The sequence below is a fragment of the Aplidium turbinatum genome, chromosome 9 (genome assembly GCF_918807975.1).
Source record: "Aplidium turbinatum chromosome 9, kaAplTurb1.1, whole genome shotgun sequence".
NCBI classification, from domain to species: domain Eukaryota; kingdom Metazoa; phylum Chordata; class Ascidiacea; order Aplousobranchia; family Polyclinidae; genus Aplidium; species Aplidium turbinatum.
In genome coordinates, this window is record NC_137480.1 from 11,047,597 (window position 1) to 11,118,988 (window position 71,392).

The 71,392-nt window shown below is 37.2% G+C and overlaps 4 protein-coding genes across 4 annotated transcripts in view; 1 reads left to right on the plus strand and 3 right to left on the minus strand.

The window, feature by feature from the left end:
* Positions 1 to 1,338: 1,338 nt before the first annotated feature.
* LOC145777082 (coiled-coil domain-containing protein 146-like) lies at positions 1,339 to 16,337 on the plus strand. The gene is made up of 21 exons (XM_082588370.1): positions 1,339 to 1,591; positions 2,755 to 2,837; positions 3,240 to 3,324; positions 3,880 to 4,004; positions 4,515 to 4,665; positions 5,091 to 5,248; positions 5,552 to 5,660; positions 6,158 to 6,276; positions 6,538 to 6,724; positions 7,166 to 7,258; positions 9,530 to 9,700; positions 10,024 to 10,149; positions 11,280 to 11,407; positions 11,869 to 12,093; positions 12,393 to 12,512; positions 12,872 to 12,980; positions 13,698 to 13,826; positions 13,992 to 14,129; positions 14,621 to 14,776; positions 15,223 to 15,315; positions 15,703 to 16,337. The coding sequence occupies exons 1-21, from the start codon at positions 1,445 to 1,447 to the stop codon at positions 15,904 to 15,906; spliced, it is 2,856 nt and encodes a 951-aa protein (XP_082444496.1). The 5' UTR covers positions 1,339 to 1,444; the 3' UTR covers positions 15,907 to 16,337.
* A 236-nt stretch (positions 16,338 to 16,573) lies between these two features.
* Positions 16,574 to 29,966, minus strand: LOC145777166 (formimidoyltransferase-cyclodeaminase-like). The gene is made up of 12 exons (XM_082588478.1): positions 29,863 to 29,966; positions 27,497 to 27,680; positions 25,539 to 25,667; positions 24,331 to 24,425; positions 23,538 to 23,711; positions 23,144 to 23,281; positions 22,559 to 22,752; positions 22,284 to 22,404; positions 18,952 to 19,157; positions 17,492 to 17,630; positions 17,255 to 17,350; positions 16,574 to 17,016 (listed from the first exon to the last, which is right to left on the minus strand). Exons 1-12 carry the CDS (start codon positions 29,914 to 29,916, stop codon positions 16,930 to 16,932), a joined length of 1,617 nt encoding a protein of 538 aa, XP_082444604.1. The 5' UTR covers positions 29,917 to 29,966; the 3' UTR covers positions 16,574 to 16,929.
* A 5,909-nt stretch (positions 29,967 to 35,875) lies between these two features.
* LOC145777524 (uncharacterized) lies at positions 35,876 to 43,147 on the minus strand. The gene is made up of 15 exons (XM_082588925.1): positions 43,049 to 43,147; positions 42,632 to 42,811; positions 42,339 to 42,487; positions 42,098 to 42,189; positions 41,799 to 41,877; positions 41,472 to 41,572; positions 40,899 to 41,079; positions 40,467 to 40,564; positions 39,860 to 40,024; positions 39,435 to 39,585; positions 39,063 to 39,213; positions 38,399 to 38,558; positions 37,672 to 37,869; positions 37,428 to 37,542; positions 35,876 to 37,028 (listed from the first exon to the last, which is right to left on the minus strand). The coding sequence occupies exons 1-15, from the start codon at positions 43,115 to 43,117 to the stop codon at positions 36,860 to 36,862; spliced, it is 2,058 nt and encodes a 685-aa protein (XP_082445051.1). The 5' UTR covers positions 43,118 to 43,147; the 3' UTR covers positions 35,876 to 36,859.
* A 16,867-nt stretch (positions 43,148 to 60,014) lies between these two features.
* The window catches only part of LOC145776918 (radixin-like), a 22,331-nt gene continuing 10,953 nt past the window's right edge, over positions 60,015 to 71,392 (minus strand). Inside the window, exons 5-15 of the mRNA XM_082588143.1 lie at positions 70,665 to 70,834; positions 69,441 to 69,561; positions 67,792 to 67,901; positions 66,909 to 67,005; positions 66,294 to 66,457; positions 64,537 to 64,667; positions 63,388 to 63,512; positions 62,675 to 62,803; positions 62,347 to 62,469; positions 61,676 to 61,798; positions 60,015 to 61,058 (exon numbers count right to left, since the gene is read on the minus strand). Coding sequence (XP_082444269.1) covers positions 60,891 to 61,058; positions 61,676 to 61,798; positions 62,347 to 62,469; positions 62,675 to 62,803; positions 63,388 to 63,512; positions 64,537 to 64,667; positions 66,294 to 66,457; positions 66,909 to 67,005; positions 67,792 to 67,901; positions 69,441 to 69,561; positions 70,665 to 70,834 — 1,461 coding nt within the window. The 3' untranslated portion in view covers positions 60,015 to 60,890. The remainder of the gene's footprint in view (positions 61,059 to 61,675; positions 61,799 to 62,346; positions 62,470 to 62,674; positions 62,804 to 63,387; positions 63,513 to 64,536; positions 64,668 to 66,293; positions 66,458 to 66,908; positions 67,006 to 67,791; positions 67,902 to 69,440; positions 69,562 to 70,664; positions 70,835 to 71,392) is intronic.

The window sequence follows — 71,392 nt, forward strand, 5'->3', positions numbered from 1 at the left end:
CTTGTTTTATTGGAGTTACGAGATGTTGCATATTGTAGCTGGCAGGGTTGTCGGTATTTTACCCGACCCAAAAAAAAACGAGTGGGTTTTTTTGAAAAAACCCACTTAAAAAACCCAAAAAAACCCATAAAAAAACCCAGAGCATCATATTTGTCCAGTTTTTATTAGAAAATTAAAAACATAAACAAAAACACTACAAGGCACTTAAAACAAACTTTAAATTAGGACTTAAGGATGTGATTGTGAAGTAAATTTCCAAGAATAAACTGAAAACGCAGTGGATATTGTATAGTACACAAAAATCAAGTAATGCCACTTTGTGTATACTACATTAAAACTCATTTATGCAAGAAGGCCTTATAGTTAAACTGGTGAAAGTACTGCTCTACTGTAGTCTGTATATATGATGTGAAATGCAATTTAGGAGGCTATTTACCAATTACAGATTCTGGATTCCAACGCATGGCTGTTTCAGAGCATTTGCCTAAATGGCCACGCAATCGCTCAATTGCTCATCCATTACTATATATATTATAATATTAAAGTATTTATTATTATTATAATATATAAATCAAATGTAGTTATTACTATCTGAAGCCTTTACAAATTGTTTCACCTAACGGATCATCAGAAGGTCTGCAAAAAACATGTAAACAGTAAAGAATCGATCAGATATAGTAATAACTACATTTGATTTAATTCGCTCTGCTTTGCCTTTTTGCTTGGCATTGAGCACTTTTTGTAGTATTAATAGTTTTCATTGTTTTATTATAATATATATATATTAATGATAAAAAATATTTAAACATGATGGCATAAATGCTCCTTGCCTTCAAAGCAATCCAAATGATGTAATAATGTGATTTCTATCACGGTAGCATCAACTTGGTATAGAAATCAGTGGATGATGCAACATCCAACTTGATCTTGAAATTAATGGATGATGCAACATCCAACTTGATCTTGAAATTAATGGATGATGCAACATTCAAGCAACAACAGCCCTAGTGCATTATTTTATTGAGTTATGCAAGCATGTACTGTGAGTGAAAGGCACTTCATTCGTAAAAAGTAGTTTTGAGGTGAAATAAGCATGAATCTACCTTTTTTTTGCATCTTTTTTAAAAAAAAAACAATAAAACCCAAAAAAACCCGTTTTTTTAAAAAAAAAAACGGGCGGGTTGGGCATTTTTAAAAAAGCCCGGGTTTTTCTCAACCCTGGTAGCTGGTCTCTTTATTTTTGTTGGTTTAATGGCAGGTAATAAAAATATGAAACTGTATTTCTTGAAAAGTTACTATAGCCTAATTCTAGGAATCTAAAATAACCTTAGTGACTCTGCTTAGGTTGCATAACATTTTAGTTCATAATTTATATTAATATGAATTTCAACCTTGCTTACAATTTGGGATGATGCATGACATTGTCTGAGTGAAAACTTTCAAAATGAACCCAAACGATGAGGAGTTTGAGTCTGATGATGGAACGGTGCATGAAAGCCGACCTATCTCGGCATTGGCTCCGACTGTTCGTTTGCAAGAAGAAAGTCAGATGGAAGTGTCGGCTAGCCCTGCGTTCCAATGCTTAGAAGAAGTAAGTTGACTAATACAATTCTATACCACCTGATTTAGTGTAGTTCTTCTTACTTTTATATGTATATGCCAGTGGTTCCCAACCTGGGGGTCACTCAAAGGTTTTGTGAGGGTCACGACCATCGACTTTGTTTGTTGCGACCATCGACACTGATCTTGCTGTTTATGAAAGAATAGTTGGTCGGGGAGACAGGGGTTGCAACATATTTAAAATCAACGTAAGACGTTGTCATCTAAACAAGGCTGGGAACCACTGGTATATACTTTTAATAATCTATTTGTTAAGACTTTATTGTAATGATATGCTTTCGTTAGCAACGTGATTATACCTTGCTACCAAAGCAACATTTATTCCTAGAACCAATTAAGGTTTTCTCACCTTTTTCTGTTTAGTAACATGCTGGTATATTGCTTAGTAAGGGATCGTTCAAATATTACGTAACGCTTTTTTTCCGAATTTTTGGCCCCCCTCCCCCATGTAACGCCAACGTAACGCCTTTTTCAATCCCCCCTCCCCCATGTAATGCTTTTTCACTACTAATTCAGCACAAAAAACTACCATTCCGTACTCGACAGCGTTACGCAACGCTTTGCTTGAACCCCCGATGTGACGCTAACGTAACGCTTTGCATAAACCCCCTCCCCCTCGAAGGCGTTACGTAATATTTGAACGTTCCCTAATATCTTTGTTGTCTCAAACACATTATCACAAAACATTGAATTTTATACTTACTTTGATTTTAAAGATTTTTATTGTTGTCTTTTGCCATGGCATCAGGTTGAATAGGGACCTAGTTCTACAGGTACAATACAGCCACGCAGTTTACATGATTGCTATTCTATTTTGTGGGTGCTGGCAAGGTTGATGCAAATCACTGATACTTAGCCTTGGTTATGAGAGTGCACAATTGAAAATGTATTCAGACTGAGCATAACTAAGTTGTTTAAGCATTTCAAGCTGAGAGAAATGTGATTAACTGTGACAAGTAGAAATTGTTTTCCTCAACAAGACATATATCTACTTGGTTCGTGATTGTGTCTTGAAAATGCTTTTAGTACAACTTTAACAAGTTTTGTATATAATAAATAAATTACTTTTGTATTTAAACAGCAACACTTATTTTGCAATTCCACATTTTACTGGTAACACATTTTCTATTTAAGCTTTTTGATGCTGGAAAAGTAACCGGGACACGCATGGCTGAGCTCAAAGCAAAATACACCGCTATTCACGACATGCTTCGACAGTAAGTGATTTCAGATTAGGCTTACGGGTTGATTTTAAGCTTTGAAAGTTTAAATCAAAGAACTACAAAAGTGTTTGGATGAGTTTCAAATCTGAAGCGAAGTTGTTTCTTACCAACATCAGTGTTTCCAAACTTGAAGAGAAAACATTATCATCACATTGAAATTGGTCGAAAGAAATGTCTAAAGGAAAAACCACCAAGTTTATAGCTTTTTTTGAATACTTTCTTTTTTGTCAATGATTAACTTGTAAGCAAGCATTTAATGTAATGATGCATTACTTTTGCATTGAAGTGTGCAGCCTATATGCCTTTATAATTACACTTAAGACTATGAAGATGTCAAGATGTCAAAGCCGACAAGTCGAAATAAGTTACTTGGCATAAAAAAGACTTGCATTCCAGAACCAGAGAATCAGAAAGCAAACTTCTTCAGGACGCAAAACGCTACACTGTTGAACTCGAAAAGCAAAAGATGGAACTTGAAAGGGTATGTTATGGATAGACCATAAAGCTTTTTTGATTCATGAATTTAATTTAGTCTAAGACTGTTTTCTGTGGGAACTGTATTCTTTCACACATTCTTTAGTGGGTTGTCTTACAATTTGCGCCGTCCATCCCTCGACATTCAACCAACCGCTCCCTCTTCGTTAGACACTGACGAAGTTGTACTGACGAAAGTTGAATCCTTTATCTGGCCTTGGGTGGTGGTATGGCCATGTAGCATTCTCAGAGGAACATGCAACCGAAATGGGACGCTTATAACAACGTTATGCAGTTATTTTTCTAACTATCAAGCGGCCATTTACCAGATTTACATCGTTTCAGCGTCGTGCAATGTCGGAAAGAGTCACTTTTGCGACAGGGTCATGAGTATAGCATGATAAAGGCAGCAGTGACAAAAGGTTTTTACCGCAACAAATCCCATCTAGGGCTCGATTCCGACCTAACAAATAGATAAGAGAGAACATCACTGAGTGCTGTGCGTGTTAAGTGCTTAGCCTATACGACTAAAACCGCTTCTAAACGACTTCTTTTCTTTTAGGCTGACCACTTTCCTGAGAACGTCGATAATGAAGTCGGCAAGCTTCGGCAGGAACTTTTGAAACGTCACAATGAAATACAACAGATCGAAGAGAGAGAATACGAATTGCAATACAAGATGAATGCGTGAGTCGCGCCTGTAGTCGAAGTTCGTTTCAACATGATCCCTCGTTTTTAATCCGAACAACGCTTCTTTTCTTTGGTCAGAGCCAGTCTCAGGATAATTTCGAAAAGTAACTAGAATGTAATAAAAAAAAAAGAGCCCAAAATGTAGATACTAAACTCAGGTTCAGCAAACGTTTCGAAAACTAAACTGCCTTCATCTTCAGTGATATGATATTTCAATGCCATTACCATTTATAACACTGCAGATGAAGACAGTATATATATAGTTTTTGAAACGTTTGCTGAACATGAGTTTAGTACAGTATCTACATTTTAAGCTCATTTTTTGAATAGATTAACCAGGCATTCCAACCATTCTTCTCCTAATTAAAGTGTAATGTGCTTGATTTGTCATGACACGTTATCGGTTATGCTCAAGTATGATTGTGTACGGGTGTTACAAGCGGCTACGAAATAGGAAACTTAAATCTGATTCAGTGTTAGTTGACACTGTGCATCAACGCTTAACAGGCTACAAGAAGAACTTGGTATACTGAAACACGAGTATGAACGGATTCCAAAGCCAGATGAGCTCGATACGAAGAAGCGGGAAGTTGAACTCCAGTGCGAACAAACAAAGAAGGAAAATGCACAACGGATTGCCGAGCTCAGAAATCTCAAGGCAAGGTTCTATTCTTTTAGTTTGGTTTGGTATAGTTTGCACAACAATTTAATATTCGGTTGCTGTTTGTGTGCCTGAATCCAAATTGGTTCTCAATTTCTTTCAATGGCATTCCTTTCAAAATTGATTCATTCTTCGATTCATTTTTCGATTCAAGATCGATTTCATCTTTCAAGATCGATTTATGTCTAAAGATGCTCCATACACCGTATTTCAGATCAGGATCTTCTCATTTACTACAATTCCTCTTATTTTTCTGTTTAATTAGTTATCAGTGGATAGATACCCCTGATATTTCGGAGTATTTCATGAACTTTATACATTTTATCCTACTGCAACTATAATGGAAATAATTTTAACCCTACAAGGTAACTTACCAACGATATACTGTATAAAATAATGACGTAGTGATATTTTGTTTCCAGGAAGATTTGGATGCAAAACAACGGCAGAATACGATGGATGCAAAAGAGCTGGAACAAAAACTTGAAGAGAAAGAAGCGCTAAAGAACAGTCTGGTTCAAATCCATGGAGTTCCGACGCAGATCGCGAAGGAAATCGATAAAATTCAAAAGCAGAAAGTGTACGATTTCACATTCATCGTTTGGCAAAGAATATCGCTACCTCAGCCTGAAAATAAGTCCCAGTTTTCAACGTCTGCAGACGTAGAATCAATAGAAGAAAGGACCAATTTTCGGGCTGTGTGATTTTTCTAAACAGTTCTTTCATCGATTAGATTACTATTCTTGTTAGTTCTCAACTCTTTAGCTACAGTTGGTGAAACTACTAGTAGGTTGTGGTCATAAAGCAGATATTGACTGCCATCAGTTACGTTTATTTACCGTTATATTACGTTTAAAGATTCTTTATTCTTTGCATTTTCTAGTGAAACTGGGAAGCGAAAGGCCGATTTAAGCGGAACATGTAAAAACCTGGAAGTTGAAATGAAGGTTTTTGAAGGAAAACGATACAAGATTGAAGAAGAGAAGAGAGAGGTTAGCATGGTCTTTCAGTTTATTGACATGTTTTAAGTCAATTATTTCAGCTTTAATAAACAAAAATTGAATGATTAGCGGAAAGCACGAGTTGTACTATTAGGAGCGATATCCATATTCTCGTCTATTAACGACAGTTTTACAAACAAGATTAATTCAAAATCAATCAATTTTTGAAATGTTATATCATATCGTTAATAAGTCGAGTTTTAAAGGCGGAGCGATAACCTTTCATTGGACCTTGTCAAATCATTGCGACCATTTTTCGAAAAATCTTTTTTTCATACTTTAAGACTAGACACTTAGACAGTACATGACAATACATCCATACAACAACGTCATTTTTACAGATTGCGATATAAAGTTCTAAAGGTGCTGGATTTCAAGCAGGGCTGCCATGCACCCAGACAACAAATAAGTCGCTTTTGCTGTCTGGGTAATCTCACCTTGGTTGCGTTTGCTTAAAGTTGAAAAATAAACCTCGGCTTGACATGCAGGTAGAAGAAGAGCTGGACCACCAAAGGTCGCTGCTTGAAGGAAAAGAGCGGGAATATGACAAGCTGATGAAAGATTTCGAGTTTGAAAAAGAGCGGGAAGCGGTACTATTGGGTGACCGGTGAGCCTGAGCATTGAACCATGATAAAGCTTTGCGTAAATCTTCTTCTGACCCATGAACGCTCTGTCATAGACACAGTGATGACCAGTTGATCTGGCCATCCAAACGTGTCCAACTGTTCAATGCCTACTGGCGTAGCTCCATCAATATCTTAGGCTCCATATTTTATATTAAAAGTATCTCCCGCTTTTAGATTTAATTCGTATCGCCTGTTTGACCATCGTGTTGTAATGCTGAGCGTTCATAATCTTTTGTCTACAGCGCTTCCTTGGACTTATCGTTACGTCACACACAACTTGAAAAGAAGACTGGCCACGATACCCTAACGAGGAAACAACGGGAAAAGGATCGCGATTTGCGACAGTTGAAGAAGCTGGAACAACAGTGGAAAATAGCTAACGATGCATTGGCTCATCAGCAAACTATTTATGAGAAAGTCAAGGATCAGGTTAAAAGAGCATCTCCATTTGTACTGCATTTTTGGTTCAACCCTTGCCGTTTATTTTTTATTTCTGACATTTCATTAAAAAAATTAAAACATGAATATAAACAGCAGGATTGCTAATAAATTACATGAAAAAATAGTTAATTCTAAGTTAAACCGGTTAAGTTATAGACGAATACTGCAAAGTTGTTGTGGCTACACAGAAGATTCGGGCAAAGCAAGATTGTATTCATTGTCGGTCTTTGTCAAAAATAGCCCTCTACAGATTTGATATTACGAGTTACTATTACGCGAGATCTTCTGAGTTTCCTACAAAGTTTTTATTTACCGTGCTCCAGTTAACAAGCGGTCGTTTTAACATCGTTTCAACGTCTCTAGTCGTTCAAATGATGTAAAAAAATACAGTTTTTCTAGATGGAATATAACTTTGGTATTTCCTTGCAGGCTTCTCTTTTCCCGCGTGACGACACTCTGCACGACAAAAGAAAGCAACTTCAAAGCGAAGTGGATGACTGCAAGAGAAAGCTGGGACAACAGGTTGGTCTTTTTCTGCCTTTGTAAAAAGTTCTCTGACGTGGAATGCTTTTGGCTTATTGCACAGTGCCAGTCATGGACAATGTTCTCAATTTTGATTGTGTCGCATCCAGCAACTACGTGATTATCAGAACACTGCATCCTTCTTATCAACAGAAAACTAGGCTCTTCACGCGAAGCAGTGACGATGGAACCTAAGTAATAGTGCGGCTAGAATTTTTTTTTTCACTACAGCACAGAAAGATTCTAAAACTGGAGATTACATGACAGACCCTCCCATTTTTCGTATTAAACTCATTTTTCGTATTTGATATTATAGGTTTGGGAGAGCAGCAATTTCGCTAAACCACAGACGCATAATTGACAACAAATTAGTAGGATTGAATAACATTATTCAAACAATGCAATAAAACAGGGGTCACCAACCTTTATTGCATGCGGGCCACTTTGGCACTAAGGAGAGCTGTGGCGGGCCGCACAAACAAAATGTTAGGTAGGTTGACTCTTATGCCAGAAAAGAGCGCATTTCGTACCCAGTATCCAGCGTTACATGTTGTTCATATTTATGTTAGAATACCGCAGCAACAAAATTAATCGAACAGCGCTACTGCCAGGCCGAGCTCCTTTTACAACACTTTTGACTTTTTTAACAATGCCTAATAAACGAGGCCACTTGTTTTGCGCGCTTATAACGAGGCGAGCGGTTTCATCAGAATATTCGTCGCCAAGCAAGAGTGGTGTTGCCACTTCGCTTCACAACAGATATCTTGCAATTAACAATTTTACTAAACAAGGAAATGTTTGACACATCGCAATACAGCAAACAATAGTAACCAAACATCAGCGAAAAATAGGCTCCAATAACAGGGAAAAAGAAACCAGGCACCATGAAACAAACGCTTGTGGAAATCTCCGAAAAATCGTAATTCTATCGTAATTCATGAACAGTCTTCCCTCTAAAAAAGCAATGAGTTGGTTTTTCATCCTTTTTGTGAAAGTCTATAAAACCGTCTTCCACATTTCTTAAAAAAAAAACATTTTGCAGTAGCCTACTAAGCTAAATATTCTCATAATGCATTCAGAAAAAGTCTTTAAATTTATATATAGCCTAATATTTTGCCAGTTTATTACAAATTGAGTTGGCACACCGACCTATTTTGCCAACAAAAACTTGCATAAAGAGAACACTGCTCGTGAAACACAATAACGGTGAAACGCACTCTAGTGTTTACAATTTACATGACATTTGCAAACTTAAAATAAGCAACCCTATGCTCACAGACAATTTCAAAATTCGAAAACAGACGTTTTAATCAACCACTGGGACAGTGTGGCTGGACATCGCATTGGAATAACTTTAAGCAACCCCCACCTAGAACTATAATAATCAGATTGGTCGGTCGATGGAATCGTATGCAAAGCGAAAATATGCTTCCCGGAAAGTATTTTTTGCCTTCGTGCTCTTTAACTCCTCAAGAAAAGTATTTTTGGTTATACTGGTACGCTGATACCATCCGCTGGCCGCATGCGGCCCGCGGGCCGCCAGTTGGTGACCCCTGCAATAAAACAATCTACAGTACATTGTACGGATTGAGTTCAAACGTTTTCGGCAAACGATTTCATTGGATATTATTCCAGCAGCTCGATTGCTCTCATGATTTGTACTTGTGCTGAGGTTGACTTTGCGTTGTTTCTTTGTTTTTCATGACGTGGCCTGCCTGAGGACCCAGACGGTCCACTTTTAATTGTCGCTTTTTCCGGGAGTCGTTCTATGTGGAGAGACCGTTTACCTTTTTATGTTAAAATTCGGTATCGGTAAAGCAAGCGAGAGGGATACGAGGATAACTTTGCAATATATGTGTGTACTTCGGATTTGAGTTTAACTGTTGTGAAGAATCATAAGATTGTACAAAAAATCAGTTTTTTATCCCCACTTCAGACTCAACAAATCAAAACAAATAAACGACTGCAAGTTAAGGTTGCGACAGGAAGAAGGAAGGATTGTAGGCAAGCATAAAGCTCCTACTCTTGTAACCAGATATAGTTTTCAATTTTTGATGAAGTCATTATTTTTCAACGTTTGATTGTATTGACAAATTGGTTAATGGTTGGTTAATGGTTGGTTGGTTAATGGTTGGTTAATGGTAGGTTAATGGTTGGTTACAAATTGGGTAATGGTTATATCCATGACTACTGAACAAGGTGTTCGTTCAGACAACTTATCGTTGCACTGCGGGATTTGGTTTGTTGATGTGAACTTTTTACACCTTGCAGAACGCCATGACATCTGTGGAACAAGTCAAAGTGGAAGACTGTATCCTGGAGGAGGAGAAGCTCATTAAAGATCAGGAGGAGATCAGATCTGCTGTCGTTGACCTCACCAGGCTTGCACAGATCAAAGCCGACGAGAGGGAGCAGAAATCTCGAGATTTTATGAGAGCGGAGGTGAAATAGGAAAAATATTTATGTTATAAACATGATGTGACATTGCGAAACCAGCCTTTGGCTGTTTTTTCAACGATGTTAGAAGTTGACAATAATAAAATGCATGTGCAAGTGATCTAATTATGATTTTGGAGGTTTTTATGTGCACAGCATGAACTTTGGCTTGTCAGTATTGAAGAGCAGTTAATGAAAGCATGTCAAAGAGGTCTGATTATGACGTTGGGCCTTATTACGTGTATGTACAGTATTATCTTTGGCATATCGCCAGTCAAATTATTAAAGAACAGTTTAAGTAATTCTGCTGCACCCATTCTGTCATTCAGCACCGCTACCACCGGGCAGTACAAGAGCTGAAAGGCAAAGAGCTTTCCATCACGGACCATCGAAAGAAAGCCGCCGAAGTTCAAGTCCATTTGCAAGAGTTTGCTAAGCTCTATGACGTCATCAAGGTACACTGCAAAGTTTAAAATCATTTACTGGGCGTTCTTGTTAGTCTACATAGGCCTACTGCGATTTGATCAAGCGCCATTTCGCCACCAGACAGGTAATCATGCATGCTCACATCGGATCAGGGAAACCATTTTAGGTTTTCAGAATTGATGAAATGAGCTTTTATTGAGATTCATTGGACTTCATATCATGGATATCTAGAGAAGGGGATATGAAGGCTTTTAATACGTCTCACAATAGAAGGGCTTCTGTTTATCGTAAATAATCTCTGTTTACCGTAAACTGACAATCGGCACTGTTAGTAGTTTAATAACTCTTGTTATGATAACCTGCATTGCGCTATCAGTATCAAGCCTGGATACTCACTGCACGCTAATGGTTACTTGTTAATTCAACTACCCGTTTATTTGCTTTAAATCTGGCCTACTGCAAAGACTTTGTTAAAAAAAGCAGCTAACTTGTAACTTTTCAACTGTCTTTCCAAACAAGTATTCTTTAAATATGCTCTATGTAACATTTACTAACTGTCATCTGTAGCTGACTGTACCAGTTGCACAACAAAACTTTCTGCAATTGTGAAAAGAACTGCATGTTTTACGCACTACAAACTACCGCCCTGGTAGTGTCATAAGAATAAGGCAATCGCTGGGAGCCTTCGCATCCCCTTCTTTAGATATCCCTGCTTCATATGCATGTGAATGTATGTGAACTGTACAGTGTATATCATATCCGACGCGGTCTCCGATAAACTAGATGCTCAGATCGTACACTTTGCCGGCGTTCTCTCTACCATGCAGTGTCCCAAAGTGCTCTTGGTTGACTAATTGATTTATTTCCTTTGGAAATGAAATAGGAATGTGAATGAAAACTTCTGAATGCATGCTACAAATATAGCAAGTTTTTTTGATGGTAATCCATTCAGTGATTGTCATGTGGTTAAATATCACCAAGCACTTTACAAAAGTAAAAAAGTCAAAATATTCGATAAACTTTTAGTTTTACCATGTTGTTTTTGTACTGGGCAAGTTATGGCTTTCAGTTTGTTGTAAATTCTGTTAGGTTTTCTGCAGTTCTGTTATCATCCGCAGTCTGGGCTGCAATTGTAAATAGTTTTCTTGTCGCTCTTTAGAACGAACGAAACAAATGCGTAAACCAAATTCAAGCCAGTAAACAGAAATCTGCTGAAATGAAGGAGAAAATCAAAATCCTCTCAAACGAAGTAGAGATCCTAAGAACTACGGTCACAAACATAGAGAAGTATGTTTCAAAATTTCAATTTTATTTTTTGTTCATTAAAAATTTCTTATAACTTCCTTGCTTCAATGGTATTAAGAAGATCAATGTTAGGCGCATTTTGCACCCTACCAGTGTAAAATAACGCATTATGATTATGTCATGAAAGATCTTATTTGGTATGAAATATGTCTCTGATGCAACAGCGCGCTTACCAAATCTTACAAATTGATAAATTGATTATGGGAACCTTTATACCCGGACTGAGAAAGCTTCTTTGAGAGCTTGATCCGGGCAGTTTTGCATACTTGCAGAAGCTTTGAACCTCTAAAGCAAACCCAGGCATCGAGTTTGACAGAGTGAGGTACAGTATCCATTTGTTGAAGTGTTGCTTGATTAAGATTTTGCTGTTACCTTTACGTTTTTTAGGATTTCACTTGACAAAAACTACTGTAAAGTGTCATTCTTGCTTGTGTGTTATCCAGGAATCTTCAAAAAGAACGTTTGAAAAACATGAACTCTCTTGTTCTTCGCGACTCTCTCCGAAACGAAAGGTCAAAGGCCATCTCACTGGAGAGCGAATTGAACGAGAAGCGAGAGCAGTTGAAGATGCAAATCGGGAAGTTGAACACCCTGAACAACCAAGCGGAAGAGAGCATGGTACAACTCAGGAAACGTTACGAGACCGCAGTTCAGCACAGAAATGACAGGTATGTTGAAAAGAGACTCATCAGAACACGCCCCCACAGGATCAGAAAGCGCCGTTTGGAGTCTGCTTTTCCCTCATAACACATTCCCTTGGATTAGTTTCTGAAAATAACAATTACCTGCAAGAAAATGATTCAAATTGTTGCTCAGTTTACAACAACGACGTCTTCCGTCGGGTTTCTTGTGGTTACCTCTTTGAGGCATCGTTGATAATAACGTTTTATATTAAATGTGATAGCACTTCGTTATGTGTAAGTTTTATCAAAAGCATCCGAAGACTGAATGTTTTTTTTGAACGCAGAGGAGTCCAACTTGTGGAGAGAGAGGAAGAAGTCTGCATCTTTTATGAAAAGTTCAACATCCAGGAAACGATGATAAGGAACGGGGATGTTGCGATCCATGGCATGAAAGAAGAAATCAGGTCGGATTGTTGATTTCAGCGTTGCCACACGTACTTTATTCTGCGAAGCAAGCCTAAAAATTTCATGCTTGATTAATTTGCTGTCTTTGAGAATTTTCAATTTCCATAATTTTTATGTGTGTTTTTATACAGCATTGTATCCATCGCAGATATGCATTGCTGTCAGCGTTTTATAAATCAAACAGTAGTGTTTTATCATATTAAGTGTAATATGTCCTGCTATCTATGACTGAAAGTAACTTCTCTCGGCCTTGTTGGTACATACACACTCCCCCACCCCTTGCGAAAATTATATTTGATGCTGACACAGTTGCACCTTCTTATTGTTGATGTAATTTAACGTTTCTTTCTCGTTATAGATTCCTTAAGATGACAAAAGGTGAAGAGCAACGTCTGATAACACTATGTCGGAACAACATGCCGAACTTCAGACATCACAACGATGAATTAGTGACGTTGCAAATCCAGGTACCACGTTGGAAGTCTGATGATGAAAATTTGTAATTTAAACTTTTTCTGAAAGCTGCATTGATGTTTTTTTCTTTATTTATTTTTTAGCTGAAATCTTTCCAGTTTTAAGATTATTTCTTTTAGTAGCTTCACTGTAGTCGGTGGCGTAGCTGAGTGATGAGAGCCCTGGTACGGCACTCGAAATGGCGCCGGTTCGACATCGCTCCAGAGCACGAGCCTGTCTTATGGAATACTAAATAACATGTCGTGAAGATTGGCTTCTTTGTCTTCTCGTCCACTTAATCTAAATCTTTGGTTACTGGGTGCAAGCCTGGATAAAACAAAAAACGTGGTTTCATTCAAAATGTGTACTGGACATTACTGTATGTTAAGTCGCTTTAAGCAGCAGTAACTTAACTCTCGGTAGCATATTACGAACGTGGATTTTAAGCAAGCTATCTATCTACGCTGTTAATGGGTAATCATTTTCGCTTTGTTATAAATGATGTTTTGTTCACTTTTGCTAACTTTTTTCTGTATATAAAAAATCTGTATGGAAATCACTTGTTTCGGTCAAATTGGAAGACATTGTAAATGTTGGACGTCTAAAAAAGTACCCTCCAAAGCTTGGAATCACATCTTGCAGGGTTGCCAATAACATTCAAGCGTAACTATCCTTTAACTCCATGATTCCTGCAGATTATTTGTCTTCAACTAAATCTCTTCGTTTTTCAGCTTTCACAATGCCAGGATAGAATGAACGATCTAGAGAGGCAATTGGAAAACCCCAATAAACCCGGTAGGGTAAGATTGCTGCAGGGTACAGACCCCAACCCTACAGAATTGCGGATGATGATTGAAAACGTGAGTTTTAAAAACAATTGTCTTCTGTTTATATTCACTAGAACTATGAGATTGCAAAATAAAAGTTTTAAGTCTGGCGCTTGAAAACGTATTGATTTGAATACGGGAAGTTAATGGCGTACGATTTATCTTCATCGCATTTCACGTGACCTTTCTTCCTATCAGCTCGAAATCCGATTGGCTGAGAAAGAAGAGAACCTATTGGAGCGTAACCTCGTGTTTGAGCAGACGACACGCGTGACAGAACGCGTCAACAACAAGGTGGACGTGGGAAAGGATGATTCCCTCGCACTAGCAAAGAAGGTAATTTAACATTACTCGCCGACCTGGTCATTTTTGATCGTAGGCCTACACGTGTTTGCTTTAGCGATATTTTGACAAAATCGCGCTCTTGGGATTTCTTTTTGTTCCCGGCTGCGACTTGAAACTTGGAGTTCCGACGCGTGCGTTTTTTGAAATACCCCAACAATATCTCGAATAAGTGTTTCACAGATTTAAAGAGTTTTCATTCGCAACCTACAAGTTAACCCAGGTGTAAATTATGCACGATTAAAGTCGGAAGTCGAACTAGGTTTGCGTTATTAAAAACCCAACTAGGCTACTTATCCGCTGCGCCATCCCACCGCTCTAAATACTCAACGCTGATTTCAAACGCAGTTTTCCAAAACATAACAGCATGACACCTTGATGCAAAAAGCTTGATTGTCTTGTATAGATGGTCGGGCTTCTAAGAAAAGTTTGTGTTATTAAGATTTTCACTATTGCTGTTCAGCTCATTTTTCTTTGTGTTTTAGATCAATGGTTTTCAATCCCGAATAAAGGATGTGACCAGAAAGATGATGGGTCTGGTATCCGAGCTGGCGATGCAGCAAGCAGAGACCATGAAGCTGCAGCAGCAAAGCAAGAGCATGAACATTCAGTTGCAGCAATGCTACACCAAGATGGAGCAGGTTCGACACAGGACTTAGTTATAGCTAGGCGGTGCTGAAAAGGGAAAAAAAATAAGTGAGATCACTATCTGGTTCATCAAAAGCTGCACTGGGTCAGATAGATACGGCAATGTACTGTATTGGTAGCTCAACTTTTTTATACATTTGACTATCACAGATTTAAAGATTGCAACCACTTTTTAACCCAAGAGAGATTTCACGTCCTGCAATAGCAATTAGAACTGTCGCCCTCGGTAATCAAATCTCTGTATGTGATTTGTTTGCTATGAATTAGCTGCTTTTGAAGAGCCAGCTTCCGAACAGGGCCCCCCCCCCCCTTAGGATAAAGGTTTTCCATTTATGTGTAAGCCACTGTAGTGAGAGTAGCCTATATTTCAAACCATTCCTCGCTGGCTGTGGATTACATTCGAGTAGGACGTAATTTAAAAATAAACGTTTAATTGAAGGGTGAAGCCCCGAGCAATGAAATAGCTGTGGAGTGGGAGAAGATGGAGCGAGCTAAGGAGAGACAGAGGTACCATGAAGCTGAAAGGTTGATGGTGAGTATATCAATGCTAACTGTCATCGTGTATTTAAAAAAATGGTCCTCACGTTATCTTATTTTCTTTCTCATCTTTGAAAAACGAGTTTTATCATATCTCTTGAATTGTCAAGAATGGCTCGAGTGTCTCAATTAAAAAGCTTGCTAAACCAATGTTTTTATATCATTTGATGGCCAGACTCCTTTCTCAACTGTCATCATCAACACGCAATTATCTTTAGCAATTTCGGAGGTAAGAACGAAGATCGGCTACCTTGCTTTCCGTCTTTATAAATAAATTTTCACCAGGTGCAAGTCTAAATGCAACAAACAACTAATTTTACTTTTTCTTTTTACTCAATTTAGTTTTACTTTTTACGAGAAGTGTATTCAACATTAATTTCAGGAGGAGCAAGAGGAGCTACAGTATCAACTTCCTGGTGGCACTTCCACGACAGCCGAGCCTCGTCCGAACGCCTACATCCCTGACGACAACACGGAGCTTCCGATCCCCAGACCATATGGATCTCTGGCACCATTCAAGCCTTCTGAAACCGGCTCATCCATGAGACACATCAGGAAGCCCGTCTTGAGACCGATAGAAATTTAGGCTCCAAAGATCGACTTTAAAGGATCGGCTTGTGAACGTCATAATCGCTAGCGTATCGGCTTTGTCGTCAGCGACAACGTTTACAGTGATGATGTTTCTAGCGTTGTAAAGCGACTTTTAAAAGCAACAGTGGTGACTAGATGACTTAGCAGTCAAACTACTAAATAATTTTAAGTACTCTCTTCGGACCGAAAAACTTTCTAACTTGTAATAACATCCATTGATATCTCGTGTTCAATTGAATCGAATGTTCTGGAAGAAATCCTGCATTTTGTCATCATCCTGTTACAATAATTCTCATTGCTAATTACATGCTACAGTTGGGTTATGTTTTATTGATCGTTGTATCCAAGTATTTTTCAACTCGTTTCTTTTGCTTTGTGCTCTTAACCCTTCACATTTTATGAAATAAATTTAAATTTTCCAAAAGATTTTTTCAACCTATGTTTCATGTACACTGGTTGTAGGTGAATACAGCCTACAATGTTTATCAATTGGAAAAAAAGTCTCGTTTCATTAACCCAGGAAAGTCCTTGCATCAACCTGACCTGATTTCTAGCAAGAAGCGGTTTCATCATGGCTCATGCAATGCTTGGATAAGAGACCGCAAGAATCATTTTATCCTCTCTCGTTGAGCCAACTTAATTAGCAAGCAACAAAATGTTGTAAAAACGTTGTAATTGTAATAACGAAAAAGCAAACCAGCCTCAACCACGGATAAGCAAAAACAAATTCCAGCATCGACCTAGCTTCTGTTTAAAGCAGAGCAAAAGTTTTTTTCAACGCTGCCCAATGTTATCATTCGTTGTTTTTTCTAAATAGCCTACTATTAAAATAACACCACATAGCCTAAACTTAAATCCAAATACCACATGATAACTTTTTTTATGCCTGTATTTTCTCAGTGAAATAGTTGAGAAGTTATTAGAATGTAGCAGTTTATGACGAATATTGCAAAGGTAGTACGGCTACTGACAATAGCAGAAAGTTTCTGTATGTCACACTCAATCGTTGATGATTGTATCAAGCTTGCCTCCCTGCTGATATACTCATGACTTCTTCATATTTCTTTGCGGACAGACTCAACATATCTTCCGCTTCGGTTCGTAGCTGAAACAATGAGCAACAAATTATATATCGATAGACTAAAAAACGCAAATATCTTTGCAGCTTAAATGTTATGCTGATATCGACAATAAAACCTTATTTATTGTTTTGAAATTTTTTTTATTTTTTATTGAGAAATATGGAAGAATAGTTAATGTTTATTGTTTACTTTAAACAGTATAGTAGAATAATAGTGGTAATGTAGGTTATCATTTAATTTAAACTCATAAAGTAATTGAACCTTTTCTCTCAAGTTTTCATCTTCAATTTGCGGGAGGTTGATTAATACGTTTTGATAGGCTCCCCACACCCCTGCGTCCAAACATTTTGCTCCAACCTGTATCAAAGTTGAGTAAAATACCTTCTTAAATAAAACTAATACACGAGAAAATTAATCAGAGTAAAAAATTACAGAGCAAAACATTTAGTTATATTTTCATTAACCCATCCATAGCGATAATCTCTCTTAAGTTCTCACTTGAACGTCAGAAATACATTGGAGGTTTCCATGGCTTACTATCTCCACCACAGCACCCCACGCTTCATTGGCTGTTTTCATGACCGTCATTGGTATGTCGATTGCTTCAAGGATCCCCGCTTGCATTGCTGCCTTTTTCCTTGTATTTTTAATCGTTATTTGTGATTGAAGTGACTTGTATTAGTTTGAAAAAAAAAAATTGGTTGAAGCATTGTTTAAAAACCGCAACCAAGCCTAAAAGTCTCGCGCAGTGGCCTACTTTCATACCTTGTAGTAAGCAAAATTCGGTAACGAATAATGTTAGGCAGTAAATAGCATGTTTGGTTGATACAATTGGCGCATATAAGATGCCGTATCTTGTAGATGTGTAACACAATAATCTTCGTATCACATCATTCTGGACTGCCACGTCCTCTACTCTTCATGGCGTGGTGGACTTAGGGGTTCCTAACTGAGCATCGAAAGAGTGGTTTCGACAAATCTGGATTACCGGTTAAAAGCTTTCCAAATATAAGTAGGCAAGAAACGACTCGAGCTCAAAACGGCACGAGGAGGCTATAACCAAACCAGAATCCTACTGTAAAGCTCATGCTTTACAGTTCTCACTTGCCATTGGGGCGGAGTGAAGAAAAAATAATTTTTTTCAAGTAAAAAATTCATATGAACTAAAATTGGCGTAGCCTATGAATATAAAACTAACTTCTGAGATGGGTTTTTGTGCCACCTACATCCAGTTGGTCTATAGGCCTAATATTTAAAGGTCATCTGTGGGACCAATAAAATTCTATGACTTGGAAGCCGTTTAAGCTAGAATGTTGGTTCTTGGGTTAAATTGTTCAAAAGGCTCATGTTCATTCCTGCTCTCAGTGGCGTACGCAGGATTTTCTCAAAGGGGGGGGGGGTTCAATTTTTTTTATTAAATTGAAACGAAAACAAATAAAAAAAACAAAAACACTCCGGCTATTCATCAAATTTGACTCTCAGATAAACTTTAAAATATATGGGCTACCTGGGTGTAGGTGGCACAAACCAATAACATTTTCAGAAGTTGGTTTGATAAAATTTGGTAATTTTACGTGAAGTTTGCTTTAGGCTACTCTTGAAACTGCTTCTCGATTGTACATTAGGATGACCTAATCCCAATTATTAGGCTACACTTCGACAAACACATTGACAAAAGTCAAATTACATAATTGCTTACAACTGGTGTAGTGTAGGCCAAGTTTACTGTAGGCCAGGACTTCCCAAACTATGGGTCGCAAGTCGCAACCCCAAAATGGAATTGTAAATCGTGACTTTAGGGTAGCGAACCTTAGCGGGTAGTTTACAATGTAAACTACCCACCAAGGGGTCGCATAGAAAACTATTTTACTGAAATGGAGTCACACAATAAAAAAAAGTTTGAGAAATCCTGCTGTAGGTTATCAGTGTAAACGTTAAAAGATAAACAAATGCATTACTTTGCTGTTTCTTCCGCAGTACCGGACGACATTTTGAGTGCTGCCATGAAAGAATTAAAAGCTGTTGCATCATGATCAACCAAAGGAATCAAATCGGTCATGCATTGGTGGACACAAGGAATGTTTTTTCGCATGATTGATTCCAAATGCTCCCACTTCTTCTTACCATACGTCATTTGTCCGGTCATAGTGCATAATGCTGCCCCCTGATCAGGACAATAACTTAACCAATGTTTCAACGCATATTTTCTCTCAAAGCAACTGTAAGACGTTGCTAAGTCAGTTATATATAGGCCTATAGCATATGAAAATTGAAACACCTTCCACCATATTTGCAAAAAAGTATAAAAACTAGATTAGAAGACACTACGGCATAGATGTGCTTTTAAGTTCAATCATACCATGGTTCAATTAAGACTAAGTAGTTTTTAACGATTAGTGGTTTAGCTGGTTTAAGATGGTTAAATAGGCTACTTGTTTTATGGATGAAAAGAAAAAACCAACAAAAAGGGTTCTTAAAACAAGTAAAAAAACAAGTAGGCTACCGGTAGCCTAATTTATTTATTGGATTGATAACCAGAGTAGTTCAAAGATACTCTTTACTACAGTATTTTCAAACATAGAGTCTGTTGGATGGATGGTAGAAATCACGTTGTACCGTCAACAAGTAGATGAGTAGGGGAAGGTGGGGTAAGTTGAGCAGGTTTTTATAAAAACGCGTTTCTTGAAAATGTGTCAGGCTTCATAGAATATTTTTGTCATGGATGTTAAAGGTATGCTCATTGGCCCTGCTTCAAAGCAAAAATATTTTTCTTGTCTCTTATATATTTCATCTGATCTGAGTAGTTTTGTAAAAGTTGCTCAACTTACCCCACCCTTTTTTGTGGGGTAAGTTGAGCAACCACATGGGGTAAGTTGAGCAACAATGAATTAAGGCGTTGATTGCTTACATTAATAAGAAATCAAGACAACTTCAATTTTTTAACTTGCAGAGTTAGTATTAATACATGTTTTTATTGCAACTGAGCCATTGATTTACCACTCAGAATATGTTTTTGGTTTTCGTATCTAGGGAGGGGGGGTGGTTGCACCAGTTTTCAATATATCACCATATAACATTATCGGCAGCGACGGCATTCTTCACTCGATTCATGTAACGAGTCAGCGTCATCCGTTTAATACCATGATCAATAGACGCAGCATTTACGGATTTAAATTTGTAACATCATCTGCTGCACTCCTCAGCACAGCATCTTGAATGTTTCCCCTGTTTGTTTTTCTTTGATATGTACAATTATACATGGCATTGTATTTAACTGACCAAGCAATATACCGTATTGGAAAAGGTAACTGTTCCAGACAATGGTTCACCTAATCAAACGTCATATAAAAAACCGTTCAAGTCTACTGAATATTACGTCATGGAAGTTGCTAGAAAATGTACCAAAATTGCACCATCGTTCATAAGACTTGTGTCAAACCTGTTTGGACCTGTTTGGGCCTGTTTCAGTTTGAAACCTGTTTAAACAGGAAATATTACATCAGCTTTAAACACCTGTTTGAATGACTTCATAATTGTCTTTCATTATTGCGTCACAGTACTGCATATGTGAGTTTGAGATATTGCTATCTATTCTGGTCATTCGTAAAATGATTGTTTGAAAGTTGGCCGCACATTTAACTGTTTGCTTAGTGCTTGCTAACTGGACAAAAGTTCCGTCTTTTATCCAAGTAATCTGTATCGTAGTGACAGTTTCTAGAGGTGTACGGCGTTGCATCTCGATTTCGATAGCCGCGGGCTAATTTTACAGGAATACACTTATTGAATAGACGTTTCAAGGAGTGTTTCTTTTTCGGTCGATACATACAGACGAACGGATTCGGGAATCTTATGTTACAATTTTCCCACGAAGAGATTATGGTTTACCGCTGTGACCAGTAACCTGTACATCAATTGTAGCTTTAACATGAAAAGGAAAGAAAAAAACAAGATAATTAGCTGGCTTGACCTGATCAGCTGTCTTAAGTTATTTACTGGGGTAAGTTGAGCAACTGTTCAAGTTACCTCAAAAGCAATTGCTCAACTTACCCCATCTCCCTCATTGTTTTAAAAAGTTAATTTTTTCAAAAACTGCTAAAAAACTATATTGCATTATTGGCTACAAGCCGAGGCAGATGTAACGTCTACCTTGATTGCAAAACGAATTTCATCTATATCTACTAATAATTCAATAAATATAAATTTTCGCCGCTGCCAAATATTTACTCCTAAGCACCTAAACTCAAAAAAGTGCAACCATTCCTAAACAAAGCTTCCAGTTGTTTAGATCGATACAGTGGCTTAAAAGGCATTATGGGTAAAATAACTTGGTGACGGAAAAATTCGTTTTAGCTTTTCCGTTTTCCCGGAACTAGGGGTTGCTCAACTTACCCCACCTTTCCCTAACTAACAATGGGCAGAGCGACAACGGCCTCTCCCATGACACGCTAAAATTAGGCTCCCAATGTTGCTGATACGTAGGCTACGTCAAAAACAGGCCTACGGTATTTTCATGAAAAATGTAGCCAGTGCAGTTTTTTCGAGCTGCACTTTGTCCAGGGATACCAGACTTATTTAGATATCCTATTCTGACCGATCTACTCGAAACATTTTTGATACAAAGAAAATTAAGTGAATGTATCGCCACAAGCAACGTGGCCTAATGGGTTAAGGTTAGGGCAAGGGAATAGTCATTTCGATTGCGTGGGTTCGATTCCCACCCTCTGCTAATGTTCTTCTTTCTTCTGCAACTGAAATGAGTGCAAGAAGGATCTTCAATATCTTCATGACTGCCATCAATTGAGTTTATAAGGAAAATTGTCCTACCTTTCTTAACCAATGCGCCGCGGCGCAATGGTGGTAGCTGGTTCGCACGGAAAACTGTTCTATGTTGAAGTGCCTACCTCAATGGTTCAAGCCTGTATGAATCTAAGCCAGTATGGAAAGCCGAAACGGTGTGCACTGTCTGCAGTTATGGACGCTTTTGGCTTATGCCGATTGAGCATTTTACTGGAGGCACTTTGTTGTGCATTACGCAAAGCTCACTGCTTGCAGTTTGAGCACTTTGGCAAGGTTGGCGGTAGTACCATTTTTGGAGCTTAGGTTCCACAAATGGGAAAACGTCACACGGAGGTATATATCTCCGTGGGCCGTCCGTGGCCATATCCAGTGTACCTACTGCACCAAGGAGGCCAGAAAACGGTGTGAACTGTCTGCACTGCAGTTATATGTATGTATATATGAACGAAATCATAACACTGAGAATAATTTCGCTGGAAACACCATTCCTTACCATGCTGGCCACAGCAGCAGATACAGAGCCTCCGCCAGGTGTTGGAGTGCGACTGGCAATAGAGTTGATGAATTTGCTCAGAGGTAAGCCAGTTAACGCCTCTTCTTTTTCAATTATATACCTAAATGATGCAACTTATTAATGAAAAGAATATCTACCATATCAGATTTGTTTCATTTTTAAATAGTTAGATACAGTATTGCATACACCATCTTGGTGCAGAAGTATAAATACCTCAGAATCTAATACGGTACCATGTTTTGTCTTCAACTTACTCAATGATACGTTTGTTTGGTTCAAATGCTGTCAGTTGCGAAAGACCAAGTTTATGAATTGCAAGCTGCACTTTTAACTTTTCCTCCAATACAAAAAGATCATCTTTGTTTATGTAAAAATCTGCCACGTCCAAGATGAATTGAAGAGGAACTAATCCAATAATTTCAGATCCAAGAACAGGAAGTTTTAATTCCTTCGCACAAAACAGAGATTATAAATTTTTAGAAGCTGCCAGCTGCACAAAACAGATTGCAGTTTGGTAGTCAGTAAAGTTATGGCAAAATCACAAAATCATAGGCTTCAATCGTACAAATTAAAAACGAATACAGGAAAAAACTTTGCTGTGTTTAGGAGAAACTAGATCTACAAAAGTAAAAAACGCTATCATACTTTATAGTTTTCTAATGGTTAAAAATAACTAAAGCTACAAATCTAAAAATGGAAACCTTAAAATCCGGAAAAAATACACTTCAACAGCATATAATGTCGTAGATGGATTTGCAGGTTATATATTTTAACGTCAAGAGGGTGTTTTTTTCGATGTTTGTTAACGTGTGTTTCGCGTTTTGTTCAATTTTACTAACTTTTGCATCTTTCTTGACTTCCTCAAATACTTCATGGATCTTTGTGACGTTGCAATCAGTTATATTTGCTGAAACTTGAACGAGATTTTGCTCCTCCAATGACCAACCTATTGCTTGAACGCATCTCAGTCTGCCTCTCTGAAAACAAACTTTCTGTGAGAACGGAAGACCCGAAAAACAGCGGACACAGGCAAAATAATTAAATCGGAGAATTGCATTGTTTGATAAAGGTTATATCTTTTAATGAGGTTTATGAAACTGTCTCTCTGTTGTGTACTTACAAAAAACAAACCTTCAGTTATTTGGCAAAAATACACGATTGATGAAAAAACTACAAATTTTATGAACTAAAGTAAAATATGATTTCTTTAATATCTCAAAATCATGTTTGTACCTGATTTGGTCCCCTTCCAGACTCCCTTATATTCAAAGCGATCTTGTGCGCTTGTTCTTTTGTTGCAATTAGGTTGATGTTATACGCTATCAAAAACCCCCGTGCACCAACGGCAGTTGCTCCCCAACTGGGAACGAAGGTAGCTGGTCCATAATCTGGCGACCATTCTGGATCCTAATGGTACAAGTTATAAATCTTAGTCCTAACATGGTGGTTAGTGTAGCTCCTTCTTCTGTAGCTGGCAAAATATTAAACAATAAGAACTTTTTAATGTTTACAGTTCTCAACCAGTGGCTTTACTTCCACTCGGTTTCATCTCAGAACCTATGCTCAGTGACATACGTAAAATTTTCTTTAGGGCGGTGGGGACATTTCAGTTTTTAAGAAAAATGTGTTATTTGGAGGTATTGGGCCAGTTTCTTTATTTTTAGTATAGCCTACTTTTGGTAAGATTTAGACTTTTTCCACTACTGTTAGGCTACTCCAAAACAAGCCAAATCACTTGTTTAAAATTTAGTCATCGATATTGAAAATTTGTGAATAACCTATCCTATTGGATATAAAGACTGTTAAATGGAGCTATTCAATAGAAGACTAAAAGTAAATAATCTGCTGTAATATAAAATCCAGTTCACTTATAACATTTACTTTTAAAAGAGTTTTGCACGGTGTTCCTGTCAACTTTGAAATTCACCCGTTTGTGATGTAGAATAAAAGGCTTTCTTTCATAACACAATGTATAAACAAATAAACGATCGCTACTGAAATATAAATAAACAAAAATGATAAAAACCTTCAGCTTTTCTGGCAGTTGTTCATACTCTCCTGCTCTAATGGTCGGAAGAAGTTTTCTCTTTTCTTCGTTTGCCGAAAGTGCATACAAGTAAACTAAAAAGTTAAAAGTAGCCTATAATGACAAGCAGCTTTTATTAAGATAGCAGATTAATATAGACTTAGAAAGAACGTAGGCTATTATTGTCATACTTCAGCCCCGTTAGCTCAATGGTTATGTGCCTGACTCAAGATCACGTGGCGCCGGTCAGAAACTTCACTCTGCCAATCTCGGTAACTGGTCTTGCGTCAAGAGCCTCTACAGCAAGTGTGCGAAACTACCAAAAATAACCTATCAAGGGTTTGTCGAATCAAGGATAAAGGCTGAAAACCAAACCAACCATAACGCTTTGGGCATCACAGCCGTGGCAAGGAGTGTGGCCGAGGCCCTACCCACCACTGTAAAGCTATAGCCTACATTAACAAAGTAAAAAAAGTTGACTAAAAAAAGGTAATTTTAGCAATGCTCTATTTGTAGAATTTTAAAATTATATCTACTACTTTGCCATCCAACATAGAGTTAAAAAAAGTAAACATGAGACTTTTTCTTCCACCAAGACATAGGTTACTTTGTTACTGAATACATAATTTTGATTAACTTTTTTTGCAGAAACTGGAACGGTACAAGTTTGCTTTCACGTCAAGCGCAAAATCCGCTTTTTGATCAACTTCTGTTTCCAATGTTTGTGCAAAGTAAAATTTTTTTGTGCAAATTTAACTTTTTATATACCGCATCGTAGTCTTTTTATACCAAAAAATATTGTAAAAAACGACATCATAGAAATTTGAAAGGAAATGAGAATAGAGAAAGCAAACTTCATAGCTTTTCTGAACCACTAAAACATTACCACTAATTTTTTTAGAACATGAAGGCCAAGATTATGCTTTAGCCTACTTCAAACTTTTGGCTATACAACTCAAATAACACGGTCGCCATTTTTGCGGCTTTGACATCTGGCCGCTTTGATGCTTTATATTTTCTAAGAAAAATCACAAACCTAAGCTGGCTCATTTATTTTAGGCTAATTGAGTCCCGGAGTTTGAATAACATTATCAGCTTCGAACAAAAAATATTCATTTTGTCTCCACAACTGCACTGGGCCATTAAAATATTGGTTTAAAACGCTGCAGCAACTTTTGGCTACCGTTGATGCAAAGCAGAGTTATTACTTGGTACTTTTAATTCTTGTGCCATTTTCTCAGCCAGTTCATGGGAGCACTTGATACAGTCTTCCATGGTTGCATTTCGAATTGGAATGAAAGGACAAACATCCATAGCCCCAAAGCGAGGGTGCTCACCTGCAATAAATAAAAAGACGTATCGATAATTCAGGGTCGTCCCATAGGCCTGACACTACAGAAACAGGAGTGGATGCGCCTCAATGTTTTCGTACTGGCGTCGGGCTTTCGGCTCGACCATGCACCAATGGAGAATGGCCTCCTCTTCTTCTTGTGAATGTGGTGCTGAGAAACAGACCGCACACCATATAATCAACGATTGTACCATCTTCAATCCACCTAACGGAGTGGAAGGTATGCGCGTCTTGGATGATGAAACCAAAGACTGGCTGCTCTCTAGTAGCCTGCCAGTGCAGTCCGGGAACATCGCAAAGTTCAACAAGAAGCTGATACAACAACGAGTGGCAAACTTCTTTAAACCAATCTATTTGTACAACAGTATATAGCCTACATACATTAATATACATAGTGATCTTCAAACTGGCACTTATAATTGTAAAAGCAGTAACCTCAACAAAGATGCACATCAGTTTTAATATAACATCGTTTTCGGTATCAGCTATCTTTGAAAAAAAAGAAGAAACTACAAGATCAAACAGCAATATTTAAGCTTCATGGGTGTGCACTTGGGCATCGCACTTCAAGGACAACTCTCCATTCAAAGGTACCTAGTAGAATATTAGATCATCATCATCAACAACTAATTTTGATTATACAGGACATGAAATAATCCTCATGTTAAGAGTGTGGCCTGTCTGTATGTCCAGAGCGAAGTCTTCCTCTCTACACCTCGCGGTCCGTTGGTTGGAAGAGTCCATGTTCAGGGCTACTTCACGCTTAACGAGTTCTTCTAAAAAAACTTTTAGAGTACCTTGACCCCGCTGTGCTGCAATGTCGACAATAGAATCATTTACAAAGATCAAGACTTACGAAAGCTTTACCCAGTCAACTTACAGTGGGTTAGGGATTTAACGCCTGTGACACAAAGCTTTCACAAATATGTAAAACTGGCAGCATTAGTTTCCAAAACAGCTGTTTCAGCCCGAAGATAAACATTTTTTAGAACAAGGGTCTCAAACTCAAATTGTTCTGAGGGCCAAATGAACACTTATAACTCATCCCGAGGGCCGTAATACACAGTAAGAAGTCAATAAACAAAATAACACAGTTAAAACGCAATAAAACAGGTATTAAGAAGGCATCGTGAACGTTAGATCGCAAGAAAAAGTGATAGGAACAAAGAGATGAAAAATGTTATACAAACGCAAAAAAAAACACAAACGAGAAAGAAAAACAAAAAGAACGCCAACGAAACGACGGATCTGAAGGTAAAAATCTTGCAATCAAATTTCAGAAAGCGCGGAAAAAACTAAATCTCTGAAAAGCTGACCAGCAAATAATAAGGTTACTATTGCAATAACGACACAATAAGACCACATCATCGATGACTGTGCCATCTTCAACCAACCTAACGGAGTGGAAGGTTTGCGCGTCTTGGATAATGAAACCAAAGACTGGCTGCTCTCTAGCAGCCTACCAGCATAGTTCGGGAACATCGTGAATTCGGGGTGGTAAAAGAATAGACCCTCGGCCCCAGAGGCTCACACGACGACGACGACACAATAAGTGAATAGTAAATGCGATTGTGATATAACAATACGAGTTTCTTGCACGAAATAAAATGGCGCGACAACGGTGCTAAAAAATGGTTTGAAGTTTGATGGGCATTTTCAGATTTTTGAGCAGTCTTAAGAGTAAATTTTATCTTTCTAAAGGTACGTAAAAAATATGCACTGTAATTGTAAATTATTGTAAATTTTTAAAATGCATCGCGGGCCGCCGTTTGAAACCCTTGCTTAAGAACAAATCAATCAAACTATTGCACCCACCTTTGTGTTTTTTCATATCAATCAACTGAAAGGCAGCCCGGGCAGCATTGAGGGCTCCTTCTACAACTGAGGCAGGATTTCCGATGAAAGTGTAGACAGTTCGATTCGTTGACTCTCCTGGATCGATGTACAACAATGTGCATCCTTTTGTGTCTTTGATGCTTTTCGCGATAGCCTGAATTATCTGTTGAAAAATTATCTTTTTGGAATGCGCAAGAGTTTTTTTTCACTACTGTTACTGTGTGTGACCTGACATCATTGGTCTACAAAAAAAAAATGTTTTTCTTTTGCGGTTACGACTTTTAGAAGTAATTTAGGGTAATTTTGTGGTGCTGAATTCGAATCTGAACTCAGATTTCTTCTATCACACCACATTTTTTAGATATGATAACAAAAATACTTTATTTTATTTGAGAAACTTTTTGTGAAAACTTTCATGGGAGTGCTGCAGCACCGCAGCACACACTAGCAAGCCGCCCCTGCTCTGGACCATCCTGTCAACGCTACTTCCAACAACCGCTTGGCTAAAACATTGATATATGTCTATATGAGGTGGATATTAACAAAGGCCGGAAGTTCGGCCTCTGTTAATATCCACCTCATATAATATACAGTATATCTTTGAAATTATATTTATGAGAAACCAAATTGCCAAAGTCTGATTTGTGAATTTCAAATCAGTGCAAACCTCTTCCGTGTTTTACTTTAAAAAATGACAAAATCTTTCCTTGTCAGAAGCGTCGCTCGATTTTCATATTTCCAGCATAAGTGTCAAAATCTAGTTCAATATCTGCTTAGTGCCAGTGGTACAAAAGTAGTCAAACACACAAAATGTACTAAAAGACCACTTATTTACTACCACGCAGACTATCAACTTACAGTATAGCCTACTAGCAACTTCGACTGCTATTAACAGTAACAAATCAGCCTCCAGTAAAACTTGAAGCTTGCAGATTGACATGGCCTGTGTACTGAGTGTGTACTGTGTACTGTGTAGCCTACACATAGGTGTCTCCTATCACTTAGCACAGGGGTGTGCAACGTGCGGCCCGCGGGCCAAATGCGGCCCGCGAAGAAAAATTGTGCGGCCCGCGAAGATGTGCCCCTTCTGAATTGTGTCTGGCCAGCGCAACGTGTTTACAATTTAGTTTAGTCTGGTACGTGTGAACAATTCGTTGTGAAGCGGATTATTGCAGATTTCACACCTTCTGTTAACCATTTTAGAAATCTTTTACCGGCCACCGCTAATCCATTGTATTTAATTATTTGTGGAAAGTAAAAATGTATGGCCACATAAAAGGCATTATGAAGAATTTGCGACTTTGAAAAGCAGACAGGAAATCTTTTTCACTTTCCAACTTTGAGAGACTATGGAATGCATCCTGAGAAGAAAACTGAATTTGCAGACCAACTTGCAAACATTGTATGAATTTTTGGCTCCTTTCAAGGACTTCAAATCTCATGAACATTTGTTTGGTATGTTCTCTTCGCCATTCAACGCAGACATTGACAAAGCACCAGCAGATATAACTTGAACTTATTGATCTTCAAGAGAAAAAAGGATTTGAAGGCAAAGTATTTAGAAATGAATCTTGGCGATTTTCACCGAAAACATCTCAACTGAGATGACTTTCTACATTTGAAAAAATCCATAGCTTCAAAAATGGCTCTTTTTGGCTCAACGTATTTGTGCGAACATTTTTTTCTAAAATGGGCGTCATGACATCACCCTATCGATCGGTTCTGACAGATGAACACTTGGAAAATGGACTTCGAATTGCGAGCACTTCCATTGAACTAAATTTGAAAAAATGCCGTTGGGAAAAGAAGCCATAGCTGCAAATTTCTCACTGAACTCTTTTAAAGAAGGTGTCACAATAAATTAGAATAACAGTTTTCTTCAGAAATTTATGCGTCTTAACTTATTATTTCTGAATGAAGATAGCCCCTAATAACGCCATAAGAATAACATGAATAACAAAAAAACTACTTTTTTGTGCCTGCAACTACTAGCCCAGAAATCATGTTAAATAAACGTGTGGCCCGCGGCTTCACCCAGTTATTTATATCTGGCCCTCCTGTAATAAAGATTGCACACCCCTGACTTAGCACAAGCTCAGTCTTTAAAATTGGATTTGTTATGAAAAATTACACTTGCGTTTGACCTATTTTACAGCGTCATTAGGCTACTGATTCTAAACCTGTTCTCATTTGGTAGCACACAATGGCAAAATAAAACCTTATGTTTTGGAATACCTTGCGTCAGTGTCCCGTAGGGTAGGCTATAGCTAGCTCAAAAACTTGCAATTCACAAAAAATTAAATTTTCAAGTTTTAATTTCAATAATTTGGTATTTTTTGACTAACCTCCGAGTTTTTACCTTCCGAAAAGTTTGGAACGCATTCGATCAGCTTTTCCATTTTGGAAACCAACTCGAACAATGTTTACAAGCTTATCGTATCAGTCTACAATCACTCTGAAAACGGAAAGCGTTTCCTATGACATACGGCAGTTGCAGCTGTGCAAAAGCGTGCAGGATCTGACCAAATTTAACTGTTTCCTAATGTTGTTTTATTGTAACTTGTGATTCACTCAAAGCAAACAAAACGGCTGCAAACACAACATAGACGTCATCGCGGCCAACCATGTTAATAAACACAACCGCTCATAGCCTGCGGACTTTCGTTAATTTGCAGTTTTTTGTTTTTCTCTCTCATTTAGATTTGGCAACAAGCTTTGCCGTCAGTTTAGTTCAGTTTGTTTTTATTTTTGATCACCAGTGCATAACTTTGTCAGCCATTTTAACATATTTTGCTTAGATAGGAGAGCTGTTTCCTGTGATTTAATTGGCGGAATAGCGAAGTTCTGCTCCATGAAACGTGGTGCAACTTCAAATGAAACAAAATTCTCCTAAGCGAAATTATGACTAGAAAAATTGGCTTTGAAAAATACAGGAAATATTTTTGTTTTGAACACTCGTTAATCTGAATAATTTTGTAAAAAGGAGAAGTGAAAAAATCAAATCGTTTTCTTTGTTTCTTATGATTAATTAAGAATCCATGTGATTTAGACATTTCCAGACCAACACATGGTCTGCAATCTGCATGATCATGAAGTTTGTCAGTGACAGAAACTTCACCTTCACCACCGCCAATTCGCGACAAAGCAGACTGAGACTCTTGAAAAATGGTGCCCCACAAGAAACACTGCTGGTTCCACTTCTTTTCAACATCTACACTCACGATCTGCCAAGCACAATCTAAGTAAAATACAGATACGCAAACGACCTGGAAATTTTCCATTGCATATCGTCGTAGAAAAACGTAGATGACATTCTGGGCCAGAACATAAAAACCGTTTCAGCTTATCTCCAGAAATGGCTAATGAAACTTAGCGAAACCAAAGCTGTGCCAGCAGCTTTAGATCCACATAACAGGGATCATAAGATGAATGGCACAAACAACGGAAATTTACTGTACTTCTGCCTCGAGCCAAAATACTGAAATTAGACAGATTTCTCACGTTCTGCCACTGCTTGGTGTCACTGTGTAAGAAACTGTCATCACGTAAGCAATACGTTATTGAAGCGTCTGGCAGGCTCAAACTACCGTAGATACAAACCACTTTACTCACTTAAAAGTCTCTGCACCTTCAAACGAGCAACTCTCTCGACTAAAATCAAGGCACCATTTGTGCCAGCCGCTCAACTTCCGCTTAATGAAGCTGACAAACAACACTTTTCTCCGACCATAAAGTGAATTTTGAATGGAAGTCAAGCACCACCAAACTCCGTTCGTTTATCCCCGAAGCTGACACCCGTGCTATTAGATCCCGTTCGAAGAGATTCTAAACCATCTTTGTACGCACATCGGGATTTATGCTGCAACCATGTATGAATAGGGAATGGCATCCTCTTCTTTTTGTAAATGTGGTGCTGAGGAACAGACCGCAGACCACATCATCAACGATTGCACCATCTTCAACCTTCCCAACGAAGCGGAAGGTCTGCGCGTCTTAGATAATGAAACCAAAAACAGGCTGATATCTAATGGGTTTCCAGTGTAGTCGGGGAACATCGTAAACTTGGGATACTACCTTTCGCCCAAGAAGCTCAAACGAAGTATAGTCATATAAACATATCAATTAAACTTTTATTTATATTACTGTCATAGCAAATTAAACTTCTGATGTATGCATATCTTTCATCGTTTTACTTTTAGGCTATCGTAAAGTAAGCTTAATTCCAATTCCGACCACACATTTTAACAGCTGGCCATGTTCTAAGACTAAATTATAAGTTTTTATGATAGCTGTAGAATTTTCGTAAGGAGGCGCACAAGATCAAAATTAAAATCAGCATATACTGGCGGTGTCGCACCGCTTTGCAACATTTTTTCACATCAAAAATTTTGCATCAGCTTCTTCTAAGCATGATTATATTGATTACTTTGATCGATCGCAAAGATAAAAAATGTTGTTCACACAAATCAAGAAAAATTAAGATTAAGCTGGATGGAGAACAATTGGAACAGGTCACCACCTACACATACATAGAGTTCCTCATTACACAAAATGAAAGACGCAATAATCATGTAAAAAGAAGAATCGGTCGAGCAAAAGCGTCATTTTGGAAATATACAGACTTTTTAAGAAGAGATATAGATTTGAAATTGAAACTGAGACTATTATCTTGTCATATGGAAGACGAAGTAAAAGTTGTAGCCTACGTACAGCACAAAAATAAAAAAAATATTGTTTTTTACCTCTGGTGCTCTGGTGCTAACTCTGGTGCTACAAAAGATATTAAAACCATCATATAAAAAAAAGATTGCAAACAAAACGATTAGAAAAAGAATTGGAGTGCAAGATAGATGAGCAAACTATTTAGCAAAACAAAAGTTAAAATTCACGAGACATACTTTGAGGGGATCGGCAGGATAGCTACAGCAATTGGTTATTGAAGGTATGATGAAAGAAAAAGGTACAGGGGAAGTTGGAGACGAACTTGCGGAGATGATGTAAAACAGTGAGCTGACATGTCAAGCATCAGAGAAGCAAAAAAGAGTAAAGAAAAACGTGACGTGTGAAAGCAAATGACAGCCAACCTTATGCTCGGAGACGGCAAATAATAATAAATAGAGCAGAATTTCAATAACTTCCTGCTTTCAAAATTTGCATATTTTGTTTAACACTTACTCAAAACACATCAAGCAGAAAGTACTTCAAGGGAGTTTTCCCTTCAACAAACAAGATTTTTTGCTTTAGGCCTACCCTTTCAGCATTAGCAATAAATTGATTTCAACCCCAATGTCAATGGTGAAGTCTTTTCCGATGACTAAGTTTTATAAAACACTTGATATTGCTAACAAACGTACAACAAACTTAAAGAAACAATAAAAGCTCAAGATCTCCTGCTTAATCTGATATTCAAACAGACTGATTACAATTATCAACGATTTGTCTTCTCAAAGGTACGAAGTGATGGTAGTCTATCACATATCACGATTTGCTGATTTGCAATCCGACAGTTATTTACCACAATTGTTGTAGGGTGCTTTTCAATGTCGTTAAAAGTCGAAGAGATCATAGAATTTCCATTAAAGGTGCGCAGATTTTCTACCATGCATTGCATCAACATGTCCGTTCTCAGTTTTCACACTAACCCAGGACTCATCAGTTTTGTTTTTTTTGCCATAAAAGCGAAGTTACTGAAAGTTCAGTCGTAAGCCGAATATTTATTTTATTGAATAAAATGCAGTAGATTTGGAAAACCACCATGCAGTTACACACAAGACCAAAGTCGTTGTCTCAAACACAAAACTCTCAAAATTTTACACAACTTTCATTGATGTGACAATAATCATCAAAAAGTTGCAGATAAAAGCAATGACGTCACGAGGAAGTATGAAAAGTTCAATGCAGGTCCTTAAACTGTCTCCGTCATGATAGAGAGGCGAAATTAATCTTGGAGGCATATCCGGTCTGTGAATCTTAACTTGATAGCTCCTGCTCTTTAGCGCAAGTAAAATGTTTTCAAAATACTTGACCATGAAAGTCAATCATCTTTCAACTTAGGCAATCTTTCAACAGCCGAGTAGAAGTGAAGCAAATGCAATTTGGTTTTGAAACTTGGTAGTTGCCCATTCTGATATCTTGGCATTGCAATTTCCTATTATGACAATCACACCTGAATTATACCAGATAATGAGTCGATGCAATAAACAGGCTATGTAATTTATGAAACTCATTTTCAACTTTTCACCCCTTGTTTACAATCTGCGCATTTTCCTTATATGGGACAAAGTGTCCAGTCAATTGGCAAGCAAAAAATGTCGGGTATTTTCCAAATAAGTTTCATTACCATATAAAGGATTCCCCTTTCGTTTGGAATAATTTTCTAGCTTAATTTTCCTCTGGCGATTGCATAAACTTCCAATAAGCTTAGGTGGCTGTTGCAGGCACATTCATTGCGCATGAATATCACCATCCACTCACGTTATGACGGTGGACAATGGAAGTATAATTGATTGTTTGGTATAAAAATTGATTAAAATTACCAAATTTGGTATCAAACGAAGCTGTCACAGGCAATGCAGAATGTTTGGCTTAACACGATTTTGCAATTCATCAAATTTAAATGTAGGTAAGTTGCCTTGATGTTGTCTCGTTGCATGTGATGACCTTCAAAATTCGAATTGAGCTCCACACTGTCTATAGTGCAATTTTTTCTCTATCGAAAAAAAAAAGATTAAGAACTAATCTTTTAGGATTCCAGGAAGATTTTAAAGACCGAAATCTTTCTAAGAGGCAAGGAGCTAGAAGCATGCAACGCGTACTTTGAGGTCATATTGTCCTATCATTTGCTTGCATCCACTCTGCGTTCTTGTTTTCAAGACAAGTTTTTTTTCGTTTTGTTGGAATGCTACATCTTTGCTTGATTAGCTGAATAGTAAATTTCTCTTGATGTCATGTTTCATTGTTTTATTTTTTAATTGTCTGATTTGGAGATCCCGCCTTCTAATTGAATACTATGTCCATTTTTTTCTCTCAACGATCCTGACTACAGACGGTTCACCAATGTATGCAATAATAATGTTATGGTTTTATTTATTGTTGCTTTCCAACAACCGAGGCCATTTACCGAGAGAACTCATTTTTAAATTTTTAAATCAAGTTTATGATGTCATAAAATTATTATTAAGTTGAATGGAGATTGTGGGAAGCGGTCAAGTTTGGTAGTGCAGACGTACGTTGCTCTAGTGCAGTGATTCTCAACGTGGTCCAGGTGGACCACTAGTGGTCCACCTGGAATGTTTAGTGGTCCAAAGATATTTTTAGAGGTTTGCAGAATGGACATCAATACCAAAGAAATTATCAGATTACGACTGAACAAGTTTGTTAAAAATTGGCTTTGAATTTCTGTGTCGGAAACATCAAACTGATGCATCACATGATTTGCAAGTTGTTGCATTGATTTTACAAAACATGCGCAAGATCTTTTGTTACAAAATATGTAAACTATATGTCCCCACTTATAGCGGCATATAAGACATTTAGCCTAAATTTTCTGCTTTTTTGCAAAAATTTTCCACTCACTCAATCCTATCTTATGAACCCGACAGGTGGCATGGAGAACGCATAGTTCTGGCAGTGGAAAACCGTCAAGAATTAATTTTCTGAAATCCTTTTGTGGCCGTAAAAGAAAAAACATTAAAAACGTGAATTCACTTTCAAACTAAAACTTGTCACTCAGTTTCTACAGAAATCCAATATTTATTTAATAAATTCGGTCAACTACACGGTCAACTACACTTAAAAATACACAAAAACCAAACAAAACAAAGTTTATTTTGTCAAAATTATCTAGGGTCAAACCACCAGACCTTTTGCTACCTTTTTTTTTCTACACCTAAACTTTTCATTGCTTATTTAATCTAGCAAGTTTTGATTTTTTCAAATATCTGCTGCCATCCCCCAATTTTTTTTACTGTACATCCACCAGTGTTCCCACTCAGTTTGTAGTTGTTTAAATTGGGTAAGTAGTTTGGTTGAGTGTTGTAGTCTACAACTTAGAAGATACTTCTTAAGTGGCAGAGAACAGACACTAGAGGTCACTGACCTAAACGAAATAAAATTTCCACAAACGACCTTCTTGAGGTGTCAGCAAAACAAAGTGGTCCATGGAATTTTTTTCTTAAAAAAATGGTCCATGGGACAAAAAAGTTGAGAACCACTGTCTAGCGCACACTCCGAGAGTCGAACTAGCGCCGCTTAGTTTTGCAGTTTCTTTTTTCGTAAAATCAGGTGCTTGACTAGCTGAGCTAACTGAATATTTACTAACCACCTTTTTATACAAATGCTGAATGCATCACTGATCTTTTCATTTGAATATTTATTGCATATTATAGCATAAATCAGTAACAATCATCATAAGTTACAGATGATAGGAAATTTGTAAATTGTAATAATAATGAATATAAAAAATCAAGAGATATAAAAAGTATGTGAATAAACATGTCAAACAACAACACTTTCAAATGAGTAATAAAATATCGCTTTATACTAAACCTAAAGACAGCCTACAAACAACGGCCACTACCCAGCTGGTAAAATCCGTTCGTTTTACATTGTAAAGTAAATGTAAAAAAACGGATTCAAGAAACGAAACGTTTTGCAAAAATTATGAACATTTTGCGACTAAAACTAGGCTGCATCAACAGTGAATACTGAATAGCCTATTCTATCAAGTAAGGATATAGCTTATTTTATATTCTAAAGCTCTAATTCAGTGAGTAGAACTGCCGATTTCTGATCCACCGATGAATTTTGACCACGTTGAATTTCTGTTGACTAATATTAGAGGTTAACGTAATTGGGCGCTATAAAGATCCTTTGTTGATGCATCCCAATCAAAGTGCACAAACCAACACTTGACAACTTTGATTGCAGTCAATGATGTTAAGCCAATGGTGTCAGATAAAATATCCAGGGCTGTTTGAAACAAATTTTACTCGCGCGAAACAAAAATTTTGCTAAAAAATTACAGTAGCCTAGTTAGAAACAAAACGAAAATAAAAGACAAATTGATTTTACATCAAAACCAAACAAACTTCTGGTTCGAAAAAATATGTTTCAAACAGTCCTAGTTATATTCTACGAGAATAACGATAGATAAAAAATAGATAAAGTATAAAATAAGTTAAATATTTTTGAATAAAAAGTGATAACAATTTGTTGAAAATTAAACTGCAATAAAATATTTCTAAACTCGTGCGGTTTTGCTCATTTCAAATCGTTGGTTTACGACACGGTTAGAAAGTGCAATACACATTGACTTAGTTTAAAACTCTTTCTTCTTAGTATTCAGCTGCAAATAGCACCAGCCCGCCCTTTACTTGGAGTGTAGATGCATTCACAAGATGTCTCTCCTTGACATTCACTTGCCCAAAAATAATTCCTTGGGCCATCAGTAACTGGAGGTTTTTTACAAGACACAATACAACCTCCTTTGCCTTTGCATTGAGGGCGGCCCCTATTAAAATAAACGCATTGTTAAAAATATGACACTGCGACCATAAATCAATCTAGTTTCAGACGATCAAAAACAGTTAAATTTTAAATCAAGGTCAATAAATCAATTTTCATCATTATTGGACAATAAACTGCTGCGGTATCGGGTTAGACTGGGATACGGTAGCTTAATTTTTTAAAAGGTCATAGCTTGTAGAAGATGCTTTATTTAAGTTGATGATACCTTTGCATTGGGAAAATTGCAGAAACATGGCTTTCAAAAAGTGTTACATTGGTGGTTCTTCTTTTTTTTTTGCGCTTTTTTGATTGAAACTAATACGAGTCTTAACAATCAAGTCAGCGATAGAAAAACTGCAAGCATGTTTAAAAATGTAGCCTACAATACAACATCTTAACTTACCCAAAAACACCGGCATTGTTTCTAGAACATCCACAGCTCATATTTTCGTTGAAGCCCATGCAACGGCTTTTTTCGTTGTCGTACACAGAACAGCTTTCGGGTGACATACAGGTTCCTTGAAATAAATTGAAATTATTTTAATGAAAAAAATCAAAGTCTTATTTAACGAGAGCACCAACAATCTCAGTACACAAAAACTGTTGAATTTTTTATACTAAGATTAAACTTCATTTTGCAAGTATACCTTGCACAGGTGCCGGGACATTTTTGTTATAAGCGGCGTGAGTTTGGCTGAGTTGAGGGTAATGAACATTTCCTGAAGGGGCATAATGGGCCACAGCGTATGTTGATTGATATGTAAAGGAGCCTCTTGTAATGTTCCGTACTGCCACAGCACATCCGACATAATCCGAATCTCCCCACAACATTTGAGTGTAATGACCTGCAAAACAGCATCGAAAACGGTTGAAAACTTTGGAAACTTGGTAAAAACGGATAATTTAGGCTACCCGTTTTACGAAGTTAATTGAACTCTGTTCTTATTTTCAAATTGGGATTTCTACTAAAAAACAATCCTCGCTAGAAAAAAAAATAACAACAAAGTTTCAACAAAGAAGAAACGTATCAACAAAATAAATTATCAAATGATCAGCAGTACCACTAGAAGATGGTAGGCAGATGGTTACCAATTATGTTTGTGTTGAAACTACGTTGTTAATCGCATCTACTTTTGCATTTGTTTGTTTTTGATGTCGGGTGGCAACCCTGCAGCCGCCGTTAGAATATGAGAAGAAGATAAATGTTTACGTAAGCCTATTGCCTACTTGAAACTGTTTTTGCAATATTAAATTTTCTGACTATTCCCTTTTTTTTTAAATGATATTTGTTTTGGTTTCAGTTTACTCTGTGTAGTACACTGCTGTGAATTCCACTGAAAAACATGCATTCAGCTTTGTGAAGAAAGTGCTTACCAATTGGTTTACCAGGTTCACTGAATGTTGGCTTTGCCCTGTCGTGATCAAAAATCTCAGCATACCATCTTAACACTGACTCCTTTGCTGGGCTGCCGGAAGGAGAGAAATCCCAAGCTATGTTTTCTCCGACACCTCTGCCTCTGTATTGTGTATCTCTCTAGAAAAGCATCAAGATTCGTTTATTAAAGTCTTGCGTTTGCCATAGGCTTAGACAAAGCATTGTCATGAAAAACTTCTTTTTCAAACGTGTTTGTTATGTTGATACGGTATCAAGAGAACTATATTTAGCGAAAAATAAGACTTTTACTCATGGAAGGCTCAAGTACAGAAAGCATTATTAACTCAGTCGCAATTTTTTATCAAAAACTAATCGGTGACTAGCAGAAGCGATCTTTTTAGATATGAACATTATTTGTTGTTTATTGATTTGAAAGATTATTTCTTTAGGGATCGGATACTAAGAAGTGTAAATTGTTTTGTAGATATGCAAATCAAATATAATTCTAAGTAGTCAAGCCCCTTTGTTTAAATCGAACGTGGCCTAAATATAAACAAATTGTTGAGCAAGGCGGAGTATTACGTTATGAAATGAAATCCTCTTCTAAACATCAAGATTGATTTCAAGACAAGAAACTTTAGAGTCCTTGCACTATTTGCTTACTTGAGAATGAGGCCAGCTTTGTGTTCTTTCGAAATCGGGTTTTGTTTGAAACGGATGCTCTGGGGCATTATTGGCCAGGTAGTTGGCCCATTTCTGTGCTGTTGACGTCAAAGCTGGGTCCCATTTGAGTTGTGGAACACCATGAGCGGCCCTGTGGTGCAGAAAAAGAAAAAGTTAAAAAATCAGTAGGAATCAACTTTTGGGCGTTATGATATTTTATTGTTGAACATCATACTGAGATGCAAAAATAATGAAAAAAAATGGATTGGTTGTTTTTTTTTGGCAATCTTGGTAATATTTGTTTGCAAAAGAAAAGGCGCAGATTTCAGTCTTACTTTAAAATGCTTTTGCTCCAGACATCATAGTGTTTACCTGAAGAAATTGTGGTATTCTAAACATTCTTTATCGAAAGGAGAAGGAGTTGTGGAAACGCTTGGTGACAAATTCTCGTCAGTATCAGTCGTTGAAGAGGATGTCGTTGGCTTCACTGGAGAATTGGTAGGTTTGGTGGAAGTTTTGAGAACTTGAATAAAATAAGTAAATTAACATTTATGATTTGCTGTTTAAAATTCAAATTGGGTGAATTTGATTGTTTAAATATAAAGGAAATATCAATAAACCGCTACTCTTTGTTGAAACCAAACACAAGAGATTGGAAAACGGCTAACTTAAAAATCTCAAACATGAAAACAAAATTTGGAAAAGACTACAAAACAAAAAATGCAGCTGACCTTCAAATTATTAAACCATAATAGTTAGTGTTGATATAGCGTTTACATTAACCCTTATGAACATACCAGGTGCATAAAAGCTCCACACAGATTTTTTGTATCCACAGCAAGGTGGAGAGTTTTTGAAGATGCGAGAAGTCCAAGGAGCTTTTCCTCTGTTTGCCACTAGCAATCGCTTCGTGTTTGGAAGAGACACGTTAGTTGCAAATAAAACCATGTCTGTCTTCCAGGCTGCAAGAAAATACGTTTTAAGGTCTACGGTTTGTCGGTTATGGGATGTTTAAAAATTTTGTGGCAAACTTACTCACAATAAACTATTTAAACAGAAAATACAATTTTGTTTTGCAGTTCAAGTATATTGCACTATACGTATCAGCATATGAAACTAAACAAGTACTGCTTTGAAGTACGGTGGTGGTTGAATTTCAATGTTGTCACCTAATATTTACGCAGCTATCTATTTTGTTCAAACTAAAACTAGTGTTTCACAAGTAGCCTCGAAATAATATTGCAAATTTTTTTAACGATGTCTTTTGAAGAGTTGTAAGAAGAAGTTTGCAAATCGGAAGCATTTGTAATCTATGCAGTCTAAAAGCAGTCAAAATCAGCAGTCCGATAAGTCACATTTATTCAGAAAATGTTAAGTTTAACTCAAGAGTGTTGGAGTTCTTACCGCCAGGGCATGGTCTTCTGCTCACAAGTGACCGAAGATTGCCTTGGTTACGTCCAGCTTTACAAAAATATATCGGTTTTTGAAACCGTCCAGTGGGTCTGCAAGTGACGTATAATTGGTTTAGAAAACTGCCTAAAGCAAAATGGCAAGCAGTGAAAAAGAAATTAAGTTTTTTTTATCACTTCATAACTGCTGCAATTACCCACTTTCTTATCGCTAAATGCGTAAACGACAACTACAAAACTCGTTAGCTCATAAATTTAAACAGAATGGTTTGCGGTCTTTTACCTTTGCAAAACCGAAATTATTTTCATCACTTCATAGTTAAAACATGAAATAAAGCCTACGTAACAAAAACAAACAAAATATATCAATCTTAACACAAACTTTGTTTGAAGATTTCACTGAATAAAATCAGAGAACTAAATTGACCTTGAATGCAAATAGAAGTTTGCAACTTCCCCAGGATTATCACTTCTTGCCAAGGTTCTCCAAGGATAACGAGGCCGAACAGAAGATGTAGTGAATTGATAAGTGTAGGCTGGAGTTGTTTTTTTCATGAAAACCCGAACCCGGCGAAGGTCAGGGGTCTGCCTTGCCTGTGTAGTGGTTGCTAAACCAAAAAATTATAGTTAACCCATCTTTCCACTCGTTGCAACTACACTGTTATTTTTACATTACCGGAGTCGTCGTATTTTTTTTAATTATTCCAAGGAGAAAGTTGAAAAGAAGGAAAGCGGAAATTTAATTAAACATGAGAAACGTGGTAGGCTAGCTAAACTGCAATGTAGTGATGCTACGACAACACTTCGTTATTATCTATGTCCTAACCACATTTCTAAATTCGTTGTTCCAGTTATTAGCTGATGTTGTTGAAAGTTGATAGTTGATATAATGTCGGGACAACGCCAAAAGTAAATCGAAAACTAATTTGTCAAGCAAAAAGATAAAAAATATAACATATTATATTTTAGAGCTGCAATCATACAAATAACGTTGTTTTACCAGGTACAGATGTTGTGGTTTCTGGACTAGTTTGAGGACTCGGGGAAGAAGTTGGAGTATTACACCATCCGCAAGCATTTGGGCAGTTTCGACTCATAAATCTACATTATAAAATTATATTCATTGAATTATGATGAATATGATTATAATAAACGAAATTATTTTTAAATTATTAATGCGTGATATTGTGGGTGAATTAAGATTATTATAGATAAAATTATTTTTTAATTATAATTAAAGAGTGATATTGTTTGGGATAAAAAGTCACACGTTTAGTTGTTAGGTTGTTTACATTACACAAACACAAAAAAAAAATTTTTTTCTCACCCTCTGTAATGTGATTCTGGCTTACAGGCACTTTGTTTGGCTCTTAAATGATCACATATGGGCAGGGTATCGATGCATGCTAAATAACATAAAAATACAGTTTTTTTAATTTGATTTAAAAGCTTTAAACAACTTAAAGAAAATTAGTTCTTATTACTACCCGGGTGGTGTAGAATCCCAGAGAGCAATCTGTCATTTGTACATTGATTCAACGTCTGCAGACATTGAATTAATGTAAAAAATGACTTATTTTGCTGTCTGGGAAAGTTGTTTGCAAAGTGATACTTAGCTTTTCTCACCTTTGCAATAGTCCCAGCTGCATTCTCTTAGTTGGACTTGAAGGTATCGTGAATTCACCATCCTTTGACGCGTCTGCATGCCAATAGCTCGCCTGCCAGTGGAAAACATGTTCTTGAAGAACTGCTATAACTTTTAATTACAAAAGTTTATTGCTCAAAACCTTGTACACAATTATTTTAACAGAACAACTCAACATCATGCCGAAGAAATGCGAGCTGCATTAAACATAAAAATTCTTACCGGCAACAGCTAAATTCTCCCCATTCACTTAATTCTAAAGATGTTTGCCTCTTTTTTCTAAGGGATCGCTTTGTGGTTGTTGGAGCTGGTAGAGCGTAATCATATCTTGAAAGAATAAGCTTCTTTGTTTGTTTCAGCAGAGTTCTAGGCTAAAAAAGTAGAAAAAATTGTAATTTAACTTCTCTGTTTCGCTTGTCTGCAAGGAAAAAAAAATTTTTTTTTTGATAATATTGTTTGAATCTGGTTAGCTTAGATTGTTAGATTAACTTTTTCTGGAAATAATGCGTCCTTACCTGGCTGCTGATAGCAATATACTCCATTTTAGGAGAAGCATTATCAAAAGAGATCTCATCACCATCTGGCAGCACTGAGTCTTTCAAGAACTCAGCTTCGATTTTAAGTCGTAAGTCTTGTCTGTTGAGTTCTTTTACATGATTGGGTTGGGCTGGGGACAGTTTTTCAATAGAAATGATCTGGGATGAAAAATATAATATTGTAAATCCTGCATAAACGAAGTTTCAATGCATTAGTTATCGAAATATAAAAACAACACATTCCTTTCAAATTAAATCTGAAAATAATTCTTCTTGGCATAAAATTAAAAGTAGGCATATATTTTCCCAATGCGAAACTTATTTTTCAACTTTAAGTAAAAGTAATGCAACAAATTAAAACAACTGAAATAGGAAACTAGATTGAACTTTTCCTACCTTTATGCCAAGCGCACATTGAAAAAAAGAGAAGAAAATAATTCGTACAACCAAACTTGATGTTCTCATTTTTATTATGTTAGTTTCTTGAAACAAATCGATAATACTGCAAAGAGAAATCAAATGATACATTTTCATCAAGCTAACAATAATGCAAAGTGATAATTTTTACCTGTAGTAACATAACGTAACTTTTGCAGCAAATTACCAAAATAGTAGTCGATCTACCAGAAATTTGATAACAAAACGTGGGCATTTCAACTGCGAAATATTTTTTGTATCCAGGCTTATGCCCGTTGTATTAAGGTTTTGATTTAATGGACGCGAAAGGTAACGAAGCCAAGTGTGATCAACTCTCACTATCCTATCAAGCCAGCCCTCATTCGTTTTTTTGCGGTAATTATGGACACTATGTATAATTTGTTAAAGCAGCACGTGAAAAACATATCTGCTCTTTCGACAATGACTGTCAGATTTAGCATTGACTTCAATTCCGAAGTGATTGTGAAAATATGTGGTCTGGCTTTTATAGGAAAGTTCTTTTTTCTCGCCGACTGTGACATGTTCTGCGAAAAAAAGAAAGACATCCATTGGTTTCACATCTTTGTGCCATGTTATGCCAATCATGCGTAATATACTACGTGCATATAAAAGCAGTACTATAGTTCGTGTGAAAAGATCTAGCTTGCCGTGTTTGCGTGCGAACAAGCTGATCATTTGAAAGGTCTTTCAAATTTCAAAATCAAACATTAAAAAAAGAGGTTTAAATTGTCCAGGAAAGTTTTTGAGTATTATCTAATGAAACACAGCATTTGATCTTAAAGAAATCAACATTTACATCGACCTGCGTTATAGGCCTACGTGCTTCATTCAAAAGCCAACCAGTAGCGATTTTAACAAAAATAGGGAAGGCATGCTGTAGTTTCGTTGAAGTCTATTGCAACTAAACAAATGGGCGATTTAACCCTTTACACGCCAACGTTCCCAAAATGGGAACATGGGGTTGAAGTCGCGCACAGCTTTACACAGACCCCAATTAAAAACTTTCTGTTTTGGATATTGTTGTTGAATGATCATTGTTTCAGATGCATTTGTTGAAAAAAAAGTATTTGTAAAATTTTTCCTTTATGAAAGCGATGGATTTAGTCAAAAATCACATTTTTCATCTTTCGATAAAAAGTGCTTTTCGAAAACACAAATTAAACCTTTTTTCGAAATATTTGCGTTTTTTATGTGAGATTATCACTAATAACTTGTTTCCCCTACCATTTGTTTCGTTATATTTAACATTTTTCTTCACATAATTAAATTTATACGTTGTTCCCAAAATGGGAACGTTGGCAACATGTTATACACAAATAACGGAGTTTATCTCCAAAAAAGTTCTCACTACTTTTACTTAGAGAGCATTTTCACAGCTTGATGCTGTCACTGCTTGAAGTTTGCACAGCTTAATCTTAAGCAGAAAACACTTCTATAACTTCTATCGAAGGAACGGAAAGAGCTTGCAGATTGCGAAAAAAATACAAAGCATCACTGAGCGACCCAAAAGAACTGCAGCAATCCGATAAGGTTCAAGCTCATGGAGGGAAAACATGTTTGAGATATTTTCTCTGTTCTTTATTGATGACATGTTCCTCTTTACTCGTAGAGCAAACAAACTTATATACAAGGAGAGACAAGAATAGGATAAACTTCAAAGTTGATGAGGTTGATATGAGAAAACTTATTGGCTTACTGTCAGTGTTGTACGCGTTAACGAAATAAATTGACGGCGTCAGCGTTAGCGCGAATTGCCTAAAAACTTCACGGCGTAAAGTACTGCGTAAGCTCTCAAAGAAATTGAAGGCGTCAACGTCAGCGCCAATTTCAAGCGCTATTTTTGCCAATTTCCATCAAGAAGTGCCATCTTAGATTATATCGGAAAGCTATAGATGCCATTATCAAAAGAGCCATAGGTTCGCGACCTCTGGGATAGACCATCAACTACTGGCATAGACAAAGGTTCTTCATCGTTAGTGCACCATTCTTGTATATTCGACTTGTAACGAGATTGGTTTTTGAGACTGTTTCGAGCTGCGAAAGACGATCTCGTCTTTTCTCGACTCAGATTAACCCAGGATACGATAAACAAACTTGAAACTGCATAATTGGATAGACGAACAGCCGCCACAGAAAAAGATTGTTCATTTCTTTCAATCTGAAAGTCAAAACATCCAACAAAATTTAACTCTCATTGTGAAACGAGATTTTTCATGAAACCAAAAGTGACGCATAGCGCGTGAATATAAGCAAAATAGTTGACGGCGCTATCACTTCCGCAAACTAAAAAATAAACTGACGGCGCTAGCCTCAGCGTTAGCAAAAAATTGACGCCGTCAACATACAACACTGCTTACTACAGTGGCTACCACAGTCTTCTATCAGAAAATGACTATTGGTGCACAGAAGATGGCATGGAGGCACCAAGATTTTCTAAGGCCATGAGCAGAGACCGTTTCCGCAATATAAAAATGTACTTGCACCTGGCTGACAATCATAATCTAGCTCAGTCTAAAATGGCCAAGGTAGGCTACTGCCGCTGTTAGATCTGCTAAGGTAAAATTGTCAACAATTTGGTACATGTCACCAGTTACTAAACATTGACGAATCGCTGGTTCCTCGAGGACTACACAGTGCAAAACAATATATAAAAGGAAAGCCAGTAAAGTTTGGTTACAAGTTGTGGATGTTGTGTAGCTCCGATGCTTATCCCTACAACTTCGAAATCTACTGCGGTAAAGATGAAGGAAGAACTAAACCTTTGGGAGCACATTTAGTGGAGACAATGCTGTCATGTGTTGCCGACAAAGACTAACATATTATTCTCTTTGACAATTTTTCACAAGCCATCAACTACTTACTGATCCTGCTGGAGAAAACATCAGAGCATGTGGTACAATTAGAGAAAACAGAACCGGTTCCTGTCCTCTCCCCAGTAAGAAAACCTTCCAGAAAAGCCTAGAGGAGATTTTGATTACCGATCAGACGGCACTGTAATTTGTGCCAGATGGAACGATAATTGTGCTGTCACTGTTGCAGGTAATTACGACGGTGTAGTGCAGCACCAACTCAGACAGTTCAACAAAGAGTGAAACATGAGAAGAAAAAATCAGTGACACAACCATTTCTGATTGATATGTACAATCAGGAAATGGGAGAGAGGGTGTAGATGTATGTGACAGGTTGCTATCTTCTTACCGGCCACGACTTCGATCGAGAAAATGGTGGTGAAATCTTTTTTTACCATATTGTCAACCTTTCAATTGTAGCTGCCTTCCGTTTTTATAATCACGTAAATCAATGTTCTGAAAACCACCTTCAGTTCAAACGCGAGATTGCTCGGTCATTGGTGAAAGTGGAGAAACCTAGGCGTCGACTTGGGGAACCTACTGTACCTTCGTCTGCAACCGTGCGATTTGACTCTTTGAATCATTTTCTTGTATCATCATCACAAGGAAGATGTATAGTGTGCATGAAAAATACAGGGTTGCAATGCACGAAATGCGAAAAACGGATGCATAAGTTATGCATTGACGCATACCACCAAAAATAAAGTTAGTGACAGGGTAGTTGTAGAAAGTAGAAAGTACAGTTACATGGTAGAAAGTACAGTGGTAGAAAGTACATTTGTTGTTTGGGATCTCTTAAACGTGTGCACTTTTGTTTATTGTCTTTTTCAATGCTATTTATCGAATAAAGTAGGCTACCCAAGTTTACGTCGTATTCAAATACAAAACAAGATACGATATTTTTTGGTACTTTTACATGCCAACGTTCCCATTTTGGGAACATAATAAAAAACAAACAAAGAAATAAAAATTTTAAATTTTTTTCATAAAATATTCTTAGTTGGACTAAAAACTACAATATACAAAAAAATCACAAACAAATAACGAGAGATAGTCTTCGCCGCCTGTAAAGGGTTAAGCAATGCAACAAGATTAGTCAATAAAAGGATAGAAATAAATAGGAAGAGCATGCGCTTTCAAGAAAATTTATATTCCAAAACTTATGACAAGTTTTGCTTCGTTTTTGTCACTTTTGCACGTTTTTAGGCTTCTCCAGTCACGAAGCATTTTGAAGATATGTTCTTTATTTTTGAGTAACATTGTACAATTGAGTGAAAACTTTTAACAGCTAAGTTTGAAACTTTAGGTTGAAAACTGCAGTAAAGTAAAAACTTTTTAAAAGCTTTAGATGATTTTATTTAAGACTTTGACTGCCGAAAACTTTCCACTTATATTTGTTCTATAAAAAAACAATTGTTTCTTTTTCGAACAAATAATACATGTTTTGACTAAGTCCGTTGACCGGAAGTAATTTTGTATCAACTGTAGGCTATAAATTCCTTCGGACATAAGTTAGAACACTTCCGGTAGCGGTTGGTCTATTGTCATCTTTTAATGTTAGGTGACTATTTAGATCAGAAAAAAGATGCTTAGAAATTTTTAGAAAAACTAATTAGGAATCCAAAATATCTTCACGTGCTTTTACACAAAAAAAAAATTGGAAGATATCTTTTATGAAAAGATCTCTCTTATGGTTGCAGTTATGAAGAAGTCGCCCGCTGTAATAACCAAATAAGCGATGATTTTAAGGACATAAAAGCTTTGTTGGCCTATTATATTCTATTGTTGATAAAACAAGCATCTTTTTGCTGTGAGGTTAACTGTTTATCTACTAATATGGAAAACACCCTGGCGTTTGTACAAAACTTCTTATGAAAAATACACACAGACCTAACACGGCTGTGCAACTTTGTTTGTTAAAAGTTTGTTGTAAAATTTAACATTTCTTTTTGGAAATACCGAGATTCAGAAAGACAAAAGAACAAACTATATTTTCTCCTTACGTTCTTAAAGAAACGTTTAATCAATACAAAACAATCAGGACTAAAACACATGTTCAGGTCTATTAATAGAAGATATCGTGAAGAATATACCAGATTACATCTATAAAGTCTAATGTATATTTTAATTGGTAATCCAATCATGCTCGTGAAAATGAGAATTGGTATTAACCTAAGCCCACATGACTGATACTTCCGTCCTGACTGAAGGTTATGCCAGACAGAAAATGTCCGCGTATTTATTATGTTCAATGCCACTGGGTGGCTTAAATGCTTATAGGTAGCTCTAAGATAGGTCTAACACAAATGCAGCCAAAGCTTTAATGAAAAGCTTGAAATAAGCTTTGTTGCGACATTACTTCCTCTGCTTATATTTCATATATCCTTCTTCCGAGTTCGTTACAAATAAATTTAATAAAAATTTATTGCATTAGTTTTTGCAATTTGCTTAAAAGACAAATAATTTAATTAAAAAAAAAAAAATTCAAGCTATCCTTAGGAACTTTGTTTTCAGCATATAGTAGCGTTGTAGAATATATAGATGATTGGGTCGGCGACTTTTAAAACGACACGTACCCTACATAATTGAGAGAACATAAAAGAGTCTTCTGGATCGAAATGTTATGACTTATAAACTGCATTTTCTTACGAAAGTGTCAGTTTTCAAAAATTCGAAAAACTTTTCTCACTGATTTCACCCTCCCCTGTATAAACCAATCTAAGTATTAGTCCCCACATTAAAATTTTTCATTTCACATGACAGCACTAATCATGTATAGTACAGCAGAATTTAGTTTCCAAAGCGTTTTTATCTCCAACGTAGTTTTCACTACTAATAGGTAGCCTAATATGGAGGCAAAATACAATTTTGATTTCAATACGGCTGGAGACATTTTGCGAATGGCCTCTGACGTAACACGTTACGTGGACTGGGTTCATTAGTGTTTTCAGTTGATGTTTTGCAACTTATTTCCAATTTCGGGCAATGTGGAAAAGGTTTTTCTTAATTGTGTTGTTTTTCTGGAATGTTAAATACGTAAAAGTGAAAAGTAGGCTTCTACTATTTTTTACTTTTAAGTTTAAAATAACTACTTGGCCTAATAGTATATACCGTAAGTCCGTTGCTATCATAACAGGCAGTATAGGACTGTATGCAATGCGCACCGCAGCACAGCTTTGCCCTGTGAAGTTTTTAAGCAAAGACTCCTTGGTTATTTGGCAAATGTAGTGCCTCTTCTGTAAAGAAATAAACCACGTCTCAACGGCAAGCAGATATGGAAGCAATGATCAGGAATGTAGAACAACGAGTCTCTGTTGAAGTTAGTAGCCTACTGTATATAGCAGTGGTTCCCAACCTTTTTGTTGTCACGGACCCCTTTGGACAAATTATTAATTCTGCAGACCCCTACCTAAATTTTGCCAGAAACTCAATTAACACACTATTGACTATTGTAATAATTATGCTACTCAACTACTGTACTGTGTCATATTGCATTGCCGCTATGACTCCTGCGGCAAATATCAGGTTAAACAGTTGCTCATATATAAGAAAATAAATAAATTGTTCAAGAAATGCCAGCACTCAGCAGTATTTGAATATTAGGTTGCCTCAAAGTGCCATGCCGAAACTTTTCAATGTAAGCAAATTTAATGAGAGAAATGAAAGTAAAAAGATCGCTTTTCGTTTTTTTTTTTTTTCAAAATTTATCAAGGTAATCACGGACCCCCAAATGCTTTCTCACGGACCCCTCAGGGGTCCGCGGACCCCAGATTCGGAACCACTGCAATATAGGGCTACAGCTGCTAACAAAAGTGCACGAATTACAAATTTTCGAAGTTCATTTCAAACAAAAGTTTATTTCTTAATCAAATCTCTGTTTGGGCAGTTTTACTCAGTCTCTGCTGTAACATGTTTTTCTGCTTAAACTAGTTCTACTGACAGGATATAAGTCACCACAGACATAGCCTAGCAAACGTGAAGCGTGAAACCAATTTCATATTTGGCTTCCTTGTTAGAAAGTATTTTTAATCGTTGTATTTCTGGTCTGAGGTTTAATTAGTCAAAAACGAAGATGGTTTGACCCTGAACCACAGAACGTAGTTGCGGAAGGAATGTATTGATTTATGCGAGCAATGTCTCAATTCTTTTAACTTAAAAGTGAAAATTACGATGTGTTTTATTCTCTTATAAACTATTATGGATTTGTACAAAAAATAAGTGCAAAAGTAGATAGATAGGCTACACCGAGATAATAATTAATAAGTCTTATCTGTCTCTTGGTGCAGGCTACTTATCTGCCTTTTCGTTTTCAACGTAGCTATTGTTCGTAACTCTGACGACGTTTAGTTGAATAAATTTACTTTTTAGGATTTTTGTAGCACGTAGTTTTATAAAAACACTTTAAAAGCAAAGCATGATGAATCAAAACACATCAAACAAGATCCTGATCTGAAACTTTTTATGGCCTAGTCCTAAATCAGCAATTCTCAAAGTACCCGATATCGTTCCCTTGAAAGAACTCAGCCATAGATTGGCTACTTTGAACCATATTAAAATCTTTAATGGCATTAATCAACAACTTCTTTAAACAAAATATTTTTTTGGTTCTGTTGAAAAACCAAAATGTGACCAGTAAAAATGTAAAGCTAAACATAAGCGATATTTCGAAATAAACCACCTGCAGTTGACAGTGCAAAGATTGGAAGAAATAGCTTCAATTGTTTTCAGGATTAAAGTAAGCATTGTGCATTGTTGTCAAACCGACGTTTCATGCAAAATGTAATCAACAGGGAAAGATGTGTTCGTTTAGTCCTGCTGCGTAAATGATCAGACAAGTCAGATTCAAGAAATGTACTTTATTTTATTTGTCTTCGTATTTAGCCGACATGGTAACAAATTGTCTTTTTTTTTGTGGGGTGACAATACGGTCCTACGGTAACAAAAACGATTTTTGTTTTTGTGTAAAAACTTCAGAAACAATAAGTGATCTCACAAACTTTAATGGACTTTAAAACCTAATCCAAATAACAATTTGAAGTTTTATCTTCGTGTAAGTACCAGAAACTGGCACTTGCGTTACCAGCTCCTTTAGAAAAACTGAAAAATAGAAAACTAACATTCCCTTGACTGGTGGTTATTTCTCAAAGCTTAAAATTCTTGGAAACGCAATGACGTTGGTCTTCATAATGACGTCATTGTGGCAATTTGTTGCTTCTGCAACTGGTTGGTTCCTTAGGATTAAAATTTGTGTTTAACATAAATTTTCCACAAACAGTGCTCAAGAACTTCCTGTTAAAAACAGGAAAATCTTTGGAAGAATTATTATCTTTATTAGGAAATGCAGTGATGTCGCTGTCAGACTACGCAAAATGGGGTCATTATGCAAAATCCTAATGGAGAATTGAAATGATCGGCAATTTTCGAAATATTGTTTCAACAGTCTCATGTAAAAACCTGATGATAGTCACGATATTAGAATGAGAAGAAAGGTTCCTACACAAGCAGCTGAGACGCTAAGACGAAGTAATCCCACCAACGTGGTCTGTAGCCCACCTCAATCGAGTTTCCGCAAAAAAGTTCAGTCTGCTTCAATCGCTTTGTTTAAACATTAAAGTTTATCGATATAATTAATGAGTTGATGGTTGTCAATTTCAATATCATTTCTCTCTCTGCTGACGCACAAAATTAAGCAAAGATTATAAGCTCTCTTTTAATCGTAAAGCTTGAGATACTGTATAGTAGCCTACTTGCAAAGGAATAACGGTTTAGCCTAAGTACAGTAAAAACTAAGTTGTCACTTGAACAAACGAAAGCTTTCGACAAAAACAGAAGTTTTTAACGTTTAGAAAACACAAATAGTCTGAAAGCCAGCCATTTATTACGACAAAATTTAAATCAACTCGATTAATTATATTTTAGTAGGTTATATTCATAACTGGAGGTGTCTGTGTCTGCAAGTGCATTCAGCTTTCGAAACAAGCCCAAGTAAATGGCAGAATAATTTAACATGATAAACTAACTTTGGTCAAATAAAAATTAGGTTACTTTTTAGCTGGAAAAATTAGATTGTTCAAGTGACAAGTTGCCCAGACAACAAAACCCGACATTTTTACATTGACTTAACGTCTGTAGACGTTGAATCAATGTAAAAATGTTGAGTGCTGGTAGCTGGTATGGTAGCTATCGGAAAGTTCCGAATAGCTACCATAGCTCCAACGTAGTATCATACCGATTACATCATTGTTGTTTATAAACGTAATAATTGGCTTGATTTTTATCTGAGCAGATAATCCTCAGGCGAATCATCTTATCTTGTAGCCTACAATGTTACGTCACCGCAGTGCGCTACATAAAACAAACAATTTCTTGCTCAAACGTCATGTTTGAAACTGTTTTTATTCACAGAGGAATTCGGCTGTTATCGACATTTTCGTTTTGCAATGTCGACTGCGGTGTTTCTGATGTTATTTAAGTGGATATTGACAAGCCTCAAGAAGTGACAAACCTCATTTTTTGGTGATTAGCGCATTGTTTATCAATCGAATTGTAAAGTAACTATCATTGATTGGCAGGTAAGGAAAGTTTGGAAAGCTAATCTCAGTATGATTCAAAGCCATTGAGCTCATCCAGTTCGCAAAACCCGTCTTTTTTACCCTGATTTAAATTCAACGAGTAAACGTTGATTTTATTTAAAAACGCGGGTTTTTCTAGCTGGAAAGTTCCTCAGGACTAGCCTACATATCATTATCAGACGGTGCTTGAGAATAAGTTATTTTAAAAGAAATTTTATTTTGCAAAACTGAAAGAACAAAGAATGTTTTCAATGAAGCGTCAGATTCAAAACGAAGGAAAGTTACACTAAACAAAATGTCTTTGCTATCTCAAGTTAGCCCTAACAATTGCCTAATCGTCGAAGAACAAGACGCACCGCAGTCAAGTTGGAATCTTATGGGAATATTGCATTGCATCCTGTTATCTTCTAACTTTCACTAAAGTAGGGCAAAGGCTAAATTAGTTAGTTTTCGCAATGAGATGAAAATCTTATCTGAGATTTCAAAATTACAACAAAGACCACGAAATTTTTGCGTTGAAATGCTACTCAAGACATCTTACAAAAAGACATAGCCTACGATAAGAGAGAAATAGCCTATGTTAAGTGGGCTATAGGCTACCTGTCAACACAATAGCCTAAGCCCATGAGAATCTTATATATGGAAGCTTCTAAACTATTTGGATGCAACTTAGGCAAGAATTATTTTGTCACCCTAATACCTAACAATCACTCACAACACCTATGCACGAGAGTATTAACCCATTAAAAGCCGCCACAAGTTCCCATTGCTCTTTTTAGGAAATATTTCAGCCACAAAGTTGTATTGCCATAACTTTTTAATTAGTTTAAAAAAATTTGATGGTTTTTGCTTTTTTAATGCATTTTTTTGTTTGCCTTTTAAAAGGACACCGGCCACATAGTCAAATGTAAACCTCGCGATACCTTAACATAAGAAGGTGTTTGTTTCGGTAGAAATTTGTCAGATCTTTCTTGAAGGACGCTTCAAAGTTATTGTATGAACATTATATTCACGGTAACCATTGGCGTAGCTAGTGGGAGGGTGACCCCCCCAGTAGGCAGTCTCTCCCCCCGTCGGAAGCTTGTGGCGGCAGAATATTTTTAAACGTAAACGAAAAAGCATAGTAAAAATCTTTTTTGAAACGGATTTGGCTCGTATTCTATTTTGCTGATTCCCACTTCACGCGTTCAGGGGTGCAAAATCATGGTCCGCTGCGGGCAGCACAAACCATAGCTATACGCCACTGACAGTCGTCGGCTCCAGCTCGTGACCGAGCATTGGTTTCGTCATCAAATCGAATTTGGCTTTGGATGGTGATGTCATATATGGCTTTGGAGGCCAGTCTATGATGGAAAAGAAGTGGGCAAAAGTCACATTGTATGGAGGATATGGATTGTATGGAGGGAGGGACGTGGTAGTTTTAGCTTTTCTAGATCTAGTGTTCGTTTTTCTTGGACTTTTTGTATCTTTTTTTTTCGAAAATTTTCGTGCCTTCCTTAGATCTTTTTCTCCAGAGTAATCTGTCACTAGCAAGGTTTTTCCATGAATTCAGATCAATGTTTGCATGGTTGAGGGAGACTTTCAGCTGATCTTTGTATCTCATTTTTGGTCTTCTGGGGGGGCTTTTGCCTGTCTCTAGTTGTCCCTCCTCGTTGTCCCTTCTCATGACATGTCCTGTCCAGCGAAGGCAGTGTTGCAATATGGTGGCTTCTGAACTGGGAAACCTAGCGCGATAAAGGATTGCATCTTTGGTGAGACAATCTTCCCAACGAGTGCATAGCATTTGATCCAGTTTCTTCTGCTGAAAATTTTCAAGACGTTTGATGTCACGGCGGTATAGCCAAATGTCCAGGTTTCACAAGCATAGAGAAGGGTGGATAGAACGACTGCCCGGAGGACCATAATTTTTGTGCGAATAGATATAGCATGGTTGTTGAAAACACGATGGTTAAGTCTTCCATAGGCACAATGTGCTGCTTTTACACGATGTTGAATATTCTTTGACAGTGTTACAAACAGCCCAAAAAATGTTGCCATGTGGCCGGTGTCCTTTTAAAAGGCAACAATAAACATAAAGCAAAATAAACAAATAAAAGAAGCATAACCTTACACAAATTAGAGTGTAGTAGGAAGCACAATACTATAGAGTGTCAAACTATGAAGAGACATAATTCATATCTATTACTGATAGGCAATAAAACATGCATGTACCTCATCACTTCACGTCATCCGGCTCTTCTCATTTTTCAACAATTTTCAAACTTTCACAAAATTCAGAAAAAGTACGTTGTTCGCAAATATTTATCAACACCAGGATCAACACCTTCCAAAACAGACCCTAAACAACTACTAGCAAGTCCAAAATGATTCAATCAAAATAAGATGATGCAATACTGATGTATCCAATACGATGCCCTTTTGAAAGGACACCGGCCGTAAATGGGTTAAAAGTAATCGATGATGCAAGTCGAATTTATTGCTCTTTCAGGACATTCAAAAACTGTTGTTTCTGGAGTCACTTTTTTTAGCCCTATAAACAAGATTTCAACAACTATTGGAAAGCTCGCTCTGTCAATAGGGCCGGATGTAGAGAAGGGCCCTAATAAACTATTGTTCATTTGAGACCCCTAACCTCCACCATAACAGCCATAGACGAGCATTTCAAACAAACACTGATGCCATAGTGATTTAGTAAATTAGTAGCAATGGAGAAATATGCACGATGCACGCTAGCTGGGACGTCGCCAGCACAGAATTTTGGAGAGGGGAGGGGCAAATGCAAACTATTGCACATGTCGGTTGGGGTCTGGGGGACCTTCTCCAAAAAAATTGAAGAAAATGTCTTTAAATTGCGCATTCTGAGAGTACTTTCAAGTTAAATAAAACCAAAACAACTGTTCTGTTTATTTGCGTCGTTGCAAGACCTGACTGACACTCAATCAATCAATAGTATATTTGCCAGGAACAGTAGGCCTGCATTGGAGAAATATGCAAGTTGAATATATACACTGCAAAAGTGGCAAGTTCTCATACAGACAAGGAGACAACGAAACGAACCATCGATCCGCTAGGCCTAGTCAATTGCCACCCTAAAGAAATGACAGTTTAGTCATTTCAGACGAAAAAGTGTAGGCCTAACTGACAGTATATCAATATCTATTGGCCAATAGCCTAGCTTAAAAGTCTGTGAGTCGGTGCATATATAAAAATACTGCGAAGGTTGGCAATTGCCCCCCTGACTACGCCTCTGTACGCAATTGTTGAAATTAACTATTTGAGGATAGCTAAAGTTTGTAATTTGATTGTAAACATTTTGTGAAATATTAAGCTACTGTACGATCCTAAAATAAGAAATGTTAGTCAAGAAAAAAGACAATTGACCGACATCGTTTGTTACAAATTGACAGATAATTTTTTCAATGACTATTAACAGTCAAGCTATGTTCAAAGTAGGTTAGCAACTGTGACAGTTAAAACTGTAGTCCAGTCGCTGAATGATTTGACCCGGAAAAAAATAATACCAAGCTGAAAATTTGTCAGGAGGTTCAATTGGTGATGTGTAGTCACCAAAAAAAAAGCCCCATGGTTCCCCTTTGGGAATAGTGAGTTTTGGCCATTTTTCCATAATGGCCGCAGCCCCCATAAGCCAAAGATTCGAAATCGTCTAAAATTGATGTTTTATACCTCATTCGAAAGATAATTTTATACTGAATCACTTTCACAAAAGAACTATGGTCAAAAAATACACACATTTGAAGTTATTAGCCATTAAATGCGGACTATAAGGCAGAATCCACCATTAGGCTTTAGCCTGGTGGATTTTTGTGAGGAGTGACAAGCAATGAATTACTCCATAGTTAAACCAGAGCTGACGAAAAAGTGTACAATTTCCCATCCGAAGTTACTCCTCAAACTGATTTAGGAAAACTCAATATATAAACAACAAGTCTCCATAAAAGTGGAAAATTTAAACCAATTGTAGGTGTAGAAATTCAAATATTGCTGAATCTATAATTTTTGGAATATTTTATCCTGAATTACTCCCAAACCAATATTAACATATTTTTGACATTAAAATACACCACACTGAAAAAGTGTTGACCGGTAAATAGCAAAATTGTAGAAATTATGTAAAAAAATATGAAAAATGTTCCATATTTTATATTAGAATAAATCAAAGATATTTCGTCCATCATCATCGTCGTTATCATCATCACTTGATTCGTAAACTTCGAGCATCTAAAATTAATAACATTGATCTTTATGAAATATCTGATCTGACTGCATGTCACCTGACATAGCCAATAAATAGTTGAAGTCACTCCATACAACTAAAATGATGGTCACATGACTTGCTTCTGTTGAAGCCTAATGAATTATGGCGTTATACACTTATTTTCATCTTAATTGACTAAAAGCTTGATTGTCCAAGAAATTAGAAAACATTGAACTGAAAAACTGTTTACCTCTTTATTTTCACATCCTTCACCATGACAACCACTGCATGATGCTACACAACTGAGGCCATGCTTCTTACATGAACATCTCTTTGTACCACACTGATTCTTCGTTGATTGGCATTTGCATCTTATAACCTGCAGGAGATACTCTGGAGCAACTTTATTGTCCGTCATTATTGGAGAATAATTGTTGTTTTGAAGTTTCCAGCCCCACTCCTCTTCCTTTGACTCTATTTCCCTATTGCTTAAAAATTTCCATATGGTTACTTGATGATGTGCACGAAGAGCATGGTAATGAGCTGCTCTGCTTGTTGGTGGCATTTTTCTGGTTCCAACACACCCTGGGTTGCCATCTCCATATACTTTCTATCACTATGTCCAAAGTAAAATTAGTAATGGAAGGTATATGAAATAATAACTTATTACAGGGATGTTTAAAAGATCAAGGAAATTATCTTAAATTGCCTCTCTTCTGCGTTAATTACTTAAAATGTTGCACCCTTATTCACAAATTCAATGTCTGAGATTCGTGCTAAAATGCTGATTTGTTATGTGGTTGTTTAATTTTCTGTAGGCTACTAGGGTAATATAAAGTGATCTTCAGTGAGAAATACATATGTATACATATGAATTGAATATACACTGTACAATAACTGACTGAGCCAATATTATTAAAACTAACCGGAGATTCGTTAAGGTTTCAAATTTCTTTCCACCATACATTGCTACAAAGGTTGGTTCTGCTAACATTGCAATTTGAGCTTGGTCTTCCCAAACATCGCTAATTTTTATGGATATCAGATCTTTCAATTCATCAGATTTTTTCACAAGCTTGAGAAAGCTTACTTTTCCTTTTCCAAATGGAGCCGAAACAGTATCACAGCCGGACCATGCATGAATAAACAGAGAATGCTCTCTGATTGTCTCCAGTGGTGGTGGTACAGTTTTCATGCTCCATCCCTTCTGAGCCCTTTCTTGGAAAAATACAACATCTTGAAAATCTCCCTTCCAATGATAAAGTAACATAACAATGATGTCTGTGTCGTCGGCTACAACAACAATAGGATTTCGTTTGCTTGCAGAAAGATTGATTGCTGTTTCCACAATTTCAGTGTCAGTATCACCATCACAGTTACCGTAGTTACTTGCTGTCCATCTTTCTTCAAACTCTCAGAAATCAGATCAATAAATAGAGCTTTGTTGTGGTCATTAGAAAGAAAACAATCTTGTGTAGCTGATACAGAATTGATAGACGCCACTTCAACATTTGGACACTTTTTACTAGCAGTTTGTCAAATATGTTCATATGACTTTGTACGGTAGAAGCGTATTTATATCCATCAAAGATAACATGAGCAGAACCATAGTGTCTTCTAACATAAGATACATAGAGTTGAGCCAATTCAGCGAATGTTGAGTCTTTCAACCATCTGACTCTGTGAAGTAGGGCACCTCCATCAACAACATACAATTTGGTCCAATTACCAACAGCTTCTGAATCATTCATTAGTGCTGTTCTCAAAGCAGCTTTCCTCATAAGTCCATCCTTCAACAGTGAAGGAGGATATGGTATCATTTCGAATGAAAAGTAGGCTACTTCTCAACATCGTCTTCACGTTCTACAATAGCGGCCAGTATTGTAAAATGAATGATTGGAATGACATTTACGTGTTCCTTGTCAACCTTTACAAAAATTCCAAGTACCTCAAGTGGTTTAATGCAGGTTTTGTGTTGAATAGTTGCAGTTGCTAAATTTTGACCATCCAATGTTTTTTGAATGATTGCTCCTATCTCCTCTGATCTCTCACTATTAACCAAATCTTCTCCAGATATAGAAACCCAGCCGGATGTCAAGGAATGTAGATGCTCATCAGAAAAAGTAAATGGATTGCGTTGTTCAAGCCAATCTCTAAACATTACATACGGTAACTTAATCATCATAGTCGCGCTTGCGTCTGGAGTCACCCATATCTATGTGTTGTTCACTTGACTTTATATCTACAGTAGTGCGGAAAGCACCAGGCTAAAGCCTAATGGAGGATATTCTGCCTTATAGTCCGCATTTAATGGCTAATAACTTCAAATGTGTGCATTTTTTGACCATAGTTCTTTTGTGAAAGTGATTCAGTATGAAATTATCTTTCGAATGAGGTATAAAACATCAATTTTAGCCGATTTCGAATTTTTGGCTTATGTGGGCTGCGGCCATTATGGAAAAATGGCCAAAACTCGCTATTCCCAAGGGGGAATCATGGGGCTTTTTTTTTTGGTGACTCCACATCACCAATCGAACCTCCTGACAAATTTTCAGCTTGGTATTATTTTTTTCCGGGTTTGACCATTTTTTTCAGTTCAGCGACTGGACTACTGTAACCTTTAACCCGTATCCTTTCCATAAAAAACAAACACAGCGGAAATTTAATTTGCATTACAACATGTTTATGAATACCTACTTTGTTGGAACTGGTTGGCAGAAAAATTCACGCTATTAGCAGGTGAAAGTTTCTCCAAAAATATAGACCATGTTTAAACACACGTAGTAGCCTACATTCTAAATCTTGAAGCCCTAGGCTTCAGCCTTTCTAGTTTAATGGAAAATCCGGCACTTTCTGTCAACGTCGGTGGCCAGGCCTGCGATGGTTGTTCAAAGCCTCTACAAGCAGGCGAAACTGCCAGGATTAAGCTCTCAAAGAAGCTTTCTCATTCCGAAGATAAAGATTTCCTCAATCAATCAATTATCGCTTTTTTGCACAACTCTCCAAAGAGTAACTGCTACTACAGTAATCAGTATCATAGCCGATGCGACCTGTGATGGATGAGATGCTCATTTTTTCCAGCGTGTCGTGCAGAATCCCAAAGTATTCTTGGTTGGCTGATTGATTTATTTTGTTGAAAAAAAGATATAAATGTTGTTTGTTGCCTGCCACGAGCACGTCTCCCGAGAAGGCGACCGCTTAGACAGAGATCTTCGAATTCCTCTTTTTTAATATAACCGAGATATTTGCCTTCGAGTTTCATTCATTCAAAGAGTAACAAGCGCCAATAAAGGTTGGGTAAATGTTTTATTGTCAATGTACATTCCACTACAGTGAATCTACATTCTATGTCCTAACACTTTGTGCGTAGTATCGCAAGCTATATACCGTCAGAATTACGTCATTCATCACGTCAAATGATTGTTCGGATTTTCTCACTTTGAGCTGTAGCTTACTCTATTGCAAATGGTCAAATTAACATTGCTTAAACGTAATTTCATGCAAACGTGACCAATAACCATGTTAATACATTCTTATTTTATCGTTGATGCAACGTCACTTGATGGAAAAACAAAATTAAGCGTTGAAAAGAACAGAAATATATGAGGATAAAGTTTCATTTGAACGCATTTGTCACTTTGTAAACTTATGATCATGGGCGCCATCTAGCGGTAGATTAAGAACAAATTAAAGAAACACTCACAACTTTTTGCACAGTTAGCTTCGCTCATCTAAGAAAATCGAAAAACAAAACACTTTTTCATTGAAAAAATATCGACGAAGTTATTTCGCATTTAATCGTTGCTTTTACGTTGCTAATATGACACTGGCCAAGGCTGCTAAAACGATTACGAGACAGGTGAAATAAGCGAAGGAACAACGCAAGATAGTTGGGACAAAATGGTTATAAATCTCCAAACATGATTTGGTAGAACTTGATTTGTACACAGGAAAGCAGTTAGTGATTCATTTAATAGAACGCAAATATAATAGATTAGGCGTAAAACTCAGGCAATAGAAAATAACAATTACTCGTAGCAGAGAGAAAACATAATGACCGAAAATTTGTTTCTACGATAGAGGGATAAGGGGATAATCTGCTTTAAAAAAATTCTCACTTTTATCTGGTGGGTCGCGATTGAAATAAATATCTCGAATTGCACTCACATAAGCTCGAATTCGTCAATTCGGTGCTTAGTGTTGCCAGATCGGATTTGCTTAAGGGTCTTGTACTTATCACGTCCAGCCTTGACGTTCTCGCTATGCAGGATATCCATCTGTGACGCTTGGACGTTGGTATCGCGCAAGTCGTGGAGCTGTTTCTTCAAATCCTGAACGAAAGACCATTGTTGTTAAAATTGTTGTTGAAGCTGTTAGAAAAGATATTATCCTGCTTGATACGGGATATAGAATTATTCCCATGGTGACCGTTCACCATGCTTGTGATGTGCACCATCAAAAACGTTTTGTTCAATGATTTCCAAACACTGTTTTATCGATGCATATAACAAATCTTTTTCTTTTGTTGGCGACAAATTCGTGTGTTTACTTTGTGGTTCTCTGCGTGTTCGCGCCAGTAATGAAAAATTGAATTGAATGTAATCGAGCAGTAACTCAATATGTTCCTTAGTTTTATCTTAAGTTCGTGGATTATCGAGTTGTGTTGGTGGGACTTGGATGCGGCTGCTCAATCACAAGGATAAAAACTTTGAAAAAGAACTAAATATGCAGTTGTCAGTTTTATGGAGATAACGACGCAGAAAAAACACTCATTTGTACACTACGTTTGTAAACACCATGAACGAAAATTTAAAATCTCTGGAATACTAAAACCTCGTCAAGGAATGAAGCACTTCGACCGAGCGAGTATGCCATGTATTGATTCGGCAGCATCTGTACATTAATTTGCCATCAACTGACGACAAAGCAACGTGACAACTCCACAAACCTCAAGTTGTTTCTGCAATGCTTTGTTCTTCTCGGACTCCGTGATACGATTCTCCTCATCACGATCCTTCTCGAGATCCTCGTGCTTCAGCTCGCTGTCTTCTGCCTCGTCATCAAGATGCATCTGGAAAGAAACGATTGTTTTGCGTTGAAACGGCGATTGTTTTCCAGTATTCTAACAAAAGTCAAACACAAAAGCGAAACAGAAAAACGCGAGACAAACTGCTTCGTTAATCTAACTCAGTAAGAAATTGTTAAAATAACAAATATAAAGTACAAAAGTGTGATAGGAAAGTGTAGATGGATGAGACCTATCGTCCACTACAGATTACACAAGGAAACACATTTTCGTATCTTGTTATGGGTAATTTGTAGGCTTGTCAATTCTTTGAACATCGTCCTTTAGAAAATGGTTATGGTATAGGGCCCGCCAACTTGTCATGCACGCATCAGTGTGTACACTGTACAGGGCCGTTAAGAGAATAATTTAGGCCCGGTGCCAATGAGACCTTCAAGGCCCAAATCTAGACAACTTTAAAAAAAACGTACTATATCTAAGGAATACGAAATAGTGTTCATGCCTCTTGAAAGGGTTAAGAGCCCCTAAAATCACCCCGGGCTCAAATCCAACAGTAAACCCTAGCGTACGTGTCAATGGCTACATGTACTCACTCCAGTCATGTCGAGATTCTCCGTCTTGGTCTCGACTGGGACAATGATGGGTTCTCTTTGTTTCTCGTGCAACTCTCGAAGCTCATTTTCTTTCTCTTCGATGGCACGTTCCGCTTCGGAAGCCTGAAATGATCAAATTACGTTGAAAAAAAAAAGGTTAAAAATATAATAATAACCCGAACCGCCCCTCTCTCCATTTTGCTCCAAAGAAGCCTGGTTTTCATCCCGAAACATCAGGGTCGACCAGTTGTCTGGACTAACTCTTCCATTTGTATCTACTGTTGGCAATTTAGTTTTTATGTTCAACCGTCAGCCTTGACAAAATCACCTTCAGTTTCCATTCCTCCGTCTCTCTGGCTTTCTCCTGTTCCGCCAAACGGAGCTCTTCCAGTTCTCTCAGCTTGTTTTGCACCTCCTCTTCCATGGCTGCCTTCTCCAACTCGTTCACGCTGGCTTGCTGCAAATATAACAACATGACATTGACGTTTCTATTACATCGCTTTCGCGTATATCTCAACATTCACGATCAATAAGCTTCAGCAAAAGTGGAAGACCTAACGGAGTTAGATCATTGCTAGAATTGTTTGACGTTTTGGGAGCTAACTACTAAAATGAATAGTGAAAATGTATACTCCGGAACCAAGAAAGTTTGTCCTGATGCTTAATCCCAACAAGTTTCGTGTACTTCTAAAGGAGTTCAAACACAAATACAGGTTTGGTCGCCGAAGCACAAAAAGTAAATTTGCTGCTAGTGGTTGAAATAATGTTGTCAGTATTTCAAACAGTAGGCAAATAAAGACCCTGTTACGTAACAAATTGTTCAAGTATCCATACCGGGGATTGAACTATAGTCGTCTGATCTTTAAGAAGGCGGACGGTTAGTTATTTGAGGCAGCTGCCAACATTAACAACAGAATCAAGAAAATTTTCATTTTTTTAGTGGAATTCAACCAATGACATGTTTATTGTTTCGGCTTCCATTCATATCATATTCATATTCGATTTTTCGGTATATTTGAAAGCTTTGAAAAGCAATTTTACTTCTTGCAGTGATCTCGCTTCTTCTTCAGCTTTTTGTCGAAGCTCCTCCAGCTCTCGTCTCTCCTGCTCAGCGCGCTCCTTGTCTTCAGCTAGCTTCTGGGCGGCGGCTTGCTTCTCGGTAAGGTCTGAGTAAAAAGTCGTTATATGCTGACAAGTCGGTCAAAATCGCTCAAAAAAATCACTGTTCACACCAGGTCGTAAAATTTGTCAGAAATAGAGTAAGTTATAACATATTCGTGCCAAGCGGTAGTCAACTGGAACAGTATTAAATTTCAAAGCAATATTCTTTGTTGAAATATGGACTTTCTTGTTTGTGTTTCGCGTAGTTGAGTTAAGCTACAGTCAAAGACAGACAGTAAAGGCAAAGGCTGATTAAAAAAAATTGTCGGCACTTTTAAAATTCACTGTAAACTGTGTAAACAGCAACTTTCGATCTAGACACCCTGACAGACAGCAAAATCTGCAATTTTTGCATTGATTCGACGTCTGCAGAGGTTGAATCATTGTAAAAATGACGGATTTGGCTGGGCCGTCACATGGTTACAACAAAATACCTTTAATGTTGTGAAACAAACGTGAAATCTAAAAATATCCCGCGAGATTTATGACATCGACGCATACCGCAATGGAGGCGGCTGAAAATGGGCGTTTCCGTCATCGAATCAATAAATCTTACACAATTAAACAAATTTTAACATCCGGAAAAGGGAACAACTAATTGAACTCATATTGGGTGAGTGTTTTCAGAATTAGAATTACGTTAAGTACAGCCTAGTGGCCATGTCTCTCCATCGTTTTCTAGACAGCTGGTCGTTGCAACCTCGAAATATTAACTTTCAAAACTTAAGATCAAAATTTCTAACATGACTAAGAATATAAACTGCTTAAGATTTCAGAAAAATAATTTGTTCAAGTTTGATTTCAAATGTTTTGGTAGTCTTTTAAAACAAACATAGATTGAGTACGTTAAAGCTACAGACTCAGAAGATAGGCACTCGAAGAATGGCATACCGCGCCTTTGACAAAGATATAACATTTCGGCAAACGCATTTTTGAAATTGCACAGTAACCAAACTGTGCGCAACACATTTTCAAGACACGCAAAAATGCACAAAAGTGCAATAACTTCACTCGCATCATAATTCTCACCCCTTTGATACTTTTCGTTCTCTTCTCTGTATCTTTCCATTCTCTCCATCAGGTCCTGAGCTCTCTTCTCTGCCTCTAACTTCTCTCGTTCCAACTTTGCTCGCTCCTCTCGTTCACGGTCCAGTGCTTGCCTTAGAGAAAAAAAGAAATAAAGAAAGTGAGAACCATGGTCTTGCAACCATGAGGGGCGTCATACGTTTTCGACAGACGCCAAGCAAAGGTACTACAGTACACTGGATACACATTACACAATACACATTACACAATACACATCAAGCAGTCGATTAGATAAACAAACTCTAACTCGGAACAAACGATCGCAACACACACTCAACAATTAAAAAATATTTAAAAACGAAAGCCTAACTCTCTCTTGTTTCGTATCAAAAAAACAATTTAGTTTCGTTATGAAAATTTTTTGTATTGGAGACAGGCAAGACACAACAATACAACAGGGTTGAGCACTATAACAATATATTTTACATATTTACAAATAGTTTTAACAGTCAAACGTTTTCAGCTCTTAAGCCCTCATCAGGAATCTGAAAATATTTATAAAATTGCAATAAATTTCAACTTCTTGAAGGTAACTAGCTAACTGACTTTTAGCATCAAGAAACACGCAGAGATTAAAAGTGGAAAACAGACAGACAGGCGAAAAATAAATTACATTAGGAAAATGCAACTATATAACTACAAAAGAATTTGCACTATGGGGTGTTTTGTACTAGTTAGCTAGATACCTTCAAGTTGAAATTTATTGCATTTTGTTATTTTATAAATATTTTCAGATTCCTGATGAGGGCTCGAGATAAGCCGAAAACATTTGACTGTTAAAAGCAATTTCGTTTCGTTGTGAACTGGAGAGTTGAGACAACATGCATATTAAAGATTTGCAAATTATTATGCCGTCTACGAGCGTCAGCACAGATTCTTTATCATGATTTTGTTTCAAATTAAAAAATTTTGTGAACCTTGCTTCACTTTAAAGAACCCAAAAATTCGGTGCAGTTTTTGCAGAACAGAATAAAAAAGCAACCGAAAACTTTTCGATTAAACATTCAGCACATAGCAGAGTTATCAGACGCATGCCACCCTTTTGAATGCGGTGGAGGCTCCACTGTTGAATTGACACGTTTTGTTAAAAAGAAAAATTCACGAAATTAAAGCTATTTCCTTCGCAAATGACTTCAGCGACAAGTTAAAAAGCTTTCGCAAGCTAAACTGCAATAAAAAAAACTAGACGTTGAAGAAGTGTTACAAAAATGTCATTCGTGTAGAACCTGACTTGAACTACACATTGAGCTTATTAGGCATGGCGCCAATGTTCAGGTCACAACACAATCTGGCCTTTGCTCCTATTTTGATTGAAGTCCTCGATCAACTATGACTTTATGATTTCATACCGCAGCAAAGTGTCGACATTTGACAAGGAAAAGTGGCAAGAGCGTCTGATCGACGACACTCCAAAGATCACCACCTGCTCACGACGCCGGCCGTGAACAGGTGGCAAACTCTTGGCAAGACATTTAAAAGCATGCTTTAAGTTGAAGATACAACTACAAGGAGATTGGCTTATTTGTGCTGTCGTTCCTTTTTCAGACAGCAAAATCCATCATTTTTACATCGATTCAACGTTTTTAGACGTTTAAATCAATGTAAAAATAATGGATTTTGCTGTCTGTGTTTATCTATGCATTCACCAAGCCATAGAGACCTGCAAAGTTGATTTGCACCAAATAAACCAGGTAATTCACCTTTCTAGTTGCTTTTGATGTTTTTCTTCTCTGGACTGTGCTTTCATTTGTTGTACTTCGATGGTGTCCGGCTTTCTACGGCGCATGTACAGCTCGTGGTTACCCATGCATAACGCTAAGATGCGCTTGTTGATACGCAACCTCTCAACATAGAAGACGAAGTCCTGATGTCATGTGAACAGGAGGAAGGTGAGACAATGAATTAAGGGAAAAAAAACAAGACTTGTATAAAAAGTAGTGGAAGAACTTTATTAGTGATTCAGTGTTGCCAGACGGGGAGTTGTTCTCCAAACTGGGTAAATTTCACGGCTGCCGGTGACAAAAAAAGTGTGATTGGGGTAGTTGTGAACCTGGCCTCGAAATCTGGAAACATGGGCTTTAAAAAAAAGGACAAGACCAGCGTCTGGCAACACTGTTTTGTATATTTTCACTTTTCCAGCAACTGGAGAAACGTGCAACTGATAAAAGCATTTAATTTTCTCAGTTCACTTGCGATTCGGATTTACATCCTCAAGCACGCTTTTTACAGAGTGAACGCAATGACATAACAAACTTCACGACGAACATCGCATCACTAAATGTAGAAACTACGTCATATCTAGACGATAAACCCACCGGGGCTTTCTTGTCGATTGGTTTGATGACAAACTTTTTGTCGTTAAACGAGATATTTCTGATTTCGCTCCACGGGAATCCGATCTTTGGCGTCAATCTGGAAGATTGTGATAAAAAAAAGGTTCAAAATCCGTAATTTTTAAATTGATTCAACCTCTGCAGACGTCAATATGAAAATCACCGATTTTGTCGGCTGGAAAATGGACTTGAACCAGTCAAATGAAAAAGGCTGCAGTCAGACAATAAAAAATTTTGCTTTTAAAACTTTGCTTTTAAAATTTGTGAAACTTTGGTCAATTGAAACCTACTGTTGTACCAGATAAATTAAACAAGAGAAGAGATCAGATTTAGATTTCCAAACCAGGTCATAACCAAGACTCGAAGTTTAAACTAACTGCATGAACAAATCGTCTCCAAAAGAAGACGCCTGGTTAATGGTACAGTCTCATTCATTTTTAAAACCACTGAATTGGTTCACCACAAAGCACGACGACAGACTGTGTCGTAAACGGCATCTAATTGCTTAGATGACTTGCTACAAATAATAATTGCCTGGTCAGTAACATCCTCAGCTGGCAAGTTAGCTATTTTATGTAAAAAAAAATGTACTCTTTTCATGTGGATAAAATTGGCAAAAGTTTCTTAGATGGATCAGGTCCTGAAATTTCATACTTCCTTTTCTTACTTTGAAACATTTGAAAACATGTGCATTTTCTGTCCAAGCTGTTTTATAATTCGTTCCTTTTGAAACCGTAACTTAACCCAAATAAGTTTGTGATGCGGACCATCCGTCAGACCACTATCGAAACAAATAGCTCGGAACTGCTGTAAAGCAGAAATCAGACAAACAAGTCAAAAGTATGATCATTTTACAGAAACTTACTTGTCGGTTTTTTCGTAGATATTGAGACCTAAGGCATCCACACCAAGCAAGAGTTGCGTTCGTTTTTTGTTTTGAATGTCAAAGTAATTTACTCCATACATTTCCAAGTCCTGGGGGAAAAACAGGAAAAGTGGCGTGTACATAATTTCGTTTTTGTGGAAAGAAAGCTAAACTACACTGAAAGATGACAACCATTGAAACGAAATGTCCGCAGGAAAACCCTCTCTTTTTAATCTACTTTACATTACTAAATACTAAGGTATACGTTACAGTAAGAAAATTCTTAACGCAAAACATACGGAAAGGGAAAACTGTACATTAGCTTGTTTAGTATTACGTTTGTGAAAGTGTGAATGCTCATAAAAATGAAGCCAAACTGAAAAAAGTTAGCAATTTTACATTATGTCAACGTCAAGTGTTTGTGAAGACATAAGGTCTGTGCGTTTTGGATGACGAGGCCAAACGCGTGCTGCTGCCTGTCTCTGAGTATTGTCCGGGTAAACTTCCGATAATATTAGGTAGAAAAAGGTAAATTCCCACCTCCAGAAGCTCAAAGGAAAAAGATAAAAAAAAAATGTAAATCTTGCTAGCTGAAAAGTATTCTTGCAGTGGCGTATTCTCCATGCATGCAAGGCATGCACTGCATGCCTTACAATTCTGATGAAATCAGCAATCTTTCAGGGACAACGAATTTATGCGTAGAAATAGAAAATGTGAATAGCAGAACCTCTTCGCTCTCTTAATTTATTCGAAACAGCAGTTTGTTTTCAAACTTTGGCAACTTTGCTGACCCTGGCAACCCTGCATTGCATGCTGAGGAGGGCTCAGCATGCGCTGATAATTACCAACACTGTTGCGCAAAGGCGACCAAGACATGCAGATTTGAAATTGCATGCAAAACAAAAATCACTATCTGTAGACAGGGTTGCCAGATTGGCTTTTTTACGACCAAATTTAAGAAATTTGACTTTTTTGAAAAGTGTTTGGCCGGACAATTTTTGTTTGGCCACTGGGCCTTTTTTAGTTTCCCGATTGGCATTTGTTTGGCCTTCTTTTCTTTTGGTTTTCATAGTTTAAGTCCTTGCGGCTCTCTACTGTAGATACTGTAAGTCTAGGCCTATACTGCATCAAAGATTTCAGTCAGATTTCGGCATTGGCGATGTCAGAGCACCAGAGATCTTTCGGTTGGGTGGTCGGTAACCTGATCCTATTTCAGCTGGTCAGGTTTAAACTTTAAAATGGTATTCGTTGTATTGCATTGCAAAAGCTTTAGCTTAACTGGTTTTGAATGTTTAACATGGCATATAAAATTAAGACATTGGATTCATGATGTGTTTCAAACCTCATATTTTGCAAAACAGCTCAAACAATTATCAGCTAAGTAAAGCTCAGATTGCAAGAAAAGCTATAAAACCTAAAGCAAAATTGCAAAATTTTCCTGGGGGACCATGCCCCCAGACCCCCCTACACTGGCTATGACCCTCCCTCCATTGCATGCCTAGTAAAATCAACCAGGATACGCCACTGTATTCTTGTATATAACACACACCTTTCACACAGAATTGTTCTCCAAGCTGGTGAAGCAGCGCAGCACATGTACAAAACTATTCATTTTTCACGTCAAACCAACGTTATCATCGAGTTCCAACCTGAGCTATTTTGAGATATTCCACCATGGCGTCTTCTCTGGGCATTCCTCCGTGCTCTGTGTGCCAGGTCTTTATGCGTTCCTCCCATTGTTCCTTCGACATTTTATGTTGCTCGTGCACCCTGCAAGCAACGGGTCATGACTATTGATAGCAGAATCAACGGGTCATGACAACCCAGATAGCAAAATCCGTCGTTTTTACATTGATTCAACGTCTGCAGGGGCTGAATAACTGTTAAAATAGCGGATTTTGCTTTGGGAATTGGCAGCAGATGTGGTGAGAATGACAAAAAAGGAAACTTAAAGACGATCCAAAACGCCAATGGTTTCCGTCAGGAAAAGGCATTCGGGTTGGCCTGGCTACAAAAGACGATACGTTATTTTGTAAAACGAAAGCCCAAGTTTGCTTCAGGGTTTTCAAGCTGGCGGAGTGATTGAAAGCATAATGTATCAATCAAATCACTCCTTACTTTACATTGATTCCACGTTTGCAACTGTGGGATCAATGTAAAAGACTGACATTCTGATTGGGATCTCATTAAAATCTACCCGATCACCATGCAAGAATGTGTGCGGTTTTCAAACACAACAGAAACTCTTGTGAAGCACAAGGTTTCAATAAGCATGTTGGAAGGGATATAAGGCAAGATTGTTAACGTTTCTCTTTAGATTGACAGCAAACAATAACTTCTCAACAAAACAAGCATCAGTACAATAACATTGTGCCAACTTCACTTTTGTACTTCAATGATTAAAGATAAATCCACAAACACAAGCTTTAGAAAACTGTTTCAACACGTTTTCCAAGTAACTCCCTAGCTATTTATAACACTGTAGGGCTTCACAACCAAACCCAGTTGAATAAACTTAACGTAACGTTAAAAGTGCTTGCGATGTGTAGCGTGGGTTGAAGTATGTCCAAAGCACACAACCAGGTCAAGCATACAGCTCATTCTTACGCTGTTTAGACGTTGTTTCAAGAAAATAACCTGCTGACAAATCTTTCCAATATTACATTGCTTCAAAGTTAACATTCTCCCAAAGCTCCATGATTCAAGGTCTGCCTGAATTAATGTAAGAAAAGGGCTGATTTACTCGGCTGGGACACTGTGATTGAAACTATTCATACAGCAAATCAGTCGTTTTTTAGATACATTGATTGAATCAATGTGGAAAGCGGCTGATGTACTGTCTGGGTAGGCAAGACACTGAACTTTTCACGTACCTTTGGGGGAGTAAACGATCATTTGCGAGATAACCTGACTTGTGGCGATCGACGCTATACAATCCATACTTGGCTTGCACAGCGTAGGAAGCTAGAAGGACAGATGTTTCTGGGGGGCAGTATACTTCATCGGAAAGGATGCCATCTTTGACTTGTAAAAAGAAAAGTCTCTGAAAAACAATGCATTGCACGGTGAGATATCGAAGAATTAGACGAATTTTCATTTGAAGTTTCACGTTCCGCAAGCTTGCGCCTTACGTAAGTGCGAGATGAGTACAATTTATCGTACTGGACGAGGGCATACAGACAAAACTTTATCTTTCACTAATTTAATAACTCCATGTTTGACGTTCAGACCAGATTGTATCATGTAAAAATCTGTTAATTATTGACAGAAAGCAAACGTTAAGAACCGGGCTGCAACCACGTCCGAAATCAACCTTATCTTAACGTCAAATTAACGTTACTTCACGTTTGTTTGACTCAAAACGAGTGGTTTGATTATTTAATTCTTATGTTGGCAAATATGAATAGCAATTCCGATTTTATGACGAGTAAATTACTTTTAAACAGAAAACGCAGCGGACAAAAACCACAAATTCAAACAAAAGCTAGCCACCCGTTACTGGAATGCATTACAAAGTTCACTAATGAGTAGACCCGCAATTTTAAACACCATATAAGATATTACAACGTAGATCAGGATAATTTGTCATGAATAATCTGAG

What these genes read in the sequence shown, in the direction of transcription:
- LOC145777082 (XM_082588370.1), top strand. Translation starts at nt 1,445, where the DNA reads ATGAACCCAAACGATGAGGAGTTTGAGTCTGATGATGGAACGGTGCAT. An exon ending in CGTTCCAATGCTTAGAAGAA is followed by an intron (nt 1,592 to 2,754) that starts GTAAGTTGACTA and finishes TTTCTATTTAAG; the next exon opens with CTTTTTGATGCTGGAAAAGT. An exon ending in TAGTGACGTTGCAAATCCAG is followed by an intron (nt 12,981 to 13,697) that starts GTACCACGTTGG and finishes TTCGTTTTTCAG; the next exon opens with CTTTCACAATGCCAGGATAG.
- LOC145777524 (XM_082588925.1), bottom strand. Translation starts at nt 43,117, where the DNA reads ATGAGAACATCAAGTTTGGTTGTACGAATTATTTTCTTCTCTTTTTTT. An exon ending in GGAGAATTTAGCTGTTGCCG is followed by an intron (nt 42,190 to 42,338) that starts GTAAGAATTTTT and finishes TTCCACTGGCAG; the next exon opens with GCGAGCTATTGGCATGCAGA. An exon ending in CAGAAGACCATGCCCTGGCG is followed by an intron (nt 40,025 to 40,466) that starts GTAAGAACTCCA and finishes ATTTTCTTGCAG; the next exon opens with CCTGGAAGACAGACATGGTT.
- LOC145777166 (XM_082588478.1), bottom strand. Translation starts at nt 29,916, where the DNA reads ATGGAAAAGCTGATCGAATGCGTTCCAAACTTTTCGGAAGGTAAAAAC. An exon ending in CTGCTGCTGTGGCCAGCATG is followed by an intron (nt 19,158 to 22,283) that starts GTAAGGAATGGT and finishes TGTCCTGATCAG; the next exon opens with GGGGCAGCATTATGCACTAT. An exon ending in ATGAAAACTTGAGAGAAAAG is followed by an intron (nt 17,017 to 17,254) that starts GTTCAATTACTT and finishes TCATTGTTTCAG; the next exon opens with CTACGAACCGAAGCGGAAGA.